Raw genomic sequence first — 72,089 nt, forward strand, 5'->3', positions numbered from 1 at the left:
GCAACATATTCAGCCTCTGTAGTAGACTGAGTAACACAATCTTGTAATCTAGAACGCCATGATACTGCTCCACCAACCAATGTAAAGACATACCCTGACGTAGACCTTCGTTTGTCTAAGTCACCTGCATAATCTGAGTCTGTAAAACCCTTTACACTTTGCTCCTGACTCCCATAGCATATACGCATACTCTTTGTAGCTTTCAGGTATCTCAATATTCCTTTCACTGCCTCCCAATGTTTCTTGCCTGGGTTGACATGTATCGACTTACTACTCCCACTGCAAATGCAATGTCTGGGCGAGTAGCAATCATTGCATACATCAAACTACCCACTGCAGACACATATGGAATCTTATCCATTTCAGCTTGTTCTTCCTCAGACACAGGACAATCTTGTTTGCTAAGTTTCACATATGGTGGCAATGGAACACTCAATGCCTTTCCCTTCTCCATATTGAAACTTTGCAAAACCTTGTCAATATACTCTGTTTGAGATAACCAAATCAACTTCTTTGATCTGTCTCTCTCAATGCGCATACCAAGTATATGACTTGCCTCACCCATGTCTTTCATGTCAAACGATTTTGCCATCTTTGACTTCAAAGCTGAAATTTCTTCCAAGTGCTTGCCAGCAATCAACATGTCATCCACATACAAAATAAGGATCAGCCAACTACCATCCTTAGCCTTCTTTGTATATAGAAAATGATCGAACTCACTACGTTTGTAGCCTTGAGAAAGCATAAACTTGTGGAATTTATGGTACCATGCCCTCAGTGATTGTTTTAAGCCATAAAGACTCTTTAACAACTGGCATACCCAATCTTCCTTGCCTTTCTCAACAAACCCTTCTGGCTGCTGCATGTAAATTTCCACATCTAAATCACCATGCAAGAACGCTGTCTTGACATCCATTTGGTGCAACACCAAATCTAATATGGCAACCAATGCAAGAAAGCATCTCAATGTAGTCATCTTGACCACCGGAGAGAAGACTTCCTCAAAGTCAATGCCTTGTTCTTGCTTAAAGCCCTTGGCAACAAGCCTTGCTTTGTACTTTGGCTGACTATCATGAGCGGTGATCTTATACCTGTAAACCCATTTACAGGGTAGAGCCTTTTTGCCCCGTGGTAATTTAACTAGCTTCCATGTCTGGTTTTTATGCAGAGCTGTCATCTCTGACTGCATGGCCAATTGCCAATTCCCGGAGTCCTTCATTTGCAATGCTTCCTTGTAACATGAAGGCTCATTGCAATCAATCAACATGACATAGTTCATAGATGGAACAAACCTATCAGGAGGTCGCGTGACACGTCCAGATCTACGCACAATAGGTGGCTCAGGCTCAGCCACAACCTATGGTTCCACTCTATCCTGTCCTTGCTCCTCTTCAACCCTGACATTTTGTCTTGCACGTGCAGGTCCATCCTCTTGGAAGACAACTCTTCTAATCTCCTCAACCCTCTCTGGTTTAGAATGATATTTGGATTCATTAAAGTGAACATCATTGCTGCGGACAACCTTTCTGGATTCGGGATCCCAAAGTCTGTACCCCATCTCACCAGAATTACCATAGCCTAGAAAGATGCACTTTCTACTCTTTGGCTCAAGTTTGTTCCTAAATTCCTTTGGAACATGAGTATATGCCTCACAGCCAAAGACTCTGAGATGATTGTATGAGGGCATTTTGCCTGACCATACCATCTCTGGCACTGAATCCTTCTGCAAAACCTCGCTAGGAGATCTATTTACAAGATGAACAGCTGTTGATACAGCTTCAGCCCAAAACCCATTTGGCAGCTGTGCATTAGACAACATACTTCTGACCTTTTCTTGTATGGTCCTATTCATCCTCTCAGCAACACCATTTTGAGGAGGATTGTAAGGAGCAGTAAGTTCACGTTTTATACCTTTTGGCTCACAAAAGTCCTGAAAGGCCTTTGAAACATACTCTCCACCATTGTCAGTGCGTAAGCATTTAAGCTTCTTGCCACTCTGATTCTCCACAAGTGTCACAAACATTTTGAAAACACTAAACGCTTCATCCTTGTGCTTGAGAAAGTAAACCCATACTTTCCTCGAGTAATCATCTATAAATGTCATAAAGTAAGAAGCTCCCCCTAGAGATAGGTTAGGCATAGGTCCACACAAATCACTATGAACAAGTGTCAACTGTGTATCTCTTCTACTGCTTCTATGCTTATGTGGCTGCTGTGTTTGCTTATGTGGCAAATAACCAGAACGAGACAAGATTTCCATTCCCTTCTTGGACATATGTCCTAACCGGCTATGCCACAAAGAAACGTTCGGGTGCTCGGTTACATTGATTACATTTTTAGAGACATTTGATACATAAATCATGTAAAGTCCTCTAGACTTTACTCCATGTGCTACTGTCATAGAACCCTTGGATATCTTCCACATGTTCTGTCCAAAAGTGGTGACGTAGCCAGCATCATCAAGTAAACCTGTGCTGATCAAGCTCTTTGTAATTGCGGGAACATGTCTCACATTCTTCAGCGTGAAAGAAGAGCCATTCTGAAACTTCAATTGAACATCTCCAACACCTAAGATCTCACATGTCTGCCCATTGCCTAGCCGAACATGATCTTTAGTGGTCACATAAGAAGTAAACCGCTCCTTGTTTGGAGACACATGAAGTGATGCCCCTGAGTCTATAATCCAGTCACTCAGTGCATTTCCATCAGATGCTGTAAGAAGAGCTGAGTCCATTGTATTCTTCAAGAAGTAGATGTCTCCTGACACTAGATTGTCATCCTCTGCAACAGTGTTTGTCACATTTATTTCTTGAATCTTCACTGAGGACTTGTTCTTCTCACCATGGTCTTCAGCTTTCTCTTTGCCTTTTTCTGCTTTCCATTCTCTGCAGTCTCTTTTCATGTGACCCTTCTTGCCACAATGGTAGCATTCTATGTCACTCTTGCCTTTAGCACTGCGGGACTTGCTACGAGACTGATTCCTCTTTCCACCTTTGTACTTTTCTTTGGTCCTTCCCCTGACAACTAAGGCTGTTCCTTTGCCTTTGTCCATTGTCTTTCTATTGGTTTCTCCAGTTCGCAGACTTCCTTCTACACCTGCTATGTTCAAAACATCTGGAGGTGCATAATTACTCAAAGCTGTGCGAAAAGTGTCCCAACTTTCCGGCAACGTGATCAACAGGAACATAGCTCTAACGGGTTCATCAAACTTGACACCTTGAGCTGACAACTGACTGTAGATTGTGTTGAATTCATTCAGATGATTGGACATAGGTGTCCCTTCTTTCATCTTCAAGTCAACAAGCTTCTTAAGCCAGTATACCTGTGAAGCTGCACTCTGCTTCTCATAAAGATCACTCAGCTTTAACCATGCTTGATAAGCCGACATCTCATCTGCTACATTGAAGTAAACGCTTTCTGCCAAAGTCAGCATAATGGTAGAAAGTGCCAATTCATCCATTTCGCTCCATTCATTTTCGTCCATATCTTCTGGTTTTATCCCCTTGAGCTTTATAGGTTTTATCTGCTTCTTTTGTACCAACACGTGCCAAATCTGCTTCTTCCACAATGGGAAATTGGTTCCATCCAGCTTCGTGATATTGTAAAGAGCAGTGTCCTGTGATCCAACCATAGCTACGCTTCACAGTGGTTTACTTTCCTGGGAAAAATTCGGCAGAGTTTCCCCTGTAAACTGACCTCTGAACCAATATCAACCTGTCAAATGAACCAAGAAAGCTTCAGATTCTGCATAAATTTCGGCAGAGTCTCCTTTGTAAAATGGCTCTGGTGTACTAAAAAAACAGCTCAAAAAACACTGTCTCTGTGACACTGTAAGCTGCGGGTAAATCTGTCTTGCAGGTGTACTATCTCTCACTGTCCTGTCACTGTCCTGTAAGCATAGATTGTGACAATGCCTCAACGGCAGTAAAGCAAAGATGCAATCCCAACTCTCTAACTCACAGTCAATACATCCTAGCTGCCTATCTAAGGGTGCTCGAGGGATCGCTCCAAGACCTGTATCACCGAAAGGATCTCAACATTTGAGAATCCCCCAGCACAATAAAACCTCACTCGACCCTGAATAAAGGCTGCAGTAAATCTGACAGTACATAGACTTCCTACAAAGTCATACATCCACAAATTTCCCACTGTATGCTGTAACCGCTGCGGCGGTTGTTTGCTACGTGACTCACAGCCAGCAAACCCTCAACAGACATACATCATCTCTGACAATACATCCCATGTGGAAGTACCTGCAATGTCAGGATGAAATCTGGAATATCAAGCAGCAAACACAAGCTACCTGATGAACTAGTGGCTGTCGCCTACAGTCTGTGTGTAGATGCGCCCGTGTCGTATGTGACACGCCTCCAAGAACTGTGAGCCGCCCTTCTATGTGTAGATAGCCACAAATCAACACTCTGGGAGTGTCGATATCCTCAACACCTGCAGTCGTAGGCCAAAAACCCCAAATTTGCAGAGTCGGATCTGCACCCACCGAGACCACGTAGTCGAAAATGGCCTGCGCAGACCTTTGTCGAAGCCGAACGGTGGCCGAGATGACCTCAGGATGAATTTCTGACAACACCAAGCCCTTCGGGCTGACCCACGAGATTTGGGACCGTGTCTTTGCCTGTCGAATTTCACTCCAATCTGAGCTGGTGTCTCTAGCCTCCTGCAGTGCTGCCCCGAGCCTCGATCTGAGCTCTGATACCAGTTGAAGGAGTACGAGCGGAAGTGTGACGCGAGAGAGAGTGCGAGAAGAAAAGCACGACGATATGGTGAACTCGCTCTACTGTAATGTGTAGAGCATAGTGAGTTCTTATTAGGTTTTAACAAAAGAATATGTGTACATACCTGGCGGCCCGCCCACTTACCTGGGCGACCACATTGGGCTTTATACCCCAACAAGAAGGGGGGGGAGAGAGAGAGAGAGAGAGAGAGAGAGAGAGAGAGAGAGAGAGATCTACATCGGCTTACAAGACGATGAATAACTTTGCAAAAGTAAATTAGCCCTCGACTAACCATCTCAACATGAATTTGTTTGCAAATGTCGTTGAGACGTGTTGCGAAGGACAAACGGACTCAATGATAGTGGCACATGCAATGATAAAAAACACAAAAGGGACGTACGACATCCCAACTAAGCAAAGTTCATGCGAGTTTTGTAGGGCAACAAAGAGGTGCAGGGTGACCCATAGCCCCAACAACACATAGAGAGAGAGAGAGAGAGAGAGAGAGAGAGAGAGAGAGAGAGAGAGAGAGAGAGAGAGAGAGAGAGAGAGAGACTCTCCCTCCCTCCCTCTCTCTCTCTCTCTCTCTCTCTCTCTGCCTCTTCCTCTCCCTATAGCCCCATTACCTCTTCACCTCAACCCCCCTCAGACAGCTCATCTTCTCAGCTCTCACAGGCCAACCTTTGACATCCACCAACCCCCCTCTTATTAAGCCACATGGCGTGCCTAAATGTCGATCTCCTTAATAGAGTAGATAGCTAGATACTAGTGGGCTTGCATTCAAACAATTTCATTACTTCTCCATGAACATAAATCCTCTCACCTCTTTTGTGTGTGTGTGTGTGTGTGTGTGTGTGTGTGTGAGAGAGAGAGAGAGAGAGAGAGAGAGAGAGAGAGAGAGAGAGAATGTGACTGATGATAGTATGGTGTGGCATCTTCAAACCCACTGGTTAATAAGTGTTACACTCACACATGACCGCACAAACTTTGATAAATAAAACATGCTAGATAAGTGGATATATGCACATCATAATAGCTATTATGGGCACCATGTACACACAAATTTAAGGGATGCCTGGAAACATGAATTCAACAAAACCAAAATGTATAGCTACTTCTAGAAGATACAAATACACACATGCTCACAGCTCAATAGAAATCTGAAAAAGTTAAGCCATTTATAATCATAAACTGAGCGCATATATTCATCAATGTAAATATGAATGTGCTCATTTAATTTGACAAAGAGTGTTGCTTTAACCCATAGGACTTTCTCCTAATGTGCAAGCATTCAAGAAGTCATACGTATCTATACTAACATAATATGGCGGAAGTGGGAGCCCTTTACACGTGTCGACATCTACGAGTTGAAGGCTAAAGTCCAAAAATAAGACAAGCTCGAGAGAGAGAGAGAGAGAGAGAGAGAGAGAGAGAGAGAGAGAGAGAGAGGCCGTCGAAGGCGGCCGACCGTACTATGTATAATTAAGGTCCTCTATCAAGGTTTATCTTCAGGCACATTCAGGTTCGAAAAAGATTACATTTACATATGAAGAGAACTCTCATATTGGAAATATTGGAAGAGCATTGGAAAGGTAGATACATGTTGCTATTACAACACCTGTGCCTGAACATCAATGCATTAACATGTTAACATGAAAATTAGGAGTAAAGTAAGAAATTGAAGGCCAAAAATATGGGGATCCAGCAACAGTACTATATTAAGAACTGCTATACTTGTTCGTCCATCCATAGGTTATTATAATAGCAAGTAGCAAAACTAGAGCTCATTAGGGTTGGTGCACATCAAAAGACATACCACGATGTCTGTGAGTGGATAGAGGACGACTTGAAAGGTCAAGGCAGGTAGGTAATGAGTGGGAGCACATGAAAGGTGGTGTGGAAGAGGCACGATAGCTAATGCGGAAGCATCATGGCATCATTTTCATCATCTTGAGTATGTTGAATAAGCAGCATCTATAGTACGTCCAAGCCACCACTATCACCTCCTCTGCTCATACTACATCTGCCCAGTACCCTGATGGCACCAACCCCTCCTCCTCCTGAAGGCTCTCTCCAAGGTTGCACCAACGTAGCTTCCCCAAACAGGCAGGGGATGGGATTTTGAAATGCTTATTTGTTCATACTAAGTTCTCTAGGTACTTGCTCATGGGAAAGAGAATGTTGGGGGAAGAATGAAGAACGATGGCAGGTGGGTGGCAATAATACACCGCTCCTCTCAGAAACAATTTCAAAATAATAAATAAATAAAGTGTAGTGGGCAACGGGCAACATTGGATGCAACGATCACCTGCAACCTACCCATGTCAATCACACCATCCTCCGTGGCCACTAGCACCTCAAGATTGAGATGAAGAGGCATTTAGAGCCACGTGGCGGCCTTCTGGTATGAATCTCACAAACCGTAACTCTTGCTTCCCCTGCGGGGCCCTGCCCTACCTCTCTCTCTCTTCCTACCTACTACATGAAGCGCTCTCTCTCTCTCTCTCTCTCTCTCTCTCTCTTTGTGGTGCCTCTTTACCTCCTGGCAATCCCCCCCCCCCCCCCCCCCCCCCCCCCCAAGGTGCCTCTTCAACTCCCCATTTCTGCGTCCAAGTTTTTGAATGTCCACCACCTCAGGCATGCTTGTTGAGTCATGTGGCAGGCCTCTCTCGGCTCACAATTTTTGCAACCCCTGTTCTTTAGCCACGTGGTGAGCCTGAAAATGGTTCTGGGATAGTAGTAGAGTAGAATAGATGACCTTAAATGGCTTGAAACAAAACTTCTTACGGAAGCTTTACACCCCATGTCCAACATGTGAAACGTACCTTACTGGTGATGCTAAACCCGACAAAAATGTAATTAGTTATTTCTGTCCCGATTATTCGGCAGCTGTAGGACACCTCTACTGATCGAAGAAGGGCGGGATGGCCGCTCACAAGCTTACTGCCATCAGAGTGATGCCGAGCAAAGATAGCGGTAGGAGGCAGCAACAGCTCCTTAGACTTTGCAGCGCGTTCCCTCCCTTTCTCTTTGCCTGCGTCGCTCTTTGGTTTTTCGCCTTCCTCTTCCATCATTCTACCCGACAACTCATTCAAACATCAGAGTCCGTTATTGTAAAGCAGCCATCAGATCAACTCAAGGAAAGTGGTGCCCATGAAGACCTGGGGGCTTTTAATTTGAAGCAAAATTCTACACCACTTGAACCAGAGAGGAAAGACCCAACTTGTGATTTTTCCAAGGGGAAATGGGTTCGCGATAGGCACAGAAAGCCCGCATACGATGAAAGTTGTGGTGACATCTTCAAAGGTTGGAATTGTTTGCGCAACAACAAGTCCAATGCCAAAGATATTTTAGCCTGGAGATGGCAGCCATTGCAGTGTGATATGCCTCAAATGAATGCCACTCTCTTCTTGGAGTTTTTCAAGAACAAGAGGATTGGTAAGCTTCTCGTTTCATTTCAGCTTGCCTTGTGTCATTTCATGTCATCTGACAGCAAGTATTCTAAGCATGATGCTCGGTGAGATAACACTCCGTTCGGAACTCAATTTTGAAACACTTTGAGAACAATGCTGGATGGACGGATGCTCCAGCCTTCTTGATATCTTTTTGAGTGGTGAAACTTTTGCTCAAGAAAACATACACTTGGTCCTGTTTTAAGGAGTTTGGGGACTTGGGGTGTTGTGTTATCGCTAGTATAGGGGTAGGGACTGTTATTGGTATGGGATATGAGCGTATACAAGTGAATTTAGGTTGCATCAGGGGGCCTCTGGTTGATACAAAACATGTCCTAATTTCCCATGCTATGAACATATTATGCAGGGATTGTAGTAAATTTGAAGGCAATTCTTCTTTTTCATATTGCATCAAGCATGGTGGTTAGCGTTTACAGCAAATGATGAGTGAAGGAGCATTTTAATGATAATGTGGTACAAGGGGTTTATTCATGACTAGCAACTTAGCCATTTCTTTTGATGCCATTTTTTGAACCCCAGGTTTTCAGGATTGGCTCTGGTCTCAAAAGCCCCATTGCTGCCATTCCAATTGGTTATTTGTTACTATGTCTTTAGAGTTCTTCAAGTCATACGCTAGGCTTGATTTGTTGAGTGCTTTATAAGCGCTAGCATTGATCAGATCATATTTGTCTGCCCCAACCATTCTTCCCTCATTCCTACAGCTGGATTATTATGAAAGATTTAGGCTGGTGTTATATGTTTGGTTTAATCATTTTGCGTTTGTCTCAGGCTAATTATAACAGCAACTAATTAGAATCAAATGCAGTTGTGCTTGATTTGCTGTGAGAATGAGGTTGAGTGTGATGCCAAATTCCAAGAAGGTTGCAATTTAAATTGCAGACATCAACTGTAACTTGCACTTCATTGGTTTTATTTTTGGGTTAAAAGGATTCTTCTATTTCATAGTGTCTTTTTGTTGATTGTATTTTTAGCTTCTTGTGATGAGTGGTATGTCCTGTCAGTGCAACCGATTTATACTGTTTTTGTTGCAGGGTTTGTTGGTGATTCTCTCAATAGAAACATGTACGTTTCATTTGTATGCTCTTTAAAAGAAGCTTCTCATAAAGTAAGGAAGTGGCGTCCAGTCGGAGCTGACAAAGCGCTGACATTTTTGGATTATAACCTTACAGTAGCATACCATCGCACAAATTTACTAGCTCGCTATGGACAGTAAGAACCTTTAGTTCTCTGCTGTTCTGTATGGATCTACCTTGGATTTGTTTGAGAGTTCATTGTATGGAAATGGATGGCTTGTTGATTCTTGTTATATCTTCATATTGTCACTCTTATATGGAAGCTAGCTGCTAGACATTAACTTTTAACACGTGTGATTAACCTGAAAAGCAGGCCAGTCAAGCACTCAAAGGAACAAGTAAAGAGGGTTACTGCTTGAAGTAAACATCTTGGATCTTCCTTGGAATCCAATGAAAGGCTTGTTGCTTCCTTTGAGGTGTTCATTGGTTTGACATAGTACTTGAGACACAGATTGATAACATGAGCTAACAAATGTATGACCCTACGCTTTTTGTAAGGCCAGTTGCAAGGCATCAACCTTAGCCATGATCACATGCGATCGAGTTTATATGGAGCATCAGAAGCAGATAACGATTTGTGCTAATCATGCAAGTTGTTGGGATTTAGCCTTGACTTGGACTTGCCCAATGATTCTCTTTGAGCAAGGTTAAGCCAAGATTGGGAGCCAAGGTTCCACTTCCTCGGGGCACCCGTGATGTGTGAGCCTTATTCTATGATACAGGGAAACTTCGAGATTACAATGAAGAGTAGGCTGTAGAGTTGAACACAACTTTTGCATCCTTTCTTCAATTTGTGCTAAAAGATTATCTGGTACATTGGCTTGAGCTTGCACAATGCTTTTCTTAGGTGTAGGTAAGGTCTTACTTCCTTTGGAGTATAAGCTATGATAGCTGTTAGGCCATTTAAGATCCCGAGAAAGAGCAGGTTACAGCGCTAAAAATGTTTTTTGCATCGTCTCGTCATATCTGTTTCTCTGTCAGACATTATTTTAAAGAGGATAGTCAGATACTTGTACACATGCAGGTGATAGACTTGTTTGGGCTCCACTTTTTGTGCATTTCTTTCATACAAGAAAGTAATTTTAGAATATTGGTACCCTACTCAAAGGAAGATACAAGTTCTAATGGCCACAAATTAGCACTTTAACCAAACGGAATATATTTGTACTAATCATTTATCTCTTGGGACGGGAAGAACCCTCTTTTATAAAAGGTGAATCTGCGTTTATCCAAGACTTATGTAGGTATATTGAAACAGGCTTGTGCCCGTAGAACATGCGATGAAACTCGATAACAAATTTCAAACTCAGTAATTATGTGAACTTGATTCAGCGAAAACCTTCAAAAACACCTGAAAACATTTGTACATAATTGTCAAGAGGAGTGGAGTTCTTCGTTGAGATAGATGGCCTTTGAAACAACCGTTCTAGGCAGTATTTCTTTTTTGCATTAAATCCATGATTAAGTACAAAGGCTCTTTACCCTTTGAGAAAGGTCTCATTGCACTATGTGAACAACTAGGCACGTTTGTGCAACTAAAGTGTGTTGACCATAGCTGAGGGCACAAGCAGTGGTATGGGTATGTATGCTGGCAGGTCCATGGCAAAGGGCTAAAGCAAGTTTGAAAGACCTGGGCAGGCAGGTGATATTGGTTATGTATGTCTAATGTGGTTTTTTAGGCTGCAAGGGCTCCACATGGGTATGGCAGGTGAAGGTGTCCGAAGTGTTGTTTTTTTGCCTTGAAATGTAGTGCTGGAGATGCTGTGTGAGCTGGTCAAGACGGCTCATCAAACAAAGCTACGGAGTGGAAGCTATGACAACTTGAAGGTTAAAGTGATTTGCAGGTCCGTACCGGATTGGTCAGTTGCAGATGAAGGATCACAACTGAAGTGGATGCATGGGCTGAAGTGCTCATTATATGGTGCATGCGGTCCGATCGGATCGACGATCGGAGTCCTGGTTGTCAAGATATTGTCAGCTAAAGTTTCACCGAGAGCCAATTTTGTGCTAGTTCGGCCGCCTCGATCGGGGTGCCATCTGAGGGTTTTGGAGCCTCGCCAGGGTTTGTATGCAAAATATGCGGTATGTGAAGACCACAGGAGTTGACGGCATGTCAATCGGAATCCGGACGGGCAAGATATTGAAGATCAAAGTCGACGACAGTTGCCAGCCGGGTAGTATCAGACGATTTTTTACCATTTTGGCGAGTGTCGCTCGAGGGCCCGAGAAGATCGAAATGCGGCGGAAATCTTGTGCAAAGGAGTCGGCAAATCGGGGATTCGATGGGGCTTGACGGCTTGAGCACATGATTTATGAGCAAGAACTCTGAAGGGGAAAAAAGTTGACTCTGAAAATTTTGTGGAGCTCTTGAGGAGCTTGGCCATGGAGCCTTTTGAGCAAGCGCCGAGTGCGTGGGCATGGTGGCGTGCGACGCTGCCAGTGGTGATGGTGATTGTCGTCAGCAGCTTTGTGGTGGTTGTCTGTTGTTGTTTTGTTGAGCGGCGATGTGGTGGATCCGCCTGGGGTTTGTTCTCCTATCCTACTTCCGCTGCACATTACATAGCATGGTCATATTTGGACAACTCTAGTCTAAACTGACCTTGTCTTATCCGGCTTGAGTTGGTTTGGTCTGGTTTGATCCAATCTTATGTTGAAGCGTCAAAAGTTCGTCCACACTCGATGCAAGGTTTTTAAGAGAATTCAGCACACTATCTTTAAAAGTTCCTCCACGTGGTCTACTTTGAAGAGACCTCACTAAACTTACAAAAAAGTGGCTTTATAAGTTGCTTTTTGAAGCAACGAAGTAATTTAAGAGGCCAATGTTGGAAAGGGGGAAAGGGGAACACACCCAACACACAACAAAAATGCCTCTATAGCCCAGGGTTTCTACATTAACCCCATCCACTAGAAAACACATCAAAACTGCACACCTCCGCATACAAATCACGGTCTGCACGCATATCAACAAATGCACGTTTTGCACAATCGACAGATAGCATATCACCCTAATTTTGCCTGTTTCTAGCAATCTCACAACACATCTCTCTCTCTCTCTCTCTCTCTCTCTCTCTCTCTCTCTCTCTCTCTCTCTCCCACACGGTACACAGATGGCACGGGGGGCACACACCACGCACACCGGCACCATACACCTTGGAGTAGAGCAAAGACGAGAAGGGGGGAAGAAACGGCATAGAATTTGGCAATGAACTGCTTCATCTTCGACAAGAAAACACCATATACAATTGGTCACAAGCCGGCTTCGTTGACACGGCCTTGACGAGCGTAAAGAACACCTTCGGCATCCCTAGTCTTCTTCTTCGGGGAGCTCTCCTCGTTGAAAGCTCGAGAACTTCCTCCTGTTTTCCAAAAAAACCTCCGTATTGCAAAAAAAATGGCCCCTTCAAGGCGTGTGGAATCTCGGCTTTTTTGCCGACTGTTTCTATTTTTAACTAATCTCTATCTGTGGACCTTCTCTTGCTATTCTCAGATACTTGGGCTCCAAGGCACGTAGGAGTTTCAGTGCGTACCCAAGGTTCCTTTTACTTCATGAGAGATGTGAAAAGACTTGAGAGAAAAGAGAGAATGATACCGAGTGAAGAGTGATAGAGAGAGGGAGAGAGAAAACTGGCACCAGGTGGGGTTTTAAACCCCCCTCTAAGGGCCCCCTTCTCTATCGCTAGAGAGGTATTTGCTTTAGATTGCACAAATGCTGATACAATGGTACTAGATGCTGAGATGCTGATGGGAACTTGATGTGGATGCTTGGTTCTGTGAGGCCAAGGGCTGAAATGAAAAAAACGCTAATGGGATTGATGGGATTTGCGAACGATGATGAGGCTATGGCTAATGCTGATGTCAGCGATGGGTTGAAAACTGAAAAACGCTGGGCTGATTTGGGGCTTAATTTGAATCTAGGCTTATCCTGGATTCATCTAGGTATATGATCTGGGGCTAAATTTGAATGAGGTGGAATCTGAAAACGCTGGTCTGATCTGAGACTGAATCTGAAAACGCTAATCTGAGCTGAGGCTGGATTTGAAAACGCTGATTTAAGTCTGAATCTGAAAACACTGATTTGATCTGAGGCTGAAGCTGAAAACGCTGATCTGATATGAGGCTGAATCTCAAAACGCTGGGTTGATCTGAAAACTGAAAATGCAAGAGGTGCTGAGGTAGTGTGGGTAGTGGTACTTGTACTGAGGGTACTGACTTATGGTTGAGAAGTGACCCCTAGCCTCTAGGGTCACTTATATATCGGATAAAAGCTGGGTCGGGCAATGCGACTTAAAATCCCACGATTTCTAAAATGATGCGTTGATGAACTACGTATAAGAGGTGATTCACATGCAGATAAATACCTAGGCTGAGTACTAATGCAACTTTATGGGAACACTTTCCAATGCCTACACGTAGTAGCCACTGGCTATGCTCATGTGCAAGGAGTGGGTATGCAACTAATTTAAAGTGCTTGGACATGCTTGTCCCGCGTGTACAGGCTCACAAGGGTGCTAGAACACTTCCTAGGCTATCCCAAACCCTACAAATAGGAGTTAGCTTGTCCTCATACACATAGGGTTAGATGTGCACGTGACATGCTAGTTGATGAGTGCACATGAGACTAGATGTGTAATCATCAATCGTGGATATATTTCCCTTGAAAGAGAGTAATTACCCTCAATTGCACCTATCAAACCAAAGAAAGGATCAGGAGTCACTGATGCTCTTGTTGAATTTATGCATTTCATGTGAATGCGCCCAATTTTTCAGCCTATTTTTATGTATTTGACTCTATTTTTTTTGGCCTGGCTCGGGCAACTTTCTATGGGAAGTATATAAGGGCCTATAGGGCTATCACTTTGTATCCATATGGCACTTGCATGGTGCACATCGAGGATATGCTGCAAAAGCATGTTTGCATCAAGGCATCTACAATGCTGTGGTTTTGGAACTGCAATTGGTTGTGTGCAAGGGGTTGTGGATTGCACCTCAAATGGAATTCGGATCTCCTAATCACAGGAGGTCATATGTTCGGTGCTTCGACGATGGATTATGATGCTATTCCGACAGCTCTATGGCCCATGCTCATCGTCATGTCAAAAAGACAATACATGATATGACATGAAGCAAGAGGATCCGTGAACATAGCTCAACATTTTAGATCGAACAACTCATCTTGAGCCAATGATGGTACAATTCATTCATATGTCAATCACTAGACACCCAATGTGGTTAGGCATTTTATATCAAACCATACAAATGTATCGATCTACTTTTGGTGAGACAGAATGCTGCAAACATTCATCTCTCAAAACTCTTATCAAATAGAAAAATCTTTCACTACTTACTATGACATGTTGGTGATGCGACTCTATGAAGAGAAGAGGATTGAGCACAAGAAGCGCAACAGATGGTGCTCATGGAGCTGGCAAGAGGAGTATCAAATAGGGTAGTGAGGAGCCAAGAATAGTGGATTAAAGTCTGAGGTTGAGACCGTGTGATTTGCACTGTAAACCCCGCCACAAATCACGACAGAAAATCCGGTAGAAAATGCAAAGTAGTACAGATTGGTAGCTTTTTGTATTGGGAAAGCTCTTTGGAGCGTTGGTAACTTAAGCGGTTGACTTTGAAGCTTTTGGATCAAGATATAAAAGCAAATACTGTTCAGCCTCTTTTTAGAAGAGATTTTAAATTTGCTTTTGTAAACGGAAAGTGCCTTTAAAACAAGGCGTGGCCTTAGAAAATCTAGAAGGTTCTAGAAGTAGCAAGAAGAATCTAGAAGCTTAAGGAAGAACCTTGAAGGTTCTAAAAGAACTAGATGTCAGGCGCAGTGGAATTGAAACGATGATAAGATCTAGACTTTACCCCACAAATCTTTATTTCTTTCCTTGCTTGAATGTGTGCTACTTAACATGAATGATGGTTCCTTATATATATATATATATATATATATATATATATATATAGAGAGAGAGAGAGAGAGAGAGAGAGAGAGAGAGAGAGAGAGAGAGAGAGATTATATTATCGTCCATAGAGGTTATATATGATTTATGGGACCAAAAACAAAACATTTCAATAGATCGGGCTATCATATACATCTCAGTTGAGGACTGAGGGTTCAACGAGGGGTTAAAAAAAAAGAACAAGGACAAACCTAAGAAGGGGCAAGTGAGAGGGAGGCCAGCTTAGGAGTTCGAAACTCCTGGATAATGGCTTTAGCTCCTCGATACACTGCCCATTTTCCTGCCGCACGTGCTTCACGTATCTTTTGAAGTTCTACCTTTTTTTGTTTGAGTTGAGCGGGTGTAAGATCTTTTGCAAACCAAAATCTAGTGTCTTTGAGAAGCCTTGATTGTTGAAGGAGTTTGATTCGATCCGCTTTAGTCTTGAGAGTGAGGATGGCATGGTTGGTTCGGTGCTCGTTTGTAACAATGGTGATTGACTCTTCATCCCATTGTACAATGGGGAGTGCTGCTTGAATTCGAGGAAGGGCCTTATCGAATTCGGCGTCCCCCTTCCCTTTCCAATCGATTGGGAGCCCACCAATGTGAACATTGAGGGCAATGTCCTCGTTGTTGTTGTTCGTATAGCGTGGATGCCACACGGTCGTCAATCTTGCGAGAAACAACGTCATTCACTAGTCTTGACCTCCTTTGTAAGCCCAGTCCTCATCCTATCAATGGCCTTCTTCACCATCTCAGCGGTGAAAAAGCACATGTGTGTGGGCATAGCTCGGGGGGGGGGGGGGGGGGTCTCGAGAAGAGGCGGCCGGCCAAGAACTTTGTATAGAGATGACGCATATTAGCCCCAAGCCTCTGTTGAAGTAATGGCAGGGAGGAGTGCTCATGAAAGAGTCGCCATGCCTCACTTGAGTCTTCACTTAAGAATAGTTGATATAGATCCTGCTCTAGTCAAGCCAAAAATGCCCTCTTCTATTGCCACACTAGGCGTCGGAAGGCTATCTGTGACTGTCTATGAGTGGTGTCCCCCAAAAGCACCTCCCTCTGAAGCCTGGCTTTCGTCTCACGCACTCCTCATCATACCAGCGGTTTTGGGACATGCTCCCAGAACGTCGTCTCTGCTCAGGTTGGGTGTGTGGGTATGCATCTGCTAATGCACCATGTAATGTTTGTGTCAGTATAGTAGTAAGCTCCTCCAGAGGTCGCCCTGGCTCCTCAGTGCACATGCGTCTGTGGATCCCATCTATTAGACAGAGTCAGTCTCTTGTGTAAAGGTGTAGCGTGTAGGGGCTGCTATCCATGGTACGTGTGCTACACTAAACTGGATGGTCATCAACACAAGGGCATGATCTACTGCCAGACCAACAGGTCCAGGTCCTGAGGTCTGAGATAAAGCTCGGCTGTGCCATGACATAATCTACCGTGCTGGTTCCATGTCTGTGTGGAAAGCATGTAAAACCTCCTGCAGCAGGAAATCTCTGTAGGCCATTCAAAATGGCTAATCCATGTGCAGTCCCCATGTCTATTAAGTGCTTCCATACTCAATATGCTCCACATCTTGTGATATTCTAGATAGGCCCATTTCTGCAACATCTAGCTCCCTCAACATCTCCTCTGAAGTATCATAAAATACTGTTTGGTGATGGGCAGTCCTAGCATTGAAGTCCCCCAGGATGATAATGTCACCATCCCTAGAGAACTCCCATATGTCATCATCCAAAATAGAAAAGGGAGACTGTCCTCTAGGTGGTGCATATACTGACGTACTTGGAGGAAAGTAGCAAATAGCAATTAGAGGTATCTGCCTGTCTCTGCCCTCAGTCTCACCCATATGTACCTAGCTTGTTCATCCCTACGGGCTATATGTATTAATGACTGCAACTCCTCCCTGAATAAGACTGCCACTCCCCTTGAGCCTCGTCCTCTGTGCTCTGATCGAGTTTCTTATCTGCAAGCTTTCTCCCATTGTATCCGCTGACATGTGGCATAGACTGCCCAGGGGCGTGATGTGTCTCAAAATAGTAGATGATGTCCCTCCCAGTGAAACTATCCTGAAAAGCACCCACATCAAGGCGTAGAGATCTGTAAGGTGCAGCGGAAGTGAATGTTGCTATTGCTCAAGATGAGTGCTCCGAATTGTGCTCAAGGGTTCCTTTTACTTACGGAAGGGAGAGCCTTCCGTTTCTTTAAAGAGAGAATGCAATGATCACAAACAAAGTGAATGCTACTGTGAATGAAGGTGCTGAGAGAGAGAGAGAGAGAGAGAGAGAGAGAGAGAGAGAGAGAGAGAGAGAGAGAGAGAGAGAGAGAGAGAGAGAGAGAGAGAGAGAAAGAAAGAAAGAAAGATTTTTAACGTCTATGTCAGGCCGAAATCGGCCTATGAGACAAATCAAATGTACATGGTGTGTATGTCATCCGTCTATCGGAAAGACAAATGAAACAAAACTGATACAAAACTGAACTAAATGTAGGTAGGGGAGTATCTGAGGAGGGATGGAGCTCTATCTCTAGGGGTATATGCATGTCTATATGCTCAAGGTAGTACAATCATGAGAATGAGAATGCATCAAGCTATCTAGCTCCATCCTGTACAAATGGGGGGATGTAAGATGTGGTACATGGGCGGGGCTGGTGCCAAGGCTACCCGGATGAAAGCTGTCGGGTCGGCCCTCATCTGAGCTACTCGCTCCTCAGTGGCACGGCGCTCCCGGGCTCGGATCTCCTCGATCTGTCGGTGGTGGGAGCTCGCGTCCCTGTAGCCTGTGACTAGTGGTCGTCGTCTAGCTCGGCTCACCTCTGCCTGTGGGAGTGTCACTCCCCTCTGAGTGTCTGGTGAGGGAGGGGCGGCAATCCTCTGAAAGAAGTCTGTGAGCTGCGACTGTCTCCCCTCTGTCTGTGTAGCTGTGCGTGGCTGTAATAGTGTGTCCCGATGGCTCTGTATCTCTAGTAAGAAGCGTCCGAGCTGTCTCTGATCTCGAGAGTCCATGATCTCTCGGAGAGTGGGCTGTCCTCTGAATAAGGCCTCATACCTGCCTCTGATCTCAGTGTATGCTCTGCATCTACATACAAAGTGCTCCTCACTCTCCACCTCCTCTGTGCAGGCTCTGCAGACTCGCTCCTCCCTGGGAACACCAATATGTCTCCCGATCTCAATCTCTAACCTGTGTGAAGCCACTCTCAGCTGACCAATCGCCACCCGTGAGCTATGTGGCATATATGTGTCCATATAGCGTGGTCTCTGTATGAACCCCCCAGACAGTATGGTGAGAAACTGGTCTCTGTAATCTGACATCCTCGTCCCCAAGCCAGGTGACTCCCAGACTCTCCTGGTGTATAGCTGCCACAGATCCTGTCTCAATACCAAGTTCCTCTCACTGCGAGAGAGGTGAACAGATGGTGAGTGGGGGTCGTACTGGAATGGTGGTAGGCTCTCCATGTCAAGACCGTGTCCCTCAAACCATGCTCTGACCTGTGAGTACCATGCTCTCTCATGCCCACTCTCTGATAGCTGTATAGCTGCCTCAAATGCTCTACGAGTAAGTCTGTCAGGAGGTAGCTCTCTCATCCTCTGGATGAAGCAGACTGTCTGGAATAGTGCCTCTACAACCATAGGTGGTGTGGCGAGCTCGGCTCTAATAATGTCATGTGGCACTGTCTTCTTGCTGCGGAGCAAGCGTGAGATCATACATACCTGTGGCCTCTCAAGCTGTGTCCACTGGTCAGCTGTCAATCCTGGTGCCCATACTGCCGCCGAGTACATCAGGGCCGGGGTGACTAAGGTGTCGAAAAGCCACCCCTTCGTGCGGGGCTCCTGAAAGTGTGCCTGGTGGCATCTCCGCTCTAGCATGGTCAGAGCTGCATATCCTCGGGTGAGCCTGTCAGCAGCAGCCTGCCTCATAGTGAAGGGTCCTGGTAGGCTGGTGAATGTGATGCCAAGGTAGACATAGGAGGTGACTACATCAACCTGTCCTCCTGCTGCTGTGAAGGTGGCAGCGCTCCTCACTGCACTGGATGTGTGAAAGATCATGACCTTGGTTTTGCCAAGGTTCACAACCAACCCCCTGTGTGTGCTGAATTCGTCCAAGGCCTCAAGATGGCGTTGCAAGCCCTCGGGTGACTCTGAAATCAACACAATATCATCAGCATATAACATGATGTGGACCGGAGTACCTGCCAAGTCGCTCCCCTCTCCCCCTGCTCGTAGTATGTAGTCGGAGATCTCGTCGATGTAGAGCCCAAAGAGTGTCGGGGAGAGTGGGCATCCTTGCTTAACACCAATGGTGCTAGCAATGGTCTCTGAAAAGCCGCCTGGGCAACGAACTCGACCCGTCACCCTCTCGTAGAGAGTATATATGGCCCAAATCATCTCTGTTGGTACCCCAATGCTGTGAAGGCGCTGGAAGAGTCTCTCGCGTGGGACTGTGTCAAAGGCCTTGCGGAAATCCACAAAGCAGCAGTAAAGCCTCTTCTTCCGCGCCTTTGCCCCATCAATGAGGCAGCGCAGAACGAAGATGTGATCAGTGGTGGAGAAAGCTCGTCTGAAACCTGCCTGGCCTGGAGCTCGTAAACCCTCGGTCTCTGCGTAGCAGCTGAGCTGTGCCTCAAGTACTGCTCCATATAGCTTGGCCATCGTGTGGCCAATCATGATAGTCTTGTAGTTCCCTGGGTCCAGGGTGTCGCCAGATTTGTGGATAGGCACTATGGTGTGCTGTGTCCACTCCTCTGGGAAGCCCTCCCCTATAGCCCGGTTGAAGACATGTGCAATCAACGGGGCTATAATGGAGGCCGCATAAATGATGTGCTCACTCTGTAATCCAGTATGGTCGGCTGATCGTCTGTGCTGCATGCGGTGTATGGCCCTCTCTACCATCTCTGCTGTAAAGAAGGAGGAGCACGTGGGGCGTGGCCCGTGTGGCTGTGTGATAGGAGGCTGCCCTGGCACCTCATAAAGGCGCTCTGCATAATCATGCCATATCTGTGGATCCTCAATAGCTGTAGTCGGACGTGGCTCGCGCAGGGTGCGCCATGCCGTCGCGCTATCTATGCTCATGAATAGGCGGTATAGCTCAAGCTCCTGTGCCTCTTCGAATGCTCGCCGCTTTTGGCGTGTCAGCGTCTTCATATGTCGTCTGGCCTCTCTCTCTGTGATCTCTCCTAAGGCTCGCCGTGCACGGAGGCGTCGGTATAACTCTCTGCACTCATCATCATACCAGCGGTTCTGAGGCATAGTCCCGGGGGGGGGAGTGCGTCCTGTGTGAGTGGTGTGTGGGAAAGAGCTAATAGCTGAAGTGTGGAGAACGGAAGAGATATGTGATGTGAGAACTGAGAGTGGTGTGGATGGGTGGAGGAGGCATAGGCCATGCTCGACCTCGGCCGAGTAAAGAGAGGCTAGCTCATGTGTGAAATGGATGGTGGTGTGTGGAGTGTGTGCTGTGGAGCTGTGTGGGATGGTATCTCCGGTGATGGAGAAAGAGAGGTATGTGTGGTCGGCTCCGATGGGTATGGGTGGAATGGTGAAGGATGTGATAAGGTGTGTAGCCTCCCTGGGTCCCAGAATATAGTCGACTGTACTCCCCCCTCTCTCTGTAACTCCATGTGGCATACAAGTCAGGCCCCCTGAGGTGGGCCACTGGGCCATCCCGTTATAAATAACGAGACGGTGCTGGGAGCCAAGTCGAAGTAGGTGTCGTCCGTAGGCTGTGACTGGAGCTCTGTCTGCTGTATCTCTCATAGTAGCCTCCTCATCTAGAGTGTGTAGTGCCTCTGGGTCCTCGTGGTCATATGCCTCACACTGCTCACTGCGCGTACGAGCATTGAAGTCTCCCATAAGGAAGACTTCACCCAGTGTAGAGTACTCCATAATCTCCTCCGTGAGGCATGCGTACGGTGACTCCTGCTTAATAGGGGCGAATCTGGAGCCTGTGGGAGCAAAGTAGCAAAGGGCAATGTAGACGATCCTGTCTCGTGAGAGCTCGAGGCGGATCCACATGTATCGGGCCTGTGGGTCCCGGGCAACAATCTGTAGTCTGCTGTGAAGCCCCTGTCTAAAGAGTATGGCCACTCCTCCTGAACCGCGAGTGGTGTGCTGGCGCATACATCCCCGATGTAGAGACTCCCATTGGAATCCATGTATCCGTGGTAACCCTCTCTCTGGGCTCTCGTGTGTCTCTGTAAGTAGAATCATGTCTCGACCTCTCATCACCTCCTCAAGTCTCTCTGGGTGTGTCCATAGGTCTCCATTGCAATTCCAAACCGTGACATGAATCTCCTCGTGTGTCCCACAGGCCGTGAGTCCCTATGCGATGGTCTTGCCATCAATGATAACCCTACCATCTCGATATACTGCCTTCTTCCCTTCTTTGCGGGCTTGGTGGACTCTAGGCATGCACGCGCGGCGGTGATCTTGTTGCATCTTTGTGAGGTCATCATCAAGATAAATCGGGGGGCCTTCTAGCCCTCTCAAGATGACCCTCTTTCGGAGGAAAGAAGTTCGAGACTCCTCGGAGGCGAATTGGAGGATGAGAGCTCTCTTCTTTGGATCTTTGCCGGCTCTCCAAACTTTGGAGAAAGGGATCTCTTCTTCCTTGTATCCCACTTTCTTGCATAAGGCTTTCCCATCGCTCTCGGGTGTAGACCCTTCTTCTTCTTTGATGCCGGTCACTCGCACATTGAGACGGCGAGCTTGTCGCATCTTCTCCTCTTCGATGGTTGTGTGTACGATGAGTACCTCATCTTTTTGGGCTTCCTCTCTTGCTACCTTCTTGATGTTCTTTTTGACCACTTCGACCCATCCTTCTTTGGTGGCCTCTAATTTGTCCTCAATGCTTGCGGTGAGGGCTTTGGTGATCTCCTCTCTCCTTCCTCGGGGGTGAGGGATGTGAGGGAAGCATGAAGGAGATCGATTTGTGCCTTCATCTCTACTTGCTCTTTCCTCCATCTCTCCCTCTCCTTCTCGTTCTCCCGTTCCCTTCTCTCCTTCTCCTCTTTGAGATTTTGGATTTCCGCTCTCATGTCCTCCTTCTCTTTGTTCCATAGCTTGATGAAGTTGGCTTTCTCCTCCTTCCATATTTCTCTCTCCATCCGCCATTCCTTCATGTCCTTCTCCAATTGTGCAAGCCTCTTATTCGTGAGCATGAAGGACGTTGTCTTCGTTGTCGGTGTCGGCGTCTTGATGATGGGGGAAGACATGGTTGTCTTCGTAGCTACCCTCTCTTCATATTGTGAAGAAGAGGGGAGAAGGGGAAGAGAACACTCGGCTTGTGTGTATGCAGGGGGCAGCGGGCAGGGGATGGGGATGGGGTGTGTGTGTTCAGTGGATGAGCTGGTCGTCTTGGCGTGCAGGGAGCAGCGCACAGGGGGGGGGCAGCGCGCAGGAGGGAGCAGCACACAGGGGTGGGACAGCGCGCAGGGGAGGCAGCGCGCAGGAGGGAGCCACGCGCAGGGAGAGAGAGGGGAGGCGAGGGCTGGCAGAGAGAGAGAGAGAGAGAGAGAGAGAGAGAGAGAGAGAGAGAGAGAGAGAGAGAGAGAAAAGAATACGACACCAGACGGTTCTCAAACCCTCCTCCAAGGGCCCCCCTCTATGGCGAGAGAGGTCTATGCTGTAGATTGCACAAATCTGGTACAATGGTCTAGATGCAGTGGACTTGCCGACGATGTCGACGACAAGGACGGGCTGAAAACTGAAAACGCAAGGGCTGAAATGCTGAAATCTGCAAACTTCTGACTTTCTGCTGAATACTGACACTGTATCGGCGAGGACAACTGGAGGCGATGCGCTGAAAACGCAGATGCTGAAATTTGCGGATAGCGGGCCGAATCTGAAAACACTGGTTGACTCGATGGTACGGCGCGGATTTGCTGCGATTAAGTGAGATCGACGAGGCTAAGGGCTGAAACTGTTGTGGCTGAATGCTGAAAACTGAAAACGCTGATGTGCTGGTCTGGTCTGGTATGTTCTGACGACGGGATCTGCAAACGCTAGGCTAGGTCTGCAAAACTGAAAAACGCAAGGCTGGATCTGCTGATGATGAAAATGCTAGGCTGAATCTGTTGATGAAAATGCCAGGGAGGGAATCCCAAATACGCTCTTTGGTTTTGTTGGCTGAAAACGCTAGGGCCTTCTGCCGGTCTTGTTGAGAAGGTGCATGGCAAGTTGCTGAAACTTCTTCTGCCTCTTTTGCTAAAAAGTGCTAGCGCTAGGTTTCTTTTATAGTGCCTTAGCAAATTTGCCCTACTCACTTTTCCAACAAAAGTCACTTATTAACAAATAAGTGAAAAATCTGTAAATTGGGAGAAAGGGTTCTATTCACTGTAAAATGCTCATGATGGGTACTGAATGTCATGCTGTGTGCAACCAGAGGATATGCAACCACTCTAAGTGCCTGAACATGCACAGCCTGTGCACAGGCTCACAAAGGTGCCAAAACACTTCCTAAGCTGACCTAAACCCTAGACCTAAGATAGCTTGTCCACATGCACATAGGGTTAGATGCGCACGTGACAAGATCCATTACAATTCCAAGTAGCAACTTTGATTGTGGTCCCATAGGTCTCACGCCGTCATGTAGAGTGCCTCTTCATAATAACCACTGGTCCGTCTCTATAGAAGGCCAATTTCCCTCTCTCTCGGGCTGTCCTTATCTCAGGCATAACCTCTTGCATATGAGCAAGCTGTGAGAGTGTGAGGTCGTCCCCAAGGAATATCCCTGTCTTCTTTAGTGTAGGACGCTTCTTCAAGAAATCCTTCTTTGCTCTCTCCTTGGAAGTCTCCCCATTTCCTTCTCTCTTCTTCCCCACTCTCCATGCCTTTGTGTGAGTGGCCTCACTACCCATCATAATTAAAAGTTCTTTGACTTCCCCCTCCACATCATCACGGTCTCTTAGACCGGTGACTCGTACATGTAAAGCTCTAGCCTTCCTCCTTTGCTCTTCCTCTAGGGTCATGTTGATGAATGTGGGGAGTGGGGATGGCTGTTGGTTCTTTCCCTTTCACTTTCTTGGTGACTTCTATCCATTTCTCGGCCTCATCTACCTTTTTTGGTGTTTTCGTGATTACATCTACCCACGATGATGTCTTTGCCTCATGTTGTCACGTGACACATCCAACCCTGTGTGTCCGTGGACAAGCTACACCATGATCAGGGTTCAGTCAGTCCAGTCAAGTCTAGATTAGAAGTGATCTGGCACTTTTGTGAGTCTATTTGTAGACCGTGCATGCCCAGTCACTTAGCATAGATGCATATCCTTTGGTTGCAATAGCATGATCATCAGTATTCCCTTTCAGAATCCATCAGATTCAGTCAAGGGAATTTTCCAGTGCATTTAGCCTATTTTCCCTATTTTTGGTTATTTTCACTTATTATTTTTAAGTGACTTTCCAACAAAAGTAGGTAGGGCAATTTTGCTAAGTTAATATATAAGCAAACCCAAGTTAGCACTTTCTGGCAGAAGAGGCAGCAGGAGCTTCCCGCTCAACAGGCAACTTCTCAGCAGTACCCCAGCACTTGGCGTTTTTGGAGCTCCCAGCCTCGCCATAACATCAGCACCTCCTAGCGTTTTTGCATACACATATCAGCCTGGCGATTTCACCCATTGCATGATCGTCAACATCATCGACAGCCATAGCCATTGCAGATTTCCCCCATCGCCAGATGCATCAATTGCTAGCGTTTTTCAACCTCAGCAAAGCAGCAGCGTTTTCAGCCAAAAACGCCAGCAAGCCTATGCAGACCCTCAACGTTTTCAGCTAACGACATCAACCCTAAAAACGCAAATTTTCAGCAGTACAAAAACGCAGATTTCAGCAGATAGAAACGCAACAGAATTCAGCCTAAGTGGTTGCAGCAGTTCCCCCAATTTCAGCCCATGAAAACGCAGCCAAAACAGTCATTTTCAGCCACCGAAACAGTCCCGAAATTCAGCAGTTAGAAGATCTCAGATTTCAGCCATCAAGTCGTCGTCGTCATCGGCATAGTCCAAGTTGCATCAGTCCATTGCATACGCATTGTACCACTTTGTGCAATCATAAGTAGACCACTCTCGCCGACGAGAGTGGGGCCTTCGGAGGAGGGTTCTACAACGTCTCTGGTGTCGTATCTCTCTTCTCTCTCTATCTCTCAGTCTCATACACGTGCACGCACATTGTCCATTCACTTTGTTCGTGATCATAGCACTTTCCATTAAGAACGGAAGTCTCTCCCTTCCATAAGAACTAAAAGGAACCTTGAGCACAGTTCAGAGCACTCATCTTGAGCAAAGTGTAAACAATCATTCCGCTGCACCTAACACATGTTGCTTCTCTTCTTCTTTGATCTTCGGCACTTGTTCTTTGATGACTTTGAGTTCCTCTATCATCAAGGGCTGGATTTCTCCTTCTGCAAGTCCACTCCCCGCTCTAGTTTCCGCAAGCTCTCGCTTGAGGGCTGAAACTTCTTCCCGGAGCGCTTGGACCTCTACTTGAAAGTCTTCTTTCTCCTTTTTCCATTGCTTGCCCTCGTTGAAGACCATTTGGATGAGGTTGGCCTTTTCTTTCCATCATCCTTCCATCTCTGTTTTCCACTCTTTCATCTCTTTTTCCACTCGAGTTATTCTCTTGTTCGTGACCATGAATGTTGCCTTTGTTATCGTTGAGGGAGACTTGCACACGGGTGAGTTGCTCTTGGTCTCCACACACACACACACACACACACACACACACACAGAGAGAGAGAGAGAGAGAGAGAGAGAGAGAGAGAGAGAGAGAGAGAGAGAGAGAGAGAGAAAATGAAATGAAATGTTATATTAAACGTCTTCAAAAGGCCAGAATAACCTATGAGACCAAACTGATACAAAAATGGTGAATCTGTTACAATGTCTGGGTACCTTAGTACTAAAGTACTAAGTGTGAAAAGTGTGAAAGAGTGAAAATAAATGTGAAAAACTAAATACAAAGTAGTAAATAGACTTCTTAGGAGCATTCTAGGTGTCTGGCTAGAATGCTTCTAATCCTTTGTTGTAGTCTCCTCCGATGGAGTGTGCTTCTGCATCTTGGTTGTGGTCGTCTCGATTTCCTAAGCTCAATCGCTCTGTCAATCAGGGTGCCTTTGGTATGAATATTGGTACTCCTTTGTGCTAGCTGTTGGCCTCTTGTTTCTCCATCCACTCCTGCTTCTCTCGATCCAAAGAAATCTGTGATCTGCCTCTGAGGCTGTAGTGCTCTTTGTCTTCTCATTAGATTATCCCTGTGCCGATGTAGTTCCAGTAGGTACAAGCCTAAGCATCTTTGATCTTGGTATTGCATGATTCTATCTAGAGGTCCAAAGCCTTCTTTAAAGAGGCAATGAAAACGCCCTCGTATCTCATAGTATACTGTGCAATGGCATATATAGTGTAATTCTGTCTCCGGCTCCATCCCGCACAACTTGCAAATTTTGCTCTCAGGTGGGATTCCCCTAAATGTGCCAAATTCAATTTCCAACTGGTGTGAGGATGTGCGAATCTGACCAATAGCACATCTCAAACCATGAGACAGGTGGGTATCCATGTAACTCGGGCGAATCACAAATCCATCTTCAGATAGTTGTAGGAAGTTTTCTTTGTATTCGGCCATCTTCGTGCCTAGTTCTTGTGTAGGGTCTACCCGTGTCCTCTTAGTATCCAACTGTATAAGATCTTGTCGGATGATTTTATTAATCTCTATTCGTGTAATTGCCAGTGATGGAGCCTCAAGAGAGTATTGGAAGGGGGGTAATCTTTCCATATTGAACCCATGTCTTTGAAACCACGAGGACAGTTGCGCATACCAGCATGATGTATCCCCTTTCATTGCTAATTGTCGAGAGGATTCGAGGGCCAGTTTAGTATATCGGCAATTATTTGTATCCCACAAACCATGTATAAAGGACACTGATCTGGTAAGAGCTTCAATTTCTAACGAAGGGGCCGCTAGTTCCGCTCGGGTAATCGCGTGTGGTACGGAGGCCTTGGCTCTAATCATTCGGGAAATCATAGATACTAGAGGTCTCTCCATTGACTTCCAATTATCCTGATCCACAGATGGTCCCCAAATCTGGACCCCATAAAGCATAGCCTAAGCCACCACAATATCAAAAAGCCAAAGTTTTGTTCGTGGTTCCTGAAACTGCACTTGTGAACACATCCTCTCCAACCCTCCCAAGGCCGCAGAGGCTCTGGATAATCTAGCATCCGTTGCTTTCTTAAGAGTAAACTTAGGTCCTGTAAATACTAAATACCACCCCAAGGTATGTGTATGCATCTGTGTACTCTACTGTATCCTGGCCATATGTAAGTGTAGGTGCTGATCTCCTAACCCACTGCGGTGTGGTGTTAAACACCATAACTTTGGTTTTACCCAAGTTTACCGACAGTCCACTATCCTCCGCGAATTTATGTAATGCATTTAGTTGCCTCTGCATTCCATCCCAAGGTATGTGTATGCATCTGTGTACTCTACTATATCCTGGCCCAAGTAAGTGTAGGTGCTGATCTCCTAACCCACTGCGGTGTGGTGTTAAACACCATAACTTTGGTTTTACCCAAGTTTACCGACAGTTCACTATCCTCCGCGAATTTATGTAATGCATTTAGTTGCCTCTGCATTCCATCTGGTGATTCTGCTATCAGTACAATATCATCTGCATACAACAACAAAGGGATCCCTGCAAGTTGAGCCCCTCTGTCACCCTCTCTATCAATGTAATCTGATACCTCATCTATGTACATACCAAATAAAGTAGGGGACAGTGGGCATCCCTGCTTTACTCCAACGGTGGAATGAACAATGTCGGAATCTCCTTTTGGAGTACGTACATACCCCATTACTGACCCGTATAAAGCCATGATCCCCCATATAATCTCTTTGGGGACTCCTAACTCTTGCATCCTGCGCATCAATCTGGCCCTTGGTACTGTATCAAAAGCTTTCCGAAAATCCACAAAGCAACATTACATCCTTCTCCCGTTTGCTCTTCCTCAATAATGGCTCTGAGCGTAAGAATATGATCTAAAGTGGAATAACCCCTTCTGAATCCAGCTTGTCCTGTTGCTCTTATGCCCTCATTCTCCGCCCATCTACTCAATTTTTGTTCAAGAATGGATGCGTACAATCGGGTCAAAGTGTGACCTACCATAATGGTACGGTAGTTCCCGGGTATCATAGGATCCCCTGACTTGAAAATAGGTACGATAGTAGATAATTTCCAAGATTCAGGTAATCCTTCACACATGACCCGATTAAACACACGAGCAAGGACTTCTGAAAGTAGATCCCTGGCATGGATCAGATGTTCTGCTACTAAACCATCATGATCATATGCTCTTCTTGTCTTCATCTTATCAATGGCTTTTTCCACCATTTCCGTAGTAAAGAAAGTACTAGTAGTAGGGCATGGCTCTAGCGGATCTAGTAATGGAGGCTGTCCAGATACCATATATAATGATGTTACATATTGACCCCAGATCTGAGGAGAAGTAATCGTCGGCGGCGGTGAGTGCTCTCGAAATAAGCGCCATGCTTCATGTGAGTCCTGACTCAAGAAGAGCTGATATAAATCCTTCTCCAGTTTGGCTAAAAATGCCCTTTTCTTGCGACGTACTATACGCCGAAGAGCAATCCGAGACTGCTTATATGTGATGATCCCAAGTTTAAGCTCTTTCTGGACCTGGGTTCTCGTCTCTCTGCATTCCTCGTCATACCAGCTGTTTTGAGGCATGTTCCCAGCTCCTCTCTTCTGAGCAGGTTGAGTATGTGGGTATGCCTCTTGTGCTGCTCCATGTAGTATCTCTGTTAACTGAGAAGTAATCTCCTCTACAGTATATACTGGCTCGGCTGCCCACATCCTATTATAGATCTTTTCCACATAGACTGAATCAGTTTCTGGCGTGAGTATATCTTGTGTGTCTTCTTCCTTTCTACTTGAGAGGCATTGTATTGGAAGGAGATTGATAAGGTCAAGAGAGCATGATCCACTGCAATCCCAACCGGTTTGGGTCCCACCTTAAAGTCCTTGATACTAGAAATAAAGCTTGGTGAAGTCATGACATAGTCCACTGTACTGGCCCCATGCCTATGTGGGAAGCATGTGAATCCCCCAGACAACGGGAAATTCTCTAGACCATTAAGTATGGCCAAACCATGTATGGTTGCCATCTCCATGAGATGTCTCCCATATTCAGTGTGTTCTTTATCCTGTGAGTTTCTAGTAAGCCCCCTCCGTGATAAATCCACTTCTCAGAGCATTTCTTCAGAAGTATCATAGAATACTGCTTGAGAGTTGGCCGTTCTGGCATTAAAGTCTCCTAAGAGAACGATGTCTCCATCTCTAGAGAACTCCCATATGTCATTATTCAATATGGAGAAAGGGGACTGTCCTTTAGGTGAGGAGTAGACTGAGGTACTTGGAGGGAAGTAGCATATAGCGATATATAGAAATCTACGTGTCTCGGCTCTCATTCTCACCCACATATACCTTGCTTGCTCATCTTTCTTGATAATCTGTAGTAGTGGCTTCAGCTCCTCTTTAAATAAGATTGCTACTCCTCCTGAACCCCGGCTACCCTGTAGAGATCTCTTGTCTGGTCGACTAGCTGTTTCCCATAAATAACCCTTCACATGTGGCATACGCTGTCCCGGTATCTGGTGTGTCTCTGAGTAGAAAACTATGTCTCTGTCCCTAAAGCTGTCTTCAAAGGCACCTACATTTAGCCTATATGATCCATTACAATTCCAGGCCGCTATCTGTAGCGTCGCCCCATAGGTCTCGCATCGTCATGCTGAGCGCTTTTCCAGAACCACTACTTTCCCTCCTCTATAAAAGGCGATTTTTCTCTTTTCTCTTGCTGCCCTGATCTCTGGCATCAACTCTTGCATGTGTGCCACTTGTGCCAATGTAAGATCATCTCCCAGGAAGATACCGGTTTCTTAAGAGTTGGCCTCTTCTTTAGGAATTCTTTCCTTTTTTCTATATTCGGGAAGCGGAGAATAAGTGCCCTATCCTTTACGTTTCCCTTCTCATGGATTCCTTTCTTGCCGACTCTCCATGCACTTGTGTGAGTAGGCTCTGTGATGCCCATGCGTTGTAGCTCTACATTCTCTGTCTTTGAGTCCTGTTACCCGCACATGTAGAGCCCGATTCTTCCTTTTCTGCTCTTCCTCAATTGTCATATTAATAATGGTAGAAGTAGGTGTGGTCTCGAGCATCTGGGCCTTCCCTTTCTTCGCATCCTCAATCCATTTCTCTGCTTCATCAACCTTTTCTTGTGTCTTAAAAAGACATTCCGCCCATGAGGATGCCGTTTTCGATTTTTGTTCATCTTCTTCCCGTAGAGCTTTCATTTGATCCTTCATGTCCTCAAGCTCCTTGAGCACCGAAGGTTGGTCGTCTCCCTTCTCCTTAGTTGCAGATTTGCAGGCCGCAAGTTCTCCTTTTAGCTCCTCGATTATTGCATCTTTTTCCCTCATGTGCTTTTCCATATTTGTTCTCCATGCTTCGAAACTTGCTACTGCCTCATGGAGTTTCTTTTGCATAACGCATTCTGTTACATTTACTTCGGCCTTGATTAGGTTTCGTAGTTCTGTTTTCAAGATCTGAATCTCCTCATTTTGTATCCCCCGGGTCTCTCCCCTTAGTTCTCTCATCATGTCTCCATATATGGAGTTCCTGTAGCTCTCCGCGCTCGCGTGCATTTCCTTCCTGATGTCATCTCTCATGTAGTTTAGCTCTGATTTGAGCATCATCTAGACCTTCTCCATCATTAGTTCATCATGTACCTTGGACGTTTTCCCCACTCGTAATGATCCTGGTGATAGTACAGTATCTCTGTTTCTCCGCTTAAATGTGGCTGTTGTTTTTTTTGGGGTGGTGTAGCTATCTACACCCGGCCCTTCCCCTTCGTTAAGCGGATCCATCGAACCCGCCCCGCAAATGTGGGGTGTAGGGTACTAAGGTAAGGGACTGAGAATAAGGCAAACTTTAAAAGTTTATTTTAAAGCTTAAAAGTCTTTAAACTTTAAAAGTTTATTTCAAGGCTTAGAAAACCTTTAAACTTTAACGTAGAAAATGGAAGACCTTCTACGCGTAGGTAAAGGAGGGGTGCTGAGGACCTTCTACGCGTAGGTAAAGGAGGGGTGCCGAGGACCTTCTACGCATAGGGAGTCACAGACTACACGCGCCCAGTGTCTGCGAGTATCGCGTCTCCTGCGTGAGTCCGCTGCCTCACTGAGAGAGAGAGAGAGAGAGAGAGAGAGAGAGAGAGAGAGAGAGAGAGAGAGAGAGAGAGAGAGAGAGAGAGAGAGAGAGAGAGAGAGAGAGAGAGAGACTAAAACAACCAAAAAATACAAGAAACCCTAAAAAAAAACAAGAAACGATTGTGAAACCCTAAAAACAGCAAAACATATATTTAAAACCCTAAAAGAAAACTAAAAAATAGTGGTGAAACCCTCTAAAACAACAGAAACAGTGGAAAAACCCTAAAAAACAGCCAAAAAAAAAGTTTCAAAACTCTAAAAATAGCAAGAAACAATGATGAAACTCTAAAAAACAGCAAAAAAAACCTTAAAAATAGCGGAAAAACAATTTCAAAACTCAAACAACAAAAAATTGGTGACAAAACCCTAAAGGGGAGAGAGAGAGAGAGAGAGAGAGAGAGAGAGAGAGAGAGAGAGAGAGAATTGCAAAAAATTCTGGCTATCTTTGCTCAACAACACACAATAGAAGAGAGGGTAGGTGTCACAAATTGATGACGTGGCAATTCTGTTCGGACACACGCGTGTTGACTATACGGATTCTGCGTTGACATGCTGATGTGGCAAGCGGTACGGACGTTGACATGGCAATACTATGGAACACTCGGAATTTCTGCTGACAGGGTGACGTGGCAGGTTGTACAGACATGCCCGCTTTTGCGCTGACAGCTGTACGGAATTTCCGTAAATTGCGCTGATTGCTTTTTGGGCAGTTTTTGGAGCCAGAAGCTTTTGGAACTTCTGCTTTTGTGTTTAACTGATTCTGGGGCTTTGCTTTTGGCAACCCTTTGTAAGAATAAAAGAGCTCTAAGGGCCTCACTTCTCAGAGCATGTGGATGCAAAGTCTGAGAGCGAGGACTCTGCGGGAGTTGTACTTTGCTCAAAGGTTAATATAAAAGAAATACCGAAAGGGGCGCCAGTCTTTGGGGCCAATCTCTTTGGGCACGGAACTACACCGGGCTGTGTTGACCAAATTGAACTGTGATTTTAAAGTTGTGAAGTATGAAAGTGATTCTCTCTCGTGTCGCGACAAATTCTAGACTTGGGGTGCCCGAGTTTGTTACAGTAGGGAGATCTCTATACAGGGATGCCCAACCCAGATGTGCCATCTCATCATAATGTTGGAGTATTCAGCATGTGTGTTGTTTCACCTTGTTCTAGGGCATACTTGTATGGCTAGTGTGTCTCTGGGGCTAGCCACACATTGCATAGCTCGCAGCTGTGCTCAGTCAGTCACTTTTGGACTGGCTTCCTCTCTTTTATCCAGCTACCCATTCGGCCCTTTTCTTAAGCCCCCATTTATTTTTTGTCGTGTGGTTAGGTTATTTGCTGTACTTCCACCCTTGACCCCTATATATGTTGGGTATGTCATAGTTACAGGGAATGGCCATTTTTAGGTCTCTTCCCATTCCAACGTCCTGTTCTGAATCCCCGTTCCATATTACAGACCTGAATATCTGTAGCAGGAAATGACAATACATACTCTTTTCCATTCTCTGTTCTTGTTCCAACTTTCCGTACAGATTGTGGTTGCCCCCCCCCCCCCGCCCCCACCACCACACACACATCCGAGGACACACCTAGACACACATTTTTCGAACCTACACACACGTATACATATATCCCCCACACATACATACATGTGATGGAAGGGTGCATCCAAAATGGCCTCACCAAAGCCTCCCTGCTGGAAAATAGTGTAAGGTGCAGCGGAAGTGAAAGTTGAACTTTGCTCAAGATGAGGGCTCCGAACTGTGCTCAAGGTTCCTTGTACTTACGGAAGGGAGAGCCTTCCGTTCCTTTAGTGAGAGAGTGCAATCGACACAAACAAAGTGGATGAACACTGTGAATGAAGGTGGTGAGACAGAGAGATAGAGAGCGGTCTACTATTGATTGCACAAATCTCTACAATGCTTGGCCTTGCCGACGATGTCCACTACGACGAGACGGGCTGAAATCTGAAAATGCTAAGGGCTGAAATCTGCAAATCTTTATTTGCTGAGTTCTGACTCTATGTCGGTGACGATATCGGTGACGACGATGCGACGAGGACGCGCTGAAAACGCAGATGCTGAAATTGTGTTTTCTGGGCTGAAACTGCAAACCTCGTTGGATCTGACCGTGCGGCGAGGATCTGCTGCGGGAAGATGAGATCTGCGAGGTTCGGGACTTGTTCTACTGTGTCTAAGTGCTGAAAACTGAAAATGCCGGTGCTTGTGTTGGTTCCGTCGCGGTGAATCTACGAAACACTGATATGCCAGGCTGATGCAAAAACGCTACGGCTGAATATTGGTTTTGACGCAAAAACGCTATGGATCTGTGGTCCTGCTGTCGCCAGGTTGTCCTGCCAATGCAAAATGCTAGGTTGATGCTGTGGATGAAAACGCTAGGCCTTCAGATGCAAAAACGCTAGCTCTGCTGATGTGGGGGCGTCTTGCTGACAAGATGCCTGCTGCCTCTTCTGCCAGAAAGTGCTAGCGCTAGGTTTCTATATATACTTGCTTAGTGAATTTACCCTACCCAGTTTCCAACAAAAGTCATTAAAAAATAATAAGTGAAAAATGTAAAAAATAGGGAAAATAGGTCTATGCACTGTAAAAATGCTCTTGATGGGTTCTGATGGAAATCTGATGATCATGCTATGTGCAACCAGAGGATATGCATCTAATTTAAGTGTCTGGACATGCATGGTCTGCGAACAGACTCACAAAAGTGCAAGATCACTTCCTATTCTAGACTGACTGAACTGAATTGAACCCTTGCCATGAAGTAGCTTGTTCACGTACACATAGGGTTAGATGTGCACGTGACAACATCCCCTCCTTTTCAAAGTGAGGTATTGGTACCGAACTGTATGGCGTCGAGGGATACTTGAACTTCATAAAGGTCTGCAACGCTTGCTTCTTTGGGCCACGCCGAAAGCGACAGTCATTTGTGGCTCCTTCAATGCTTCAACTTCGTCTATAGTCATGCGTCTACCTTCTTCAAGAATCTCCGAGGCTGAAAATTCCTGAAACCACTTCCAACACAAAAACATGAACATACCCATTCCATGTAAAGTGACTGGAAAAAGACTATTCTTTCGAAAAGATTGTGCATGCAATGCAGATGAACAAAGTGACGGAGTGCCAAACCGTTCATCAAACACATGCAAACAATGGGGTTCGAATCTTTTCTTTTTGATCTAAATCAATTAACTATGGCAAAACACAATGGAAATGCCGATCCTTGATGCTCAATCCTTCTTGTGCTCTTTCGGTAACTGTGTCATGCCAAGGAGGAGATGCAATGTGAATTCCTTGGGTGCAAACATTTCATCTTTTCATGAGAGTTCCGCATACATCGGTGCTCATTCATGAGTAAATCGTGTTCAGCGTACAATATGTCATGCCTATGAAAAAGGATCATATAAGGACGGTGACTAAAATACAAGAAAGCATCACGAATGAAACACTCGAACAATGCGTGTTGACTAATCATTCGAACACATAATACTTCCTGAGAGGGTTCTTTGGACCTCGACTCGAGAGCCAAGATCGGTTCTTCGTGATCTATCGAATCTACAATGAGGCTAGCTTCACTAGAAAAAGTATCAACTAAACCATCATCCTTGTGAATGATCACATCATTATCTTGCAAATCATCATGTTCGTGAATAATCACATCTTGATCATGCAAATCATCATGCTTATCATTATCATGCAATTCATCATGCTTGTCATTATCATCCAAACCATTGTTGTCTTGCTGTGGAGAAGACGAGACTGAGAGAGTCTCCTTTTCCTGATTCTGTTCAAACTGCGCCTGCACAATAGAAAAAAGTCGCAACAACTCTTTCACGTGTTGGTCGCTCATCTCTCGTCTTGCTTTGTTCACGCAATCAAAGTCTGCTTGTCTTTCTTTGTACTCGCGATCAAATTTTGCTTGTCTTTCTTTGTTCTTGCGATCCAATTTTGCTTGTCTTTCTTTGGGCTGACTTGCTTTGGCTTCCAAGTGTGCTTGCTCGTCCTCACGCGCTATGGCTGCCATTCTTTCTTCGCGTTCACGTGCTATGGCTGCCATTCTTTCTTCGTATTTACGCTCTATGGCGGCCATTCTTTCGTCACTTTCCAGCTTCCTGTCCATCATTATCTTGTCGAAAGCCTCCATAGGAGTTAATGCAATCCTTGGCGTAGATGGGGAAAGGGGAGGGTCGGAAAAACCTCCTGGTGGGGAAAATTCTTCTTTACCACCCTCATGCTCATCACCTACATGCGAAGTATCCATTCCGCTTTGGGAAGTGACCATACACTGAAGTCTTGGGTTCTTAAGTTCATGAGGAACTTGGGTTCTTGAGTTCTTGAGGTTCTTCGGGGTCTTGAGGTTCTTCTGTAGCTTGCAATCTGTGTTAGAGAAGGATCTTCTCTTCACCCGAGCTCTTCTCTTTCCCGCGGGCGCACCCCTTGGCGGCCTTGCGCTCACACCAAGGTTGCTTTTTCCCACCTCACGTCGATTGGCTGGCCGCTATGTGCACGGTCCGCGGTCAATGAGTGAAAAGAGAAACAAGGGGAGGCTGGACAAGCCCTTCTTTCTTGGGTTTCCTGTCACTCCTCAACAACACGATTAGGAATCGACACGCCCAAGAGAACTTGGGTTACGTGCAACCGCAACAAGCAAAAATAAATAAATTATGTGGTTCTTGTGGTTCTTTCCTTGAGTGATACAGGACAGTGCCAAAGCTCTAATACCAATATAAGGTGCAGCGGAAGTGAAAGTTGAACTTTGCTCAAGATGAGTGCTCCAAACTGTGCTCAAGGTTCCTTTTACTTACGGAAGGGAGAGCCTTCCGTTCCTTTAGCGCGAGAGTGCAATGGACACAAACAAAGTGGATGAACACTGTGAATGAAGGTGCTGAGACTGAGAGATGGAGAGAGAAGAATACGACACTAGAATGTTGTCAAACCCTCCTCCAAAGGCCCCACTCTCTATGGCGAGAGCCGTCTACTATTGATTGCACAAATCTCTACAATGCTTGGACTTGCCGACAATGTCGACGACGATGGGACGGGCTGAAATCTGCAAATCTTTATCTGCTGAATTTTGACTCTATGTCGGTGACGATGTCGATGACAACGATGCGACGAGGACGCGCTGAAAATTCTGATGCTGAAATCTGCGTTTTCCGAGCTGAAACTGCAAACTTCGCTGGATGTGACCATGTAGCGAGGATCTGCTGCGGGAAGGTGAGATCTGCGAGGTTCGGGACTTGTTCTGCTGTGTCTAAGTGCTGAAAACTGAAAACGATGGTGCTTGTGTTGGTTCCGTCGCGGTGAATCTGCAAAACGCTGATATACCAGGCATATGCAAAAACGTTAGGGCTGAATATTGGTTCTGATACAAAAACGCTATGGATCTGTGGTCCTGCTGTCGCCAGGTTGTCCTGCCAATGCAAAACGCTAGGCTGATGCTGTGGATGAAAACGCTAGGCCTTCAAATGCAAAAACGCTAGCTCTGCTGACGTGGGGGAGTCTTGCTGAGAAGATGCCTGTTGAACCTTGGTTCCTGCTGCCTCTTTTGCTACAAAGTGCTAGCGCTAGGTTTCTATATATACTTGCTTAGTGAATTTGCCCTACCCAGTTCCCTACAAAAGTCACTTAAAAATAATAAGTGAAAAATGTCAAAAATAGGGAAAATAGGTCTATGCACTGTAAAAATGCTCCTGATGGGTTCTGATGGAAATCTGATGATCATGCTTTGTGCAACCAGAGGATACGCATCTAATCTAAGTGTCTGGACATGCACGGTTTGTGAACAGACTCACAAAAGTGCCAGATCACTTCCTATTCTAGACTGACTGAACTGAACTGAACCCAACCCTTGCCATGAAGTAGCTTGTCCACGTACACATAGGGTTAGATGTGCACGTGACAAATAGAATGAGCAAAGCAACTTTCACAGCGACCAACAAGCGCCTCCCCATCTTCGAGGACGAGAGGAAGGCTTGGAGATTGACGAGTGGAGGAACGAAAAATGAGTCATCCTCAAAGAACGAGATGCGATGAAGCAAGAGATTGACGCACTCAAGATGGAGGTTGCCTCCCTTAGGGACCGTTCACCATGTGAAGAGGGAGAGATTGTCGAGGTGAAGGAAGCAATGAGAGAGGAGCTCACAAAAGCCATTCCGGAGACCATCGAGATGAAGACAAAAGCCATGGCCGACTCCATAGAAGGGAAGATGGAAGCCAAGGAGGAGGAATGCGTGGAGGTAGTACGTAAAAACCTCGACAAAGAAGTCAAAGAGGAAACCCAAAAAAGTGAGCACCTCCTTATACAAACCACGATGGAGGAGGAGAGACGATGAAATAAGCACGACGTCTCAATGTGCGAGTGACAGGCGTCATGGAGATACCCACCTCTACCCTCGAAGAAGGCGCCAAAGAGCTCTGTCTCAAGCTTGGATACAAAAACGACTCCCTCTTACTCGCCAAGACCTGGAGAGCGGGGAAGGACACCACCAAAACGAGAGCTCTCATCCTTCACTTTCCCAATAAGGTGGAGAGGACTATGTTAATGAGGAAGAGGGTGGCATTGCGTGTACTACAGGGGCCACCCATATACCTTGACGATGATCTCACACGCATGCAAATTGAGCATCAACGGGTATGTATGCCTCGAGTACTACAGGCCCGCAAAGAGGACAAGATGGCCATCTATAGAGATTGGTTGTGTCATCATTGATGGCAAGGCCACTGACTGCAAACTCGCGGCCTATGAGACACCTAACTTAGGGTTAGACATGGCGGTATAGAACTGTAATGGTTCCTTGTGGACACATCCAGGGAGACCAGAGGAGATGATGGAGGATCGAGACATCATACTTCTCACAGAGACACATGGGACCCCAGAGAGAATTGCCGAGAGTACAAGGATATGTGTGGGAGTCCTCACATAGGAAGTGTATGCGCCACCATACTCCCAGAGGTTTAGGGGGAGTAGCAATTGTATATCGACGGGAGCTACAAGGCAGGATACAGATCTTGGCTAGAGACCTAGAGGCACGATTCATGTGGATGAGAGTTAAGCTACATGAGGGGACTTTCATCTACATTGCCTTATTCTATTTCGCCCCATCATGATCTCGATTTGCTATAGTCAGTGGAAACACAGCAGGGGGTGACACTGTGGATCACGAGAGAGACGGAGAGGCAGAGCAGGAGACAATCTCACCTTATACATGCTTAACAGACGGGATTATGGAGTACTCTAGCCTCGGTGAAGTCTTCCTCATGGGGGACTTCAACGGGCGGACACAGAGCAGATAGTGTGAGACATAAGACTTTGAGGACTCCGAGCTTCCACATCCACTACATGAGGCCGGAGTAGTGAGGACATCGGCATACATAACAGTCCCCACAACTTATGGGAGACACCTACTCAGATTGGGCTCGTAGTATCGTCTCATTATTTATAATGGGATGGCCGAATGGCCTGACTCAAGAGGCCTCACCTGCATTCCATCATTGGCACCGTAGGGGGGAGCACAGTGGACTATGTCATTGGATCTAGAGAGGTTGCACACCTCATCGCATCTCTTACCATCCCACCCATACCCATTGGAGCAGATCATACCTACATTTCTCTCTCCTTGGATAGCACACCCCCATCACATACCCCAGCCACCTTCACATCCCACACCACCATCTACTTTACACATGCTCTCTCTGACATATATACTCTACACGTCTATAGTGCATGTATCAACTTGATCCATATGCACCTCGTAACACACTCACTACATAGCTCTCATCTGTTTTACATGATTCAGCTCTCGACAGCTTTCCACATCACACCCACACACTAGCAGCAATGACATCCTATATGAGAGTGCGATTGAACGGGGTGACTATTCTAGGCCTACTCGTGAAAATCCTGGGCCTGCTTTGTGCAGATGACTTAGTTTTATCCGCGGAGTCCAAGGAGGAGTTGCAGGCTAGTCCAAATAGATTGCATAGTTTGGCAGAGAAGTGGGGGATGAAGTACGGCATAAAGAAATGCCAGGTGACCGTGTTTAACCAGGACCTTGACGAACTTATTGTCTTTAAACCTCACATCGGACCTGAGGAGATTAAGGTGGCCTTAGAGTACAGATACTCGGGCATACTAATTAGACAGATAACTATTGATCGATACTATTCTTAAGGATAGAATCGAAAGTGCACGCAATTCTTTATATGCACATAAACATCTACTGTGCTCTAAGAAAACTCCAATGTGGTCAAGGTTGGCCTTTCTCAAGGCGTGCGTCTTTCCAGTGGCGACTTATGGAGTGGAGATTATGGATTCACATGACTGAGGAAGCTGAACCCATTAGAGACGCTTATAGAAACTGGAATAAGGTGGGTAGTTGGTAAGGGGGCGAAGTTTGAGTTCTGTGGCAGCATCAACTCTTCATCAAGAGTTAGGGCTCCCGTACCAGCTTATTGTGTAGGACAGAGGGTACGAGCTTTTACCAAATACGCAGGTCTTAAAACTTGGGTTGTGGATCTGGTTAACAATATACAAAATACGCAGGTCTTTTACCAAATACGCAGGTCTTAAAACTTGGGTTGTGGATCTGGTTAACAATATACAAAATTGGAACCAATTTAAGAAGTGGACTTGGTGTAAAGGACAAAGTTTTGGGGGGAGAAGTATGTCAACGGCGCTTCTGTTGAGACTTCAACACAGGAGAGTTGGAAGCTTTGGGAACACTCACACCAATGTGTTTCTCTAGATCCTTATATTGAGAGGAAGTATGCGGATACGCGTGGATACCTTTTATCGGCAGAGCCTTCTAAGGAACCCCGGTGGGACGAAGGAGAAAGTCTTGTTACTAGCAAGAGTAGATGGCTTAATGCTCAAGGATAAGATTGAGCGGACAGAATCTAGGACCTGTCCGCTGTGCGGATTGGAAGAAGGTGCAAGGTCACTTACTCACTCACATATTGGTACAGTGTCCCGAGCTGGACAATCTTAGAAACTCAGTACAACCCTGTATGGATCACGCTTGACGGTTGTTAGTGAAGATACTGAAGTGTTACTCCTGGGAGGGAAGATTCGCGGAAAACGATTGCCAGGGTGGATCGCCCCCGGTGGGATCAGATTGGTGATCATGGACCGCAGCTGAGGAGTGCTTATGCGGATAATGATGCAGCATTCCTTTGTGGGGCCATACCGCGATACAACAATGCTCTGGCCCGTGAGGGTGTCTAAGCTCGCAAGGCTTGTAGCTATCGCATACGGTGCGATCCCGCAGAATATGGTCCTGGGGCCCACCGAGCGGGCCTTGGAGACCATGGTTTGCCGGATTGGGATGCCTCCTTTGAGCCGACGCCCACCTTGGGTATGGCAGTCCTACTGGATGGGGGCCTTTTTCTACCGGGTGAGAATCCTGGAGTACCTGGGCAGATTCAACATGGTCTGCGAGTCATAAGGGTTCGTCTCTCTCTCTCTCTCTCTCTCTCTCTCTCTCTGCCTTGGTCCTTAAGTGCATCACTGAACTCGTTTGGTGATTTCTCGACGTCACCTCCGGGTGGCATGACTAACAAGGGAAAATGGAACGATTAACATGGCATGAAAAGACTTTTTGGGAAACTTGCTTCCATCCCGGGTTGGCATGCCACGCTAGCGGTTGAATGTGCTTTTCCCCTTGCCGACAAGTCGGCAAGGAAACGTGACCTTTACTTGCTTGCGTGCAAGTGAGTTAAAGGCGCTTTTCCTTGTCGGCTTGCCGACTCTAGCCCAAAAAAGTAAAAAGTAAAAAGTAGCAACAGTATCCTTTCTTGGACCATGCCCCAGAATAGATGGGATGATGATGAGTGTAGAGAACTATTCAAGCGCCTACACGGACAACATGCATTAGGCGAGATCGCGGAGAGAGAGGCCCGCATACAGATGAGGTCCCTCACCCGCCGTAAAAAGTGGGAGTTTGAGAGGAGGCACATGAGCTAGATCTCTTCCAATTACTAATGAGCGAGGATTCAACAGTGGCTTGGTGTCCATTGCGAGAGTTTCACCCTTCCACCCCGATTGAGGACCCACAGAGATGGCATCAGAGTTACCGGGGAACGCCCCCTAGCCCCCGTTCCGGCGTTCCGGGAGGCAGTTCCCTTCCCGAACGTTCCGAAACGTCCTGGAACGTCTGACGTTCCAGGTGGCCAATGCAAACCGGAATGGCCGTTCCGGAACGTTCCGGAACGCCCCCCGAATGTTCCAGAATGCCCTTGGAACGGCCAACGCCTACAAACAAATTTGGCAAAAATTGGAAAATTTGAAGTAAATGTTTGGGCTTCTTTTTGAAGTGTGCAAGGCCTCAAGGACTCATAAAATGCACCCCCCTCCCCCTTTCACTCCACAAGCTAATCCTCAAGGGTCAAGCTCTCTCCCTCTCACACTCTCAAGATCTCTCCCTCTCAAGACTCACTCTCTCAAGGCTCAAGGCTTCAAGCTCTCTTCCTCTCCCTCCCACTCTCTCAAATCTCTCCCTCTCCCTCTCACTCTCTCGAGTCTCTCCCTCTCACTCTCTCAAGCTCTCTCTCTCTCTCATCTTCATCTAGTCATAGCAAGGTTGAATGGTCTTCAAAACGAGTTTTTTGTGAGTATTAGAGTCAAAGCACTCTAATACTCCTTGTATTTAAACACAAGGAGCTAAAAAATGCACTATTTGGGTGTTTTTTAACCTCCCGTTCCGCGCCATTCCCATTCCGGACCCCTAGCCGTTCCCCCGTTCCGCGGGGATCCCGTCGCCGTTCCCGTTCCGCGTTCCGGGTAACTATGGATGGCATGATTATGCCTAGAGGCTCTAGGAGATCCCAGGACAGCTACAGCCTCCGGGACCCCACTCGACCACCTCTACTTTCTTCACTGCAGGTATTGTAAAGAGAGCTATATGCTGCCTACGGCATGGACGCTCCACAGATCACACAGGTATTCAGAGTGAGCACCTTATATATGCTGCAGATACACTAGCCCCTTTCGTTGCAATGCTCTTTAATAGAGCATTGGCGGAGGGATTGCCTTCAAAGTGGACTATGCACACCATTGTGCCTATCCACGAGTCCGGGGATCCACTCGACCGGGGCAACTATAGGACCATCATGATTGGCCACACATCAGCCAGACTTTATGGAGCAGTACTAGAGGCGCAGCTGAGTTCGTTTGCAGAGCGCGAGTGCTTACGAGCACCAGGACAGGTAGGTTGCAGACAGGCCTTCTCTACCATAGACCTCATTTCCACTCTGTGCTGTCTGATTGATTAAACAAAGGCACAGAAGAGAGGTCTACACTGTTGCTTTGTGGATTTCCGCAAAGCCTTAGACACCATGGGACAGACTCTTCCATTGCCTTCAGTAACTGGGAGTCCCTTCGGAGATGATTTGGGGGATTTTTGCTCTCTACCAGCGCGTCTCAGCCAGGGTACGTTGTCCAGGAGGCACCTCACCATCTCTTGCTAGCACCATTGGGGTGAAGCAAGGCTGTCGTCTCTCACCTACTTTGTTTGGGCTATATATTGATGAGCTGTCAGAGCATATCCTTCGAGCTGGGGGCAAGGGCGTGGGATTTAGCTGGTACACCTGTTCACATTATGTTATATGCTGATATTATTGTAGTAGTATCTAAGTCACAAGGGGGGCTACATCGACATCTCCAGATCTTGGATGACTTTTCACACAGAGAGGTCTCACCGTGAACCTTAGTAAGACCAAGGTTCTTATTTTTCATACATCCAGGCAGATCTGGAGCAGAGCATGTTTTACACTAGCAGGCGGGCGAGTCGAGGTCAATGAACCATATGTATACCTGGGGATCACTTTTATTGCTACTACAGGGTGATTCTCTATGGCGAGTGCGCAGCCAGAGATAGGATCATACAAGGATATGCGGCATTGGCGATGCTAGAGCGCCGATGCCACCAGGCACATTTTCAGGAGCCCTGCACCAAGGGATGGCTCTTCGACACCCTAGTCAGCCTAGCTCTTATGTATGCTACACTAGTGTGGGCATCGGGCCTTACAGGAGCTTGGTGGACGCACGTTGAGAGGCCACATATCATTATGCTATCCCGCTTGATACGCGGAAAACCCTGATTGCCACATGATGTCATCAGAGCAGAGCTAGCCGCATCATCCATACTAGTGGAGGTTCTTTTTCTGACAGTATGTTTCATCCAGAGAGTAGGACTCCCGACAGATTATCATATCGAGCACTTCAGACATTCCGACAGCTCGCAGAGACTGAAGAGATTGGATCATGGTATGCACAGATGACACACTACCACCCTTTCAGTACAACCTGTACTCACCATTCATCCGCCTCTCCCATGAGGAGAGGAATCAAGACAGGATCTTTGGCAGCTATCCCAGGGAGACATGGATGTTGTACTACAGGGATCATTTTATGACCATCTTGGAGGATGGCTTCATTCAGAGCCCTAGATACATGGATGTCTACATGTCCTACAGTGCCAGAGTAGCCATCAGGTAGCTCAGAGTTTCATCACATAGATTAGAGATTGAGACAGGGCGAGCATCTGACACTCCTATAGCACAGCGGATCTGTAGAGTTTGCACAATAAGGGTAGAGAGCGAAAAGCACAATGTTTGCAGCTGTCGAGCTTACCATGACATAGGGCGTCACTACACTGCATTATTTACAGGACAACCCATACCTAGAGAGCTCATGGATTCTAGAGATCAGAGATAGTTGGGGCACTTCCTCATTGAGATTCAGAGACATAGAGATTGCTACTATAGTCACCTAGTGGAGGTAGGCAGTCTCAGCTTACAGACTTTTTCAATCGAGCGACCCCAGTACCACCGGTCATTACCACAGCAAGCAGAGTCGCTCTTCAACAGGCAGATGAGGTCCGATCCAGGAGACGTCCTAGAGCGGTGGGATATCGTGCTTGACGGGCACACCAGAGAGAGATTCACCAGATTCGGACTGCATGCGTAGGTCAGACAGAGAGAAATACAGCGAGCATTCTCCGACCCTGCTGCCATACCTAAGGGGCTTTTCTTACCTTATCCACCTATGCATTATATACTACACCCCAAGTTTGGTAGCGGATGGAGCTAGTTTTGCATATCACGGTTGTACTCCTTGAGCATATAGTTTTTTCACATCCACTAGAAATAGAGCTTCATCCCCTCCTTATACATGCACATGTACTCACTCCACCTCTGATGAGATTATCGTAGCCACCTCTAGCAGTTTGTATCCATTTTTTTCAGCGCTTTAATCCTTTTTTGGATATCTTGAGGATACACACATGTATGGTTTTGTCTCATAGGCCGACTTCGGCCTCTAGAAGACGTCAATGAAGCTTTCTTTCTTTCTTTCTTTGTCTCTGAGTTCATAACAGAGACATTAAACTTATCTAGTTCAAAACATTTTGTGAATGAAGTTATATTAGAGGTTAAAGAGTGGAGAGTACCAAGAACTGAATAAGTATTGGGGGGCTACCCCTATGCTAGGATAGTGAAGACATTGCAGAGGAAATAAAGGGTTACCCCTTGGACATAGATGCCCTCGAAGCACCTCAGCGAGGTAGTGCCATTTGTGGACGTGGGAGACGCCTACTCCATCATAGTGAAAGGTACACAGGTAAATGTTACATACATGGATAAATTTGACGAAGTGGTAGCAATGAAATAGACAAAATTACTCAGAATACTGGAGGAAGAAAACATCAATCCTCGGGGGTCAAATTATGAAGTAGAACAGAATAATCAAAACGCTCGTCTTGCACAAGGTGACTTTGCCGTCTTCTGTAATCCCTTCGATAGGATTGCTGGTGTTAGTGGAGCCTCCTACTTTACCCTAAAATCAAGAGGCATCTAAACCATAGACTCTATTTGTTTTCCTCTCTTTCTAGTGGAGAACCACTCAATCGTGTCATATTTTTTCTGCACATTTTGGGTGCAAGATTTAATATGCTTAATGGCTTGTATGAGTTTCGATTTGTAATTTGACGCTTGCTCAGAACAATGTATCATGCTACTTTTCAACTTATAAATGTCAATGTCTAGTCTGAAATAAGCTGTTATGGCTCCATCGTTGAGATCCTCGTCTATGAAATGTCAGATGTTTTGGCAAGCATGTATATATTGTCTGTGACTCTGTAGCTTGTGGCTTTCATTGCCTAAGGTAGTCTTTTACGAAGTCAAATGCTATGTATTTTTCAGGTGGAAGGCCAAGGAAGCAGCAGGACCGCTGGAAAAGTTGGGCTTATTGAGGGGCTACAGAGTGGATGTGGATGTGCCTCAGAGCACATGGGCAGAGGCTCCTCTGTTTCATGATGTTCTTATTTTGAATACAGGTCACTGGTAAAAAAAGTTTGGTAGTGTTTTACGTAAGATGTTACTTCATAAGATTGTTAAATAGTGTTCATTGTTGGGTCATGTACGTTCAGCTTTTGACCGCAGCCCAGTGATGTATCAGGTGGTGGGCACCGGAGAAGTTTGATCCTGTGAAGACTCCTATGATATTTTTTGAGAAAGGAGAGCCAATTATTCCGACAAAGCCACCTGAAGAGGGCCTGGATATGGTGTTGAAGAGCATGGTAGGCCATTCTCACCTCCAAAGCAATTTTCTTCTATGCTTGGAAGGTTCGGTTCATGTCATTTGGGGTGCCGGGGAGGATTGCTTTCTGCCAATATGATCACCTGAAAGAGAAAACTGGTTCGCTCTTGCAGATTGCTTATGTAGAACAACGAATGCCAGCAGAGGGCTTGATGTTTTTGCGAATGCAATCGCCCCGGCATTTTGAAGGCGGTGATTGGAATGAAGGTGGTAGTTGCCATCGTTCTAAACCACTAACTGAAGAGGAGGTACACATTATTGGTCTGAGAACTACACTGAGGTTTCATGGTTTTGAGTAATGCTAGTGGATGCTTTGAAATAGTTCCTTGATGGGTTATTGATATAATTTGGTGGGTTGGTGGTGTTAGGCAAAGACATGGTTTGCATTGAGCGGGAAACCTGGCCCAAATGTGGAGATGAGTAAAGCCAACCTGCACCTGGAGAAGGCTATCCAAGGCACCAAGTTTGAGCTCCTGAATATTTCGTACTTGAGCTCACTACGAGCTGATGCACACCCCTCGCTATCTGCAGGGAAGCTTCATGAAGATTGCATGCATTGGTGTTTGCCTGGCGTTACGGATATTTGGAATGACATGCTTGTGAGACGGCTTTTGCAATTGCAACAAGAAGCATCTGACAATAAAATTTAGTCCTGCTTGCAAGATTTTCTGCTTGTTTTATCCTTTTTTGTGTGTGTGTGTGTGTGTGAGAGAGAGAGAGAGAGAGAGAGAGAGAGAGAGAGAGAGAGAGAGAGACACACACACACACACACACACACACCCATTACAGGTCTCTCAGAGAGCCATTAATTGAGATAGACTTAATGGTGCTTGAACCCTCAGGACGCTATTCAAGCACTGAATCACTGGAGTTATTGCCCCCATGATAAAAAGACGAGCCTTATGAGAGCTGCCTTTTGGGTGTCTCATCTACCAAGATAAAATTCTCCTTCTATAAGAGAGGCATTTTGCCTCTCTTTCTCTTGAACTTTGTGTTCCTTTCCGCTCTTTGGTTTTTGACCTATAAGGTCTCCCCAATCTTTGAAAAACAAAAAACCTTTCATCATATCTTAAGTGCATAAGTGAAGGGTGAGATTAGGAAATGAAAAGATCCATGAAAGATGAAAGTTGAAAGTCAAAAGATTGTGTGTCCATATAGAAGAATTGGTTGAGTACACAATGATACATTTGTGTTTTTCTTTTGCTTATTTTTTTCTTTAGCGTTTTCTTGCATTATATAAGTGTTTCTTAGTGTCCTTGCACCATATAAGTAGGGGGTACCGGTTGAAATTAATTCAGGAAAACAAGGAATAAAGGGAGATGCACCTTCAGTGATTAAAGAAGGAAAAGAAATGGGATGGCGCGTGGCAAGAGATGCAAGCATGTAGTAGGTGATGAGACGAGCAGCCAATTAGCGTTATGAGCTCACAATTATAGTTGTAGATTTGACAAGTGAGGGAGTCATGCGTAGTGGGGGTGGGGGAAGAAGTATTTTTAAAAAAGAAAACTAAAAGTCGATTTGCAAGAAGTGAGCTCCTTGTGCTTGCTTGTGTAGATGTTTTTTACTTTTCAATCCTTGAACCTTAGGTAGGATCATCCCTTAGTGCTTGGTCCTTGGATCTCTTTTTTGGCACACAATCAAAGAAGGAATGAAAATGGATCCTAAATCTCCACTTGTGATATCGTAGTAGAAATCTCCTACCGACGAGCACTCACTACCTTCAAGCTAGTGTTCGATCAATTGGTAGGTGTCGAAATTAAAGAGTTTGTTTGTGGGTTTGATCCTCCATCTTTGACAAGATGCGTGTTCGAGAAGAATGCAAATTATTTCAATGTGTAAGAGCGCAACACAATTAATCAATGCAATTGTCAAAGTACTGGCAATATAACAATGAAAATTGGAGATTAATGTGTAGATAAATCACTGTGTATAACAAGTTATAATATAGCATAACGTTTGTAAAGACATGCATAATTTCATTACGATTCAATCACCCATGCACACATGAATTGAAACACCATGTGTGTGTGTGAGAGAGAGAGAGAGAGAGAGAGAGAGCGAGAGAGCGACACCAGTTGAGGATCAAATTTTTGAAATGGACCCCCTTCTAAAAGGACTTGTTCACTTCAATCATAGAGCATTTGAATACTTCTCGTTAATTGAATTAGAGAGATGGAGACTAAAATTTGACCGTATCTTGTGAATAGACTTGATTTGCAACTAACTCGTACGACTCAATCTCAAGGCCTTAAACACCTTGTAGATGATAAGATCTATGGAGATTAAGAAAGAAGTCGAAGTGAAAAAGAGAAATACATAAACATTAAGAAGTAATAACATGTTCAGTTGTTAATTAACATAACTTGTATAATTAGTTATGGAGATTTGTGTGTGTGTGTGTGTGTGTGTGTGTGTGAGAGAGAGAGAGAGAGAGAGAGAGAGAGAAAGAGAGAGAAATGAAATGAAATGATATATTAACGTCTTCAAAAGGCCAAAATGACCTATGAGACCATCAGATACAAAGTGGTGAATCTAATACAATGTCTGAAGTACACGTACAAAAAGTATTGAATGTAAAAATTGAAAATGAAATGTGAAATGTGAAAATGTAGAATAGGCCCTCAATGACACTCTGGGTGTCTTACTAGAATGCCTCTGATCCTCTGCTGGAGTCTCCGTCGATGGAGTGTGCTCCTGTGTCTCGGTCGTGGTCGTCTCGATCTCCTGAGCTCAGTCGCCCTGTCAATGAGGGTGCCTCTGGTATGAATGTGGGTACCACCCTGTGCTGGTGGTTGGTCTCCTGGCTCCCTCGATCCAAAGAAGTCTGTGATCTGTCTCTGACTGTCGTACTCCATGTCTCCTCAACAGACTATCTCTATGTCGATGTAGCTCAAGTAGATATAAGCCAAGGCATCTCTCATCCTGATACCTCATGACTCTATCTAGGGGTCCAAAACCCTCCCTGAATAAGAGAGAGAGAGAGAGAGAGAGAGAGAGAGAGAGAGAGAGAGAGAGAATGATGAGCCTTGAGAAGAGCATGGAGAATTTTCCTTAGATTGACAAAAGCATGGAGCTTCAAGAGCTTTTTGTTCCATAGGAATCTTGTTTGAATGCATATCAAATTCTATTGGCACTTTTGTAAAGTACATTCTTCTTATATCATTTTCAATTTTTAAATATATTTTACTACCCATCTTATAGTATCGGCCCTTTTTCCTATTCTTTTATTTTCTCTCACTAGAATGGTCAATTCTGAAGAGATAAAATCATTTTAGAAGACCAAAAATGAAATTTGGTGATATTACATCGCCCTTGAAATCATAGTCGTCATATATGCAAGAGGTATCCTTGGTCCATTGGCTTTTTTCTCAGGAACCACTTTTAGCGCATTGATATCTTTCTAGAGTAGGTGACTAGTTTACTTGTTGGTACTTAGGAAAAATTTTCCGCAAGTGTGTCCACCTATTTAGCACTAGCACATTTCCGTAGTAGCTTGTGCGGCTACTTGGAAGAAAGTCTGTCGCAAGTGTGCTACATTTGGTATGCATATAGTTACAAGATTTGAACATTAAAAAAAGAATGTGAGAGATCAGGTTCAAAGGAGAAGAAGGCTTTGTCATAAAAGGAGAAGAAGGCTGTCATGTTATTCTTCAATACATTTGCCATGGAATACATCGATGTATTAGGTTTTTGTATGTAATTCATTGTAGGTCTTGCAAACTTTTGCACATAGTCTATCTTAAACGAGCATTTTTAAATTTTTTAAGAGAACCCACTTATTTTCTTTATAATTGGAGAGTTTGCCTATGTTTGTTAGTAGTAGCTTGTGCTTTTGTTGTGCTATGGATATAGCTACTTTGATCTTAGTGAAAGTATCACATAGGCCATGACTATATTCATCAGTAACAAAAACTTTCCTATGCATTTTTAATATTAGGAAAAATTTTGTTTCTACCTTCAATTATCTCAAAAGGTGCTTTACTCGTAGAAGTATACACAATACTGCTATATGTATATTTTAAACAAGCTAAATGTTACGCCCTTTGACAGCCTTCTTCTCCTTTTATGACATAGCCTTCAAGTAATTCATGCACAATGAAGTTAGCAACTTCACTTTGGTCATTCTGAGATCCCTATCGAATACAATACTTGTTGGCAAGCCATGATACTAAAATTATTGAGAGATGAAAAGTGGTGCCATATGGGAAGATTTTATAGTCTTTTTGATAGATATAAAATGAGCTTGTTTGCTAAACCTGTCAATAATTATCCATATCTATACTCTCCCATGGAGAATCAAAAATTGAAAGTAGATGTAGCAACCAAGTTGCTTTCCACAATTATATTTAAAACATAACAATGCAACGAGGTCTTCATAATAGTGCATCAACTACTTGATTGTGCTTGCCAAGAATGTGAGAAATATGAAAATGAAATTGAGAAAGAAAATTTTCCCACCTTATGTGTTTGTAAGATAGCTTGGTTTGCGTCATGAAGTACTTGAGACGTTGATAATTTGTTTGTACATGTGAAGGGCGTCCCAAGCAAATAATACCTGCACGAATCCAAAGCATGTAAGACAACTAAAAGCTCTTTTTTATAGATGCCAAAGCTCATCTCATCAGAGTGCAATCGATGACTCTCATATGCTATGACATGCCCTTCTTGGAGAAGGACAGCTCCAAGGCAATTACCATAAGCATCATTAGGTCTCCCCAATCTCAGAAAAGTAAAAATTCTTTCAAAACATATATTAAGTGCATAAGTGACAGATGAAAGTGGAAAGTCAAAAGACATGAAGGTGAAAAGTCAAAAGACATATGAAGGTGGAAAGCCAAAAGATATTTTGTGTCCATATAAAGAGGTGTTTTTCTTCTTCTTTATTTTTCCTTCGGCGTTTTCTTCTCTTCAAAGTGTCATCTCTCTCTCTCTCTCTCTCTCTCTCTCTCACTCAAAATGTTGTATCCGTCCTTCTTAGCTAATATTGTTGCAAATCTATGTGCTTCATCATTGCCCGTTGCTACGTGCTATAGACTAGCACATTGTTTTTGTTGTTGTTGAGAGAATCTTTGAATTAGGAATACCTCTATAAAGAGAAAATCACAATGAAGCTCAAATGGTTTATAGAGGCCAGCTAACACTTAAACAGATTGAGACATCAGTCTCCATTTAAGTTTAATGAATGCTTCTCGCCCCTTATCAATCCATATATATTTGATGTTCTTCTTGGTCAAACCATGTAATGGTCTTGCCATATCAGAGAATTTTGATATGAATCTTCTATAGTATGACCACATTGCAATGACACTTTCTCACTCATGTAGATTTCTTGGATCAGGCGGCCATGCATTTATTTTCTCAAGCTTTTGTGGATGCATTTCGGATTCCATCCTTGGAGATAATATGATGTAGATATTGAATATCTTGTTAGAAGAATTCACTCTTTTTGCGATTAATGTATAGCTTGTTATCTCCAAGGATTCCATCCTTCGAGATAATATGACGTAGATATTGAATATCTTGTTAGAAGAATTCACTCTTTCTGCGATTAATGTATAGCTTGTTATCTAACAAGGCTTAAAACACCGCCTTGAAATGCTCTTTGTGTTCTTCCAAGGATTTAGAATAGATTATGATATCATCAAAGAATATTCCAAAAGAGCCTGATGTAGACGAAAGATATGTTCCATCATTCAATTGAATATGGCTGGAGCATTTGTCAATCCAAAAGATATGACGAAATATTCATATAGCTCAAAATTTGTTGTGAATATCTTTCAATATGATTTTTATTTGATGATAGCTTTTTTTGAGGTCTATTCTACTAAAATAGGTAGACTTGTAGCTTACAAAACAAATCCTCAATTTTTTGGATAGAAAATGTATTCTTTATCGTTCACTTATTTAATGCATAATAGTCCACACACATCCTGTATGCCATCCCTTTTGTGCACTAAAAGAATAGGAGAACATGATGAAGAGCTAGGTCTTACCATTCCCTTTTGTAAAAGCTTTCGTTAACTTGCGTCATAATTTCCTCTTGTTGAGCTCGTGAGACTCGATAAGGAGGCCTATAAGGAGGCGACATCCCTAGAATTAGATCAATCTTATGATAATTATCTCCCATTTTAAGAGGTAACTCTCTTGGATGTCATCTATGAATAATTAAACATGCTCATTTAGAAATGAATTAAGATTGCTTTCTACTTCTAATAAACCATGAGAAGAGACAAAATTATTCAATGGAGCATCTTTGATAAATAGCATGTAGGTAGAAATGCAATTCTTTATCGGTTTGTCAAAGGAGTCATGAGATGCAATGTGGATAGTACATCCTTTCTCATTGACTTGAAGAGTCATATCTCTACCTTTATGCTGCAACTGAACAAACCTTTTAGGATATTTGTTGGAGGCAACCATGGTGCTCCAAGTAGGACATCTTCATTCTTTGATCGAAAAACTAAGAAATTATCATGATCCACATAACCTTGCACATGTAGCCTCATCTTTCCGATCAATGGAGTGACTGGAGTCTCTAGGCCTTCAGAGGATCCTTCTATTGGATAGAATCGTCTCATCTTATGAGCATTTTTCCCCAATTTTTATGTTAAATCTTGTAAGAAATGTGCAACACAGTAGGATCTAGTAGGAAGAAGAGTAGAGAGAGATACAATGCAAAGTAAATTAGTGAAAACCAAAATTTAAATTAGCACTCATTACAAAATGATGGGGTCATCCACCCATGCGCTCTCAAAGTAGACCTTAGATGACAATTTAGACAACTAGAGCAAGTAGGAATACAAGGGGCTAACTAACCTTCAATAAGGATGTGCGTGTGTCCGTAGTGGCTCATAGAGAAGGCCTCCTTTTATAAATTTATGGGAGCCTCTATGCACCCATGTGTAGCCACCCTTGTGTAACCAAGTCAAGTCCAAGTAGAACTCACTCCTGCATCCACGTGTAGCCTCCCTTGTGTAACCAAATCTAAGTAGAACTCGGCCACCTGCCATTGAATGCTAGCCATCGTCCATTGAAATGCGGCCACCAGTCAAAGATCATCGGCCACCGGCCCCAGTGGCCATTGACTTACTTGCCACGGGCTGGCCGTTTTTCGATCACTTTCCGGTTGCCATCCGGCCAAGGTATTTCGGCAAGAAGGAATATTTTGTTGGAGCGCTGAGCTAAATCTTTCGGAGAAATAGCCACCTCAACAGTAGATAATTGATCTTGGAGATCCTTAATTTGCTTGATAAAGGTCTCGATCTTCCCTTCATCACTAAGTTTCTTAGCAGCCAGTTGATTTTTTAGATTTTGAATTCTGGTGTGATTATGCACCTCATATTTGCAAGCCAATATGCTCCACGCTTCATGTGCTATGTTGAACCAAAGTGAGAACAGAATCACTTATACACATGACAATAGCGCACAACACATCTGGAAATCAATTTCTCTCTCCTGTACATGAGGAATTTCAGCCATGGTGATGGTGCTTTGCAAATCAAGAATTCGTTTGTAAAGAGTAATTACTCAGTGTAAAATTTCTAACTATTTTTCTTTCATAATCTTACCAATTTCACACACACTTGGTTTAAAATTTGTTGATAATCAAAATAGGGAGGAAGGTCATAACATTACCCATTTGAGTGACCAAAATCCTTTCAGTAATTTTGATAGCTGAATAGTGGTAAAACCTTAGGTACCGTTGTAGGGTCCACTATTAAAACTATATCTCTTGAGGTGTTTAAGCATTTGCAATGTACGGGTTGAAAGATCCTTGTCTCCCTTATCCTGAGTGATTAATAGGCTTAACCTTTCATGCCCAATCCAAGAACTCTTCTTGCTTCAAAAGAAAGAATAACCTCAAATTTATCTCATACCAATGTCAGAGTATTGGTAATAGATTAATTTGTAAATGCATCACTTTGTGTTTAACTAAGCATTATGTAGCATAACATTTGCAAAGGCATGCATAAATTTATCAAGATTCAATTACACACACACGCAAATTGAAATACAATGTGTGTGTGTGTGTGTGTGTGTGTGTGTGAGAGAGAGAGAGAGAGAGAGAGAGAGAGAGAGAGAGAGTCCGACACCAAAGGACCAAATTCTTTTGGAGGCAAAAGAACTTGGTAGTTTAATATCTCTTCAATAAAGAGCATTTGATTACTTACACATCCCGCTAACGGAATTAGAGACATTGAGACTCTAGAATTTGAAAGCATCCTTTGAATATTGACCTGCAATTAGCTCATATAACTCAATTTCAAGGCCTTAAATACCTCACGGATGATAAGATCTATGGAGATTAAGTAAGAACTTAGGTTCAAAAAGAAGAATATATAAGAATTAAGAAGTAATAACATGGTATGTTGTTAATTAGCACAAGCAGTATAATTAGCCATGGAGACTTGTGGGAGAGAGAGAGGGGGGGTGGGGGTGGGAGGGGGGGGATAATGAGCCTTGAGAAGAGCATGCAAAAGCGCAAAAAATAGAAGTATCCCTACTCTCTCTAGTGGTCTCTGCAAAAAAACAAAAAACTTTGCTTTCATTTTTTTGCAGTCTCTATAGAAAAACAAAAGCCTCTCCCTTTTGCGTTCCTCAAATTAAAAAACTCTACACATGAATTTTTTTAACCTTTCTATTTCCAAAAAGCCTCGTGGCCCTTTTTACAGAAAACACAATCAATTTTTAGTTATTTAAAAAATAATCACATTAAGTCCTTTGGTGGATGCAGTTTTCTATTTTTAGAATTACTCCTTTTGACTTCTCTCTTGCATGGGAGGCTCGTGGACCATATCCCTTATGTGCACATATTATATATTTGTGTGTGTGGTTAAATAACATCTTGGCTCTCATTCCCACTTTTTGGTCGACCGTACTACCCACTTTCAAAGGCTTTCAAGATCCGTTTCGGACTCTTTTGGACTCATAAAAATTGTTTTCATCTTGTACAATCCCGTCTAAATCCTTATTGAATTTTGTTGGCACTTTTGTGAAATGCATTCACCTTCTAGCACTCTCAAGTCCTAAAATACATTTTATTATCCATTTTACATTATAAGCCCTTTTCCCTTTCTTTTCTTCTCTGACTATTAGGTCTCCTCAATCTTAGAAAAATAAAAATTCTTTCAAAACATATATTAAGTGCATAAGTGACAGATGAAAGTGGAAAGTCAAAAGACATGAAGGTGAAAAGCCAAAAGACATATGAAGGTGGAAAGTCAAAAGACATTTTGTGTCCATATAAAGAGGTGTTTTTCTTCTTCTTTATTTTTCCTTTGACGTTTTCTTCTCTTCAAAGTGTCATCTCTCTCTCTCTCTCTCTCTCTCTCTCTCTCTCTCTCTCTCTCACACACACACACACACACACACACACACACACACACACACACACACACACACACACACACTCTCTCTCAAAATGTTGTATCCGTCCTTCTTAGCTAATATTGTTGCAAATCTATGTGCTTCATCATTGCCCGTTGCTACGTGCTATAGACTAGCACATTGTTTTTGTTGTTGTTGAGAGAATCTCTGAATTAGGAATATCTTTTAATTTTTTTGAAGCCATTAGGAATACCTTTTCTTTATAGAATGGCCAAGTCTAAAGAGAGAAAATCCTTTTAGTAGACCAAAATAAAATTTGGTGACAAAAACTCAATGATCAACACCAAAAGATACATCAATCCACACTCCTTGAGTGCACTAAGATTCCTTCTGATGCTTCTAAGTGAGAATTTGTGTGTATGTGCCACCTCTAGGTTTGTGTGTGAGAGCAATCGAGATGTCAAAACTAGATCTATTGGAGTCTAGACTGGTGTCTAAGTCGATGATCCACACCAAGACATACATCAATCCACACTCCTTGAGTGCACCAAGATTCCTTCTGATGCTTCTAAGTGAGAATGTGTGTGTGCGCCACCTCTAGGCTTGTGTGTGAGAGCAATCGGGATGTCAAAACTAGATCTATTGGAGTCAAGGCTGGTGTCTAAGTCGATGTCAAAATTTGTATGCGTATACCATACCTTTGCTTTCAGGGATAAAGGTGTCGCCTATGTCCCAAGAAAAAAATCCATCTCACTTCAATGACAAGCATTTCAAACACAACATTATCTGTAAAACAATCTCTATATTTTGCATTCTTTGTTTACTTGTACTTTGAATCAGCTAACAACTTCTTCTACAAAGTTGTAAATCTTTAATTTAAGTCCATGTTAATAAAAAAAGTTTTCAAATCAGAGCTTTCTAACTCAAGTTATGACCAAAATATTGAACTGCTATCAAACTATCATAGCTGAGGGACTCTTTTGAGAAATCAAATTTTGCAATTTCTTTGAAGCACACCGTCAATTCATAGCTATCATGCAAGTTGGAAAGGGGGATGCAAACACACCCTAAAACACTCGCATATTGCCTCTCTATAGCCCAGGATCATCACAACTCACCAATCCACTTAATAACAACTCAAAAATGATACGATTTTCACAACACAACCTTTGCACCACTTTCACATAAGCTTGCATACATTCCAAAGAATCCAAATCCACACAACAATCACGTGGGGAGGGAGCTCCATTAAAGCTCTCTCTCCCTCTCTTGCTTGCTTATGTTGTTGGAATTAGGGTTGCAGGACAATACACGCAGCTTGGAGAAGATGAAGGAATCTCAAGGCACACAACAGAGAGTGTATTACTTAGTGTGCAATGGAAAGATAGATAGCCCTAGAGTGATGGGCGTATATATAATGCGCGGGGAAAAAAACCTCCTAAAGAGGGAAAAAATTCCCGGCGGTCTTAGTGTGTTCACACACATCACTACCAAATGTATATGGTAACAAATCCCCCTCGGAGTGATGCGGTGAACGATAGCTGGCACATGAGTAATAGGAAGTTCCATGCCCTGGGGACATGATCAGTCCACAAAGGGGAGTAAGCCCAAAGCTTTGCGGAAAGCTTCAAGCTTCTCACAAGACAATGCCTTTGTGAAAAGATCTGCAAGGTTTTCCTGTGTTGGCACATAAGCCAAGCTGATCTCTCCTCCTGAGAGCCTCTCCCTGACATAGTGGTAATTCACCTCAATGTGCTTTGTGCGAGCATAAAAAACTAGGTTCCTTGCAATTGCCAATGCGCTTTGACTGTCAGTGTAGATAGTGTTGGGAGTGTCTTGTCCAACACCCAAATCAGCCATAAGGCGTCTGAGCCATACACACTCAACCATAGCTGTGAAGACTGCCTTGTACTTAGCCTCACAACTAGAAGTGGCCACAATAGGTTTCCTCTTGCTCAACCATGATATACATGAACTACCAAGCATGAAACAAAAACTACTTGTGGACACTCGTGTGTCAAAACAACCAGCCCAATTTGAGTCTGAAAAAGCATGTAAGTCTGGTGGCAATGATCCCCCCTTCGGATAAAACAAGCCAAGATGTAAAGTGCCACTAAGGTAGCGGAAAATCCTCTTGAGAGCCTGCCAATGCTTAGACCTTGGGCTATGCATAAATCTGCTGACCTGTGAGACTGCAAACTGAATATCCGGCCTTGTGTTGCATACATAAATGAGGCATTCAACAACAATTTGGTAAAGAGTGACATCTGCAGGATCACCAGCATCATGAAGACTCAATTTCAAACCTGTTTCCATGGGAGTGGCAATAGGTTTGCAATCCTCAAGTCCAAACTGTTGGGGTATAAAGCCCAATGTGGTCGCCCAGGTAAGTGGGCGGGCCGCCAGGTATGTACACATATTCTTTTGTAATAACCTAATAAGAACTCACTATGCTCTACACATTACAGTAGAGCGAGTTCACCATATCGTCGTGCTCCTCTTCTCGCACTCTCTCTCGCGTCGCACTTCCGCTCGTACTCCTTCAACTCGTATCAGAGCTCAGATCGAGGCTCGGGGCAGCATTTGCAGGTAGCCAGAGTCACCTGCTCATATTGGAGAGAGATTCGACAGGCGAAGACACGGCCCCAAATCCTATGGGAAGCCCCAAAGGGCTTGGTGTTCTCAGAATTTCATTCTGAGGTCATCTCGGTCACCGTTCGGCTTCGACAAAGTTCTGCGCAGGCCATTTTCGACTACGTGGTCTTGGCGGGTGCAGATCCGACTCTGCAAATTTGGGGTTTCGACCTACGACTGCAAGTGCTGAGGATATATGCACTTCCAGAGTGCTGATTTGTGGCTATCTACACAACGAAGGACGACTTACAGTTCTTGGAGGCGTGTCACATACGACACGGGCGCACCTACACACAGACTGTAGGCGACATCCACCAGTTCATCAGGTAGCTTGTGTTTGCTGCTTGATATTCCAGATTTCATCCTGACATTGCAGGTACTTCCACATGGGATGTATTGTCAGAGATAATGTATGTCTGTTGAGGGTTTGCTGGCTGTGAGTCACGCAGCAAACAACCGCCACAGCGGTTACAGCATACAGTGGGAAATTTGTGGATGTATGACTTTGTGGGAAGTCTATGTACTGTCAGATTTACTGCAGCCTTTGTTGAGGGTCGAGTGAGGTTTTATTGAGCTAGGGGATTCTCGAATGTTGAGATCCTTTCGATGATACCGGTCTTGGAGAGATCCCTCGAGCACCCTTAGATAGGCAGCTAGGATGTATTGACTGTGAGCTAGACAGTTGGGATTGCATCTTTGCTTTACTGCCGTTGAGGCATTCTCGCAGTCTATGCTTACAGGACAGTGACAAGACAGTGAGAGACAGTACAGGTGCAGGACAGGTTTACCCACAGCTTACAGTGTTAGAGAGACAGTGGTTTTTTGAGCTGTTTTTTGAGTACACCAGAGCCATTTTACAAAGGAGACTCTGCCGAAATTTATGCAGAATCTGAAGCTTTCTTGGTTCATTTGACAGGTTGATATTGGTTCAGAGGTCAGTTTACAGGGGAAACTCTGCCGAATTTTTCCCAGGAAAGTAAACCACTATGAAGCGTAGCTATGGCTGGATCACAGGACACTGCTCTTTACAATATCACGAAGCTGGATGGAACCAATTTCCCATTGTGGAAGAAGAAGATTTGGCACGTGTTGGTACAAAAGAAGCAGATAAAACCTATAAAGCTCAAGGGGATAAAACCAGAAGATATGGACGAAAATGAATGGAGCGAAATGGATGAATTGGCACTTTCTACCATTATGCTGACTTTGGCAGAAAGCGTTTACTTCAATGTAGCAGACGAGATGTCGGCTTATCAAGCATGGTTAAAGCTGAGTGATCTTTATGAGAAGCAGAGTGCAGCTTCACAGGTATACTGGCTTAAGAAGCTTGTTGACTTGAAGATGAAAGAAGGGACACCTATGTCCAATCATCTGAATGAATTCAACACAATCTACAGTCAGTTGTCAGCTCAAGGTGTCAAGTTTGATGAACCTGTTAGAGCTATGTTCCTGTTGATCACGTTGCCGGAAAGTTGGGACACTTTTCGCACAGCTTTGAGTAATTATGCACCTCCAGATGGTTTGAACATAGCAGGTGTAGAAGGAAGTCTGCGAACTGAAGAAACCAATAGAAAGACAATGGACAAAGGCAAAGGAACAGCCTTAGTTGTCAGGGGAAGGACCAAAGAAAAGTACAAAGGTGGAAAGAGGAATCAGTCTCGTAGCAAGTCCCGCAGTGTTGAAGGCAAGAGTGACATAGAATGCTACCATTGTGGCAAGAAGGGTCACATGAAAAGAGACTGCAGAGAATGGAAAGCAGAAAAAGGCAAAGAGAAAGCTGAAGACCATGGTGAGAAGAACAAGTCCTCAGTGAATATTCAAGAAATAAATGTGACAAACACTGTTGCAGAGGATGACAGTCTAGTGTCAGGAGATATCTACTTCTTGAAAAATACAATGGACTCAGCTCTTCTTACAACATCTGATGGAAATGCACTGAGTGACTGGATTATAGACTCAGGGGCATCACTTCATGTGTCTCCAAACAAGGAGTGGTTTACCTCTTATGTGACCACTAAAGATCATGTTCGGCTAGGCAATGGGCAGACATGTGAGATCTTAGGTGTTGGAGATGTTCAATTGAAGTTTCAGAATGGCTCTTCTTTCATGCTGAAGAATGTGAGACATATTCCCGCAATTACAAAGAGCTTGATCAGCACAGGTTTACTTGATGATGGTGGCTACGTCACCACTTTTGGACAGAACATGTGTAAGATATCCAAGGGTTCTATGACAGTAGCACATGGAGTAAATTCTGGAGGACTTTACATGATTTATGTATCAAATGTCTCTAAAAATGTAATCAATGTAATCGAGCAGCCGAACATTTCTTTGTGGCATAGCCGGTTAGGACATATGTCCAAGAAGGGAATGGAAATCTTGTCTCATTCTGGTTATTTGCCTGGCTTTTCATTTAATGATTTTGAATTCTGTGAACATTGTCTGTATGGTAAGCAAACACAGTAGCCACATAAGCATAGAAGCAGTAGAAGAGATACACAGTTGGCACTTGTTCATAGTGATTTGTGTGGACCTATGCCTAACCTATCTCTAGGGGGAGCTTCTTACTTTATGACATTTATAGATGATTACTCGAGGAAAGTATGGGTTTACTTTCTCAAGCACAAGGATGAAGCGTTTAGTGTTTTCAAAACGTTTGTGACACTTGTGGAGAATCAGAGGGGCAAGAAGCTTAAATGCCTACGCACTGACAATGGTGGAGAGTATGTTTCAAAGGCCTTTCAAGACTTCTGTGAGTCAAAAGGTATAAAACGTGAACTTACTGCTCCTTACAATCCTCCTCAAAATGGTGTTGCTGAGAGGATGAATAGGACCATACAAGAGAAGGTCAGAAGTATGTTGTATAATGCACAGCTGCCAAATGGGTTTTGGGCTGAAGCTGTATCAACAGCTTTTCATCTTATAAATAGATCTCCTAGCAAGGTTTTGCAGAAGGATTCAGTGCCAGAGATGGCATGGTGAGGCAAAATTCCCTCATACAAGCATCTCAGAGTCTTTGGCTGTGAGGCATATACTCACGTTCCAAAGGAATTTAGGGACAAACTTGAGCCAAAGAGTAGAAAGTGCATCTTTCTAGGCTATGGTAATTGTGGTGAGATGGGGTACAGACTTTGGGATCCCGAATCCAGAAAGGTTATCTGCAACAATGATGTTCACTTTAATGAATCCAAATATCATTCTAAACCAGAGAGGGTTGAGGAGATTAGAAGAGTTGTCTGACAAGAACATGGACCTGCACGTGCAAGACAAAATGTCAGGGCTCAAGAGGAGCAAGGACAGGATAGATTGGAACCACAGGTTGTGGCTAAGCCTGAGCCACCTATTTTGCGTAGATCTGGACGTATCACGCGACCTCCTGATCGGTTTGTTCCATCTATGAACAATGTCATGCTGACTGATTGCAATGAGCCTTCATGTTACAAGGAAGCAGTGCAAATGAAGGACTCCGGGAATTGGCAATTGGCCATGCAGTCGAGATGACAGCTCTGCATAAAAACCAGACATGGAAGCTAGTTAAATTACCACAAGGCAAAAAGGCTCTACCTTGTAAATGGGTTTACAGGTATAAGATCACCGGTCATGATAGTCAGCCAAAGTACAAAGCAAGGCTTGTTGCCAAGGGCTTTAAGCAAGAACAAGGCATTGACTTTGAGGAAGTCTTCTCTCCGGTGGTCAAGATGACTACATTGAGATGCTTTCTTGCATTGGTTGCCATATTAGATTTGGTGTTGCACCAAATGGATGTCAAGACAGCGTTCTTGCATGGTGATTTAGATGTGGAAATTTACATGCAGCAGCCAGAAGGGTTTGTTGAGAAAGGCAAGGAAGATTGGGTATGCCAGTTGTTAAAGAGTCTTTATGGCTTAAAACAATCACCGAGGGCATGGTACCATAAATTCCACAAGTTTATGCTTTCTCAAGGCTACAAACGTAGTGAGTTCGATCATTTTCTATATACAAAGAAGGCTAAGGATGGTAGTTGGCTGATCCTTATTTTGTATGTGGATGACATCTTGATTGCTGGCAAGAACTTGGAAGGAATTTCAGCTTTGAAGTCAAAGATGGCAAAATCGTTTGACATGAAAGACATGGGTGAGGCAAGTCATATACTTGGTATGCGCATTGAGAGAGACAGATCAAAGAAGTTGATTTGGTTATCTCAAACAGAGTATATTGACAAGGTTTTGCAACGTTTCAATATGGAGAAGGGAAAGGCATTGAGTGTTCCATTGCCACCATATGTGAAACTTAGCAAACAAGATTGTCCAGTGTCTGAGGAAGAACAGGCTTAAATGGATAAGATTCCATATGCGTCTGCAGTGGGTAGTTTGATGTATGCAATGATTGCTACTCGCCCAGACATTGCATTTGCAATGGGAGTAGTAAGTCGATACATGTCAAACCCAGGGAAGAAACATTGGGAGGCAGTGAAAGGAATATTGAGATACCTGAAAGCTACGAAGAGTATGCGCATATGCTATGGGAGTCAGGAGCTAAGTGTAAAGGGGTTTACAGACTCAGATTATGCAGGTGACTTAGACAACCGAAGGTCTACGTCAGGGTATGTCTTTACATTGGCTGGTGGAGCAGTATCATGGCGTTCTAGATTACAAGATTGTGTTACTCAATCTACTACAGAGGCTGAATATGTTGCAGCATTAGAGGCATGCAAAGAATCAATTTGGCTTAATTGACTAGTAACAGATTTGGGAATCAAATAAGAGATGCCTGTGTTATATTGTGATAGTCAAAGTGCTATACAATTGGCTCGCAATCCAGTTTATCACTCAAAGACAAAGCATGTGGATGTGCAGTATCATTTCATCAGGGAAATGCTCGAGGATAAACAACTTCAGCTTGTCAAAGTTCACACCACAGAAAATCCTGCTGATCTACTTACAAAAGGACTTCTCTCAGAGAGCTTTGCGCATTTTCGCAAGCAGTTAGGAGTAGGGTAGTACATCACTTCTCTACATCTCTTGTATATTATCTTGTATAGTAGCTTCTCTCACACTTAAAGTACCACATTGGACTTTAAGTGGGAGGTTGTTGGGGTATAAAGCCCAATGTGGTCGCCCAGGTAAGTGGGCGGGCCACCAGGTATGTACACATATTCTTTTGTAAAAACCTAATAAGAACTCACTATGCTCTACACATTACAGTAGAGTGAGTTCACCATATCGTCGTGCTCTTCTTCTCGCACTCTCTCTCACGTCGCACTTCCGCTCGTACTCCTTCACAAACTTACATAGCAATGTCTCTTTGTAACTTTTTTGACACAAGGCAATACCACCATCACATTGCTTAAACTCTATACCCAAGTACTGATGCAACAACCCCAAATCTTTCATCTTGAAAGTAGCATTCAAATCAGCCTTAAATTCAACAATATGTCTCTCATTTGGTCTAGTGATTAGCAAATCATCTACATAAAGAACCGCAATGAGAAGTACATCACCCTCACGCTTTACATACAATGTGCTTTCTGTTGGACTGTTCTAAAAGCCTTGTTTGACCAAATGAGTGTGAGCTTTCTCATACCAAGCACGAGGAGATTGCTTCAACCCATATAAAGCCTTCTTACATCTGCACACTTTGTCCTCTTGTCCTTTCTTGACAAAACCGGGATGCTGTGCTACATAAACTTCGTCAAATATGTCACCATTCAAGAAAGCGATAACAATGTTTGATTGATGTACATCCCAACCAAAATGAGTTGCCAATGCACGTAGAAAATGCACAGTAGTCATATGACAAGTGGGAGCAAAAGTCTCTTCATAATCTATGCCTTTTTGTTGTGTATAACCCTTTGCAACAAGTCGAGCCTTATGACGATCAATCTCACCATCTGGCTTGCATTTCAACTTGTAAACCCACTTCGTACCGATGGCCTTTTTGCCAGGAGGAAAATCACATAAAGTCCATGTGTCATTTTCTATAAGTGCATCATATTCTGATTGCATGACAGTCATCCAACTTTTTGAATTTTGTGCTTCATCAAAAGAGAGAGTTTCCTCAACATCATGTAAGCTAGACACAGCCAAAGCATAACAATCTGATGCATAAGATGCATGGCGAGAGCCTGAACGAGAACGACTAGACAAAGGTGCATTCAATTTACTGTCACGCAATGTATGCACCAGCCAGTTTGGCATACCTTTAGCCTGCTCATTTTCAGCCCTTTCCTCATCAAGTACATCATTTACATCTGCATCAGTAATAGGCTGATCTGTAACATTTTTGGAAACCCCCATAGGCTGTACATTTGCCTCATTGGAATTTACGTTCAAACTTCCACCACTGAAAAGACGCAACAAAGTGTCATAAATGTCCCGTGAGCTTACATTACTGTCTCTAGTACATGACAGCAAGGGCTGAACAGAATCTTCCACAAACACTACATCTTGTGAAACCAGAATACACTTTGTTTGCTAATGATACAACCTGTAACCTTTGCTTTCAGCACTATAACCAACAAAAATGCATTTGACAACCTTATCATCCAATTTTCTGCGCTGTGTTTGTGGCACCAAAGCATATGCCAAGAAGCCAAAAATATGCATGTGCTCAATAGAAGGCTTTCTATCATGCCATGCTTCATATGGAGTAATAGACTGCAAAGATTTCGTAGGACACCTGTTCAGTACATAAGTGGCACACATGATGGCCTCAAGTCAAAAAGAATGCGGCAAAGCTTGACTTTTGACCATACATCGTGCCATTTCCGTAAGTGACCTGTTTTTCCTCTCAGCAACACCATTTTGCTGAGGCGTATAAGGCACTGTATATTGGTGTTTTATCCCACAACTAGCCAACAATGAATAAAATTCATGAGACATATACTCCCCCCCTCGATCGGAACGGAGGGTGCCCATAGTACATTTCGAGACATTTTCAGCCACATCCAAAAATTGTTTGAAGCATATAAAAACTTCGGACTTCGCTTTAAGTGAAAATACCCATGCATGCCTGGAGTAATCATCAATGAAAGTCACGAAGTAAAGGTAATTTCCCAAGGACGGAGTTTGCATGGGCCCAAAAAACATCACTATGCACAAGCTGCAACCTGCATGTGGCTCAAACTGAACCATCCTTTGGAAACTTCGAATGCTGCATCTTATCCAAAATACAGCCTTCACAAACATGTTTGACAGGTGATTCAAGAGGGAGCAATGAAGCAACCATATTAGATTTGCTGCAAACGCAGCAAACTGGCAAAATTTAGATGACCAAAACGTGCATGCAAAAGTTTTGTATCTAAAATAGCCCTTGAATATGCAACTGCATTTGCAAAATTTTATCCACACTTGTCATGCAAAGTGAGCTTATACATCCCACATCACAAAAGGCCAGATGCAACAATTTCATCACCAAAACTGAGATAGTGTACTAAACATCTATCATCCACAAATTTGACTACAAGTCCAAGTCTAGCAAGTGCAAAAATAGACAAAAGATTCTTCTTGATCCCAGGTACATAAAGTGCATCAACAAGTGTGAAATAACTGCCATTTGCAGCAGTAAGCACAATCTTTCCAACTCCCTGAACCGGATAAGAGGCATTGTTGGCACAAGTGACTGAATTCCCATGAGGGACAGACTCGAGAGAGGTGAACAATTCACGATGTGAGGTTATGTGCTTTGTAGCACCACTGCCAAAATACCATACATGTGAATCTACAGCAACTGACATGTATGCATCATGAACAACAGGATTGTAAGTGCACTTTGCACTAAAAGTCCATTCTGCATCAACATCAGCATCATAGTCTCCTTTCACAGAAGACTCAACAATGGCTGCATTTTTAGTGGAGCCAACATTTGCAATGGAACCACCCTCTTTCTTCTTAGCCTCTTTGGCTTTCAACTTAGGACACTGCTTGATCAAGTGATCATTAGCTTTACAATAATGACAACACATCTTATTTTTGCCCTTATCACCAGAATTTCTAAATGAATTGCTACCAGCAGAAGCATTAGGAACATGCGATTTTCCACTCGCAAAAGAACCATAAGAAGTGGCTACATTGATGTTAGCACCCTTTCTTTGAGAAGCAATAAAACCCTGTTCAACTGCATGCTGTCTAGTCCTGTTTTTTTTGGAAAGTGACTCTTGCAATAGTAATGTGCACAATGCATCAACAACTTCAAGATTTTCTTGGGTCATAAGTCTCCAAGTACTAGCAAAAGTCTGGTAAGAATCTGGTAAGGTATCAAGAACAATTTGCACAAGGGAACTGTCTGAAATGACTTCACCTGCAGAAATAAGTTGCTCATTGATATCCTTGACACCAGCAAGGAAAGTATCCATATCATCTTCCTCATGCATAATCTTCGACTCCAGCTCTTTACGCAACAATGCAAATTTTGCCTCATAGCGGCTTGCATAAAAACCAGCCCAGAATATCCCAAGCCTGTTTTGCAAATTTCACTGAACGAATGTGAGGAGTAGTGGTGCACTTCATAGACAACGCAATCAATGCATGAGCCTGCACATCCTTTACATCCTAACAAGCTTGTTCTACCGTAGGCAAAACAACTCTAATAGCAGTAATCCTTGCAGCAAGATCTGCCACATCCTCAACGTCGCCTACATCCTCGGAACCAGGATGTAACCCTGCACAATATTCCAAACGCCCTTTGACACAAGAACATGTTGCATCATGTAGGCCCACATAGGGTAACTGTCCCCATCCAATCTGTCCTCAGCAGCAGCAAACATCTTGATCACATCTGTGTTGTTGTTAGCCATGGAAAATGTATGCACCTGATGTGAAAACTGCCCGAAATGAGGAGAAACTGAGTGAGACCAGCACGTGCTATATAGCACAACCCGTAGTAGACTGTGTGGGACTTGTTATTTAGTATTTGGCACTGACAAAAAATTTGCACAAAATGACAAAATTGTATGTGCAGACCTGGCTGTAGTGGAAATGGAGGCCGAAATGAGCCCGAATCAAAAATCTGAGCAGACTGAGCTCTAGAAGCACACCCAAAATTTTATTCTACCTACGAACGCTTGCCAAAGCTCACTGAAATCAGAGAAAAATGAGCAGGCGTGTGCTGGAGCTGCTGGCAACTAAGACCGGGAGGATGCAACCTGCTCTGATACCAATTGTTGGAATTAGGGTTGCAGGAAAACACACATAGCTTGGAGAAGACAAAGGAATCTCAAGACACACAACAGAGAGTGTATTACTTAGTGTGCAATGGAAAGATAGATAGCCCTAGAGTGATGGGCGTATATATAATGCACGGGGGGAAAAACCTCCTAAAGAGGGAAAAAATGCCCCGATAGTCCTAGTGTGTTCACACACATCACTACCCATGTATATGGTAACATATGTGAGGGTCACAGGGCCACCCTTACACCCCACTCTTTTCATAGGTTCCATCATGTCTGGGTTGTAGGATGGCCACATGGTAGTCCACGATCCATGCACCCCTCAAATTTCAAAAACCTCCCCTTCTAAGCCTCATAAAACAAACACCTATTCACCTTCGTTGGACAGTTCTCATTGCTACTTACCGATGTAGTGGCTGAGCGATAAGGTTCTTTTGAAAGACCGTACCCTGAACATCGATTATATACCTTGGATTCACATTGAAACCTCCCCAAGGGCTCAAATGGCATGCCCAAAGACTGCCAAAATTTATCTGTCACCACTTCCCTGGAAATTGCTCCCAACTTCAACGTGCCATATTTCGTTGCTTGAGATCCCAATTGACAAGCCGTCAACCCCAACTAATTCCATACATTGCATTCTTCCCTTTGGGACCCTGTCAAGCCCAAAAAATTCCTTGATGGCATGACTACCAAGGCGGCCAAATTGACACATAACTGACCCCCGCCTATGAAACTTCAACTGCTCATAACTTGGCTGTTTGAACTCTGATTGCTGGTCCAAAAAGATTGATTTTCACTGTAAGTTGAGAACTTCATGCCCATGCACTCACATCCACTCTGACCAACCATCTGCTATTACCAAATTTGGGAAGAATCTGCAAACCACCTTAAACTTCAAAGTGTCATAACTTGCACTTCGTAGCTCTAATTGAGGAGTCGTCTGGATCAACTCATAGACCACATTGAGGGCCACCTTTGGCACTTCCATTATTCCACTTTGAACCTTTTGACTAACCACCATCAATAGGCACCTTGGCAAGTCATATTGGCCGAAAAAACCACATTAAGCATACATATTCGCTACCCCTCCTTACCTGCCCTTGACCTTTGGTTCTACCTGACCACTTTGGCATGTGCCTATGAGCACACAAACCCTTCATGTCACTCCTCATAGCATCAACCAAATTTCTTTTCACCATCATTGCCCAATCACCTTGTTAAACATTCATGCTCAACCAAAAACATGATTACTAGAGTAGGAAGCAAAAAATCATTATTGTATGTACAAGATATTATTCTAAATGTGGATGACTCCTGCTTAGGTTGATTGCCCAACCCCCGTTCATCCTCATCAACTGATAGGTATCATTGGGAAGCTTGATGTACCTTGAATGGCCCTGTCCACTTCTTCTTCAACTTCTTCTAGAAGGTGAAGTCAAGGTAACTCTCATAATTCATTACCAAATAACCATTCTCTATTTGCTTCTCTGGCAAGGGCTGATTGAATTTCACAACTCTTTTCTCCCTTTGCTTCTCATAGAAATATGTTGCTGCTTCCCTATCCATCTTCAAAGCTTCAAGACTTGTGATTTTGTCATGCAAAAAATCTTGATGAGCTTTATCAATCCGCCACATACCTTTCAATGCACCACCCAAGTGGACATGCACTGACAGCATTGGCTCTTTGCCATAAACCAACTCATATGGGGTAAATTTGGTAGCAACTTTATAAGAAGTCATGTGTGCCCACAAACACTAGCCAATTTTAGCTTCCTACTCTTCTATCTGCTCGTATACATATTTGGTGAGCATTTTTACTATCCATTCGTTTGCACTCTCAACCAAACCGTTGCACTATGGATGATAAGCAGAAGAAAACATGTGTTGAATACCCAACTTCTCCACTAGTGCAAGCAACAATTTGTTTCAAAATCCTTGACCACGATAAAAAATGAGCACACAAGGCACTCCAAAACGGCAAAAAATACAATAAAAAACAAAATGAGCAACCATGTGAGCATCTCTTTTACTGCTATCTCTTTTACTGCTTTAACTTCAACCCACCTAGTAAGATAAGTGGCCACCACTATGTACTTTTTTTTTTTTCGACACACCATAGGGCCCACAGGGGGAGGTGCTTATCCCTTCCAAATATTAGCCATGTTACATGGTCGGGCAAGGGCCGTGTACCATCGGGAAAGAGCCACGCGTAGGCATCACCATGGCCACCTAATTGATGCACCACATGCTGGGAACGACGGAGAGAACTCGTAGCAACCATCTAGGAACCTCCTCCCTGGGTGACCCACCCCAGGAGGAGGATGCACTCGAGTGTCCAAGGGCAAGAGCCCTAGCAACGTGAACACCAGGTGAGCACAAGGTGTCCCTCTAGAGTGTGACCCAACGGGGGATTTGAACCCACAACCCATAGGTTGAGAGGCCAAAGCCTTACCGTTAGACCAACTCTTTGGGGACACCACTATGTAATTCTTGCCGCTTGCCAACTTGGGTAATGGATTAATAGCACTTAACCCCACTTTTCAAATGCATTTTGAGCTATGATAGCCCCTTGTGGCTCTGCTACCATTCGTCTTTCACCCATGGTTTGAAATTCATGACCAATAGTGCATTGTTACCATATACATGTGGTAGTGATGTGTGTGAACGAACACACTAGGACCGCCGGGGCATTTTTTTCCTCTTTAGGATGTTTTCCCCCCCGTGCATTGTATATACGCCCATCACTCTAGGGCTATCATGATTTTTCCATTTCACACTAGGTAAAACACTTTTTGTTGTGTGCCTTGAGCTTCCTTCATCTTCTCCAAGCTGTGTGTGTTTTCCTGCAACCCTAATTCCAACAGTTGGTATCAGAGCACGTTGCGTCCTCTCGGGCTTAGTTGCCAGTAGCTTCAACACGCGTCTGCTCACTTTCTTCGATTCAATGAGCTTTCGTGAGCGTTCGCAAGTCGACAAAAAATTCGGAAAAACTCGGAGAGCTTAGACTACTCAGATTTTTGATTCAGGCTCATTTCGTCCTCCGTTTCCACTACAGGCAGTACTTCATAGGCTATTTCGTCATTTTGTGCAAATTTTTTGTCAATTTTGTTTTGTACTAACAGGTCCCTTACAGTCTTCTATGATCTGTGCTATATAGAACGTGTTGTTCTTGCTTCTTTTATCCTCTTTTCGGGCAATTTTCACATCAAGTGCAGCATTTACCATGGCTGACAACAACACAAATGTGTTCAAGATGTTTGCTATTGAAAAAAAATTGGATGGGAACAATTACCTTATGTGGGCTTACATGATGCCACATGTTCTTCTGTCAAAGGGTGTCTGGAATATTGTGCAAGGCATTGATGTACGTCCTGGTTCTAAGGATGTAGGCGATGTTGAGGATGTTGTAGGTCTTGCTGCAAGGATTGCTGCTGTTAGAGTTGTTTTGCCTATGGTAGAACAAGCTCGTTGGGATGTAAAGGATGTGCAAGCTCATGCATTGATTGCGTTGTCAGTAAAGTGCACCATTACTTCTCATACTCGTTCAACAAAATCTACAAAACAGGCTTGGGGTATTCTAGCTGGTCTTTATGCAAGTCGTAATGAGGCTAAAATTGCATTGTTGCGTAAAGAGCTGTGATCGAAGATTATGTATGAGGAGGATAATATGGACACTTTCCTTGCTGGTGTCAAGGATATCAATGAGCAACTTATTTCTATAGGTGAAGTCATTTTAGACCTTGAAAGACTATTCTTGATGCCTTACCAGATTCTTACCAGACTTTTGATAATACTTTGAGACTTATGACCCAAGGAAATCCTGAAGTTGTCAAGTTTGATGCATTATGCACATTGTTGTTGCAAGAGTCACTTTCCAAAAAGAATAGGACTAGATAGCGTGCAACTGAAACAAGATTTTATTGTTGCTCAAAGAAAGGGTTGTAACAACAATGCAACCACTTCTTATGGTTCTTCTGCAAGTGGAAAATCACATGTTCCTAATGCTTTTGCTGGTAGCAATTCATCTAGAAATTTTGGTGATAAGAGCAAAAAGAAGATGTGTTGCCATTATTGTAAAGCTAATGATCACTTGATCAAGCAGTGTCCTAAGTTGAAGGCCAAAGAGGCTAAGAAGAAAGAGAGTGGTTCCACTACAAATGCAACCATTGTTGAGTCTTCTGTGAAAGGAGTGTGATGTTGATGTTGATGCAGAATGGGCTTTTAGTGCAGAGCGCACTTACAATCCTATTGTCCATGATGCATGCATGTCAGTTGTTGCTATAGATTTACATGTGTGATATTCCGATAGTGGTGCTACAAAGCACATAACCTCACATCGTGAATTGTTCACCTCTCTCGAGTCTGTCCCTCATGGGAATTTAATCACTTGTGCACCTCTTATCTGGTTCAGGGAGTTGGAAAGATTGTGCTTACTGCTGCAAATGGCAGTTCTTTCACACTTGTTGATGCACTTTATGTACCTGGGATCAAGAAGAATCTTTTGTCTGTATATGCACTTGCTAGACTTGGACTTGTTATCAAGTTTGTGGATGGCTGATGTACCTCAGTTTTGGTGATGAAATTGTTGCATCTGGCATATTATGTCGTGGGATGTATAAGCTCACTTTGTATGACAAGTGTGGATGGAATTTTGCAAATGCAATTGTGGATTCTAGGGCTATTTCAGATGCAAAACTTTGGCAAACACGTTTTGGGCATCTGAATTTTGTCAACTTGTTGCATTTGCAGCAATCTTAGTATGGTTGCTTCTTTTCCGCCTCTTGAAGCACATGTCAAACATGTTTGTGAAGGTTGTATTTTGGGAGAATGCAGCATTCTAAGTTTCCAAAGGATGGTTTAGTTAGGGCCACATGCAGGTTGCAGCTTATGCATAGTGATGTTT

The 72,089-nt window shown here is 44.1% G+C and overlaps 1 protein-coding gene across 1 annotated transcript; it reads left to right on the forward strand.

Moving 5' to 3' along the window:
• The first annotated feature begins 7,543 nt into the window (after nt 1-7,543).
• TBL13 (TRICHOME BIREFRINGENCE-LIKE 13) lies at nt 7,544-46,741 on the forward strand. Its single transcript, XM_086483738.1, has 6 exons — nt 7,544-8,171; nt 9,238-9,415; nt 45,681-45,821; nt 45,937-46,057; nt 46,191-46,325; nt 46,446-46,741. Exons 1-6 carry the CDS (start codon nt 7,658-7,660, stop codon nt 46,725-46,727), a joined length of 1,371 nt encoding a protein of 456 aa, XP_086339864.1. The 5' UTR covers nt 7,544-7,657; the 3' UTR covers nt 46,728-46,741.
• Nucleotides 46,742-72,089: the final 25,348 nt, after the last annotated feature.

Source organism: Adiantum capillus-veneris, chromosome 15, assembly GCF_014529385.1.
Source record: "Adiantum capillus-veneris isolate H3 chromosome 15, ASM1452938v2, whole genome shotgun sequence".
In the NCBI taxonomy this organism is placed as follows: Eukaryota; Viridiplantae; Streptophyta; class Polypodiopsida; order Polypodiales; family Pteridaceae; genus Adiantum; species Adiantum capillus-veneris.

Excerpts from the sequence above, each read along its gene's own strand:
- TBL13 (XM_086483738.1), top strand. The coding sequence starts at position 7,658 with ATGGCCGCTCACAAGCTTACTGCCATCAGAGTGATGCCGAGCAAAGAT. Across the intron at positions 9,416-45,680 it reads TTACTAGCTCGCTATGGACA|GTGGAAGGCCAAGGAAGCAG; the intron begins GTAAGAACCTTT and ends TGTATTTTTCAG. Across the intron at positions 46,058-46,190 it reads ATATGGTGTTGAAGAGCATG|ATTGCTTATGTAGAACAACG; the intron begins GTAGGCCATTCT and ends TCGCTCTTGCAG.